Source organism: Humulus lupulus, chromosome 6 (genome assembly GCF_963169125.1).
Source record: "Humulus lupulus chromosome 6, drHumLupu1.1, whole genome shotgun sequence".
NCBI classification, from domain to species: domain Eukaryota; kingdom Viridiplantae; phylum Streptophyta; class Magnoliopsida; order Rosales; family Cannabaceae; genus Humulus; species Humulus lupulus.
In genome coordinates this window covers 224,003,326-224,067,570 of record NC_084798.1, presented here as the reverse complement: position 1 = coordinate 224,067,570, position 64,245 = coordinate 224,003,326, and the positions used below count along the sequence as shown (strand labels likewise).

General features: G+C 30.6%; 6 protein-coding genes and 1 pseudogene across 6 annotated transcripts in view; 1 reads left to right on the top strand and 6 right to left on the bottom strand.

Annotated features, from left to right (window-relative positions):
* Positions 1 to 3,726: 3,726 nt before the first annotated feature.
* On the bottom strand, positions 3,727 to 5,315 carry LOC133786268 (subtilisin-like protease SBT5.4). The gene is made up of 5 exons (XM_062225466.1): positions 5,290 to 5,315; positions 4,881 to 5,126; positions 4,658 to 4,772; positions 4,354 to 4,570; positions 3,727 to 4,262 (listed from the first exon to the last, which is right to left on the bottom strand). The coding sequence occupies exons 1-5, from the start codon at positions 5,313 to 5,315 to the stop codon at positions 3,727 to 3,729; spliced, it is 1,140 nt and encodes a 379-aa protein (XP_062081450.1).
* LOC133786266 (subtilisin-like protease SBT5.3) lies at positions 5,314 to 9,672 on the bottom strand. Its single transcript, XM_062225465.1, has 6 exons — positions 9,574 to 9,672; positions 9,160 to 9,269; positions 8,980 to 9,077; positions 8,169 to 8,336; positions 7,372 to 7,483; positions 5,314 to 5,928 (listed from the first exon to the last, which is right to left on the bottom strand). Exons 1-6 carry the CDS (start codon positions 9,670 to 9,672, stop codon positions 5,343 to 5,345), a joined length of 1,173 nt encoding a protein of 390 aa, XP_062081449.1. The 3' UTR covers positions 5,314 to 5,342.
* Positions 9,673 to 10,976: 1,304 nt separating this feature from the next.
* On the bottom strand, positions 10,977 to 12,392 carry LOC133786265 (uncharacterized). The gene is made up of 2 exons (XM_062225464.1): positions 12,160 to 12,392; positions 10,977 to 12,063 (listed from the first exon to the last, which is right to left on the bottom strand). Exons 1-2 carry the CDS (start codon positions 12,390 to 12,392, stop codon positions 10,977 to 10,979), a joined length of 1,320 nt encoding a protein of 439 aa, XP_062081448.1.
* A 4,320-nt stretch (positions 12,393 to 16,712) lies between these two features.
* Positions 16,713 to 21,079, bottom strand: LOC133783583 (subtilisin-like protease SBT5.4; annotated as a pseudogene).
* A 13,565-nt stretch (positions 21,080 to 34,644) lies between these two features.
* Positions 34,645 to 39,217, bottom strand: LOC133783582 (subtilisin-like protease SBT5.4). The gene is made up of 11 exons (XM_062223236.1): positions 39,107 to 39,217; positions 38,895 to 39,004; positions 38,614 to 38,711; positions 38,358 to 38,525; positions 38,061 to 38,172; positions 36,847 to 37,420; positions 36,705 to 36,763; positions 36,298 to 36,573; positions 36,081 to 36,195; positions 35,784 to 35,997; positions 34,645 to 35,282 (listed from the first exon to the last, which is right to left on the bottom strand). The coding sequence occupies exons 1-11, from the start codon at positions 39,200 to 39,202 to the stop codon at positions 34,744 to 34,746; spliced, it is 2,361 nt and encodes a 786-aa protein (XP_062079220.1). The 5' UTR covers positions 39,203 to 39,217; the 3' UTR covers positions 34,645 to 34,743.
* Positions 39,218 to 55,764: 16,547 nt separating this feature from the next.
* LOC133786264 (uncharacterized) lies at positions 55,765 to 56,763 on the top strand. Its single transcript, XM_062225463.1, has one exon. The coding sequence runs from the start codon at positions 55,765 to 55,767 to the stop codon at positions 56,761 to 56,763; it is 999 nt and encodes a 332-aa protein (XP_062081447.1).
* Positions 56,764 to 62,578: 5,815 nt separating this feature from the next.
* LOC133786263 (uncharacterized) overlaps positions 62,579 to 64,245 on the bottom strand; it is a 3,593-nt gene continuing 1,926 nt past the window's right edge. Inside the window, exon 3 of the mRNA XM_062225462.1 lies at positions 62,579 to 62,675. Coding sequence (XP_062081446.1) covers positions 62,579 to 62,675 — 97 coding nt within the window. The remainder of the gene's footprint in view (positions 62,676 to 64,245) is intronic.

Sequence of the window (64,245 nt, the reverse complement as noted above, 5' to 3'; positions counted from 1 at the left end):
TGATAGAACAAAGATAAAATCTGAACTTGAATTGACTGATGTGGAAGATAAATGTTCAAGTTGTAATATATAATAAAACTTTGCATGCTATTTTTAATGTTGTCAGTGAAGAATATACAATGTTAATTTCATCTTGTGAGTCGACCAAACAGGGTTGACAAATTCTTCAAATTCAATTTGAAGGAACTAGTGATGTCAAGTGCTCCAGGCTTGTAATGCTAACCACATGATTTGAAAATCTCAAAATGACTGAAATTGAATCTGAAACTCTCTCACTGAATTTTATGGGAGATAGTTTGATATTGCTAACGAATATTTTGCTTTGGGTAAAAAGTTAATTGGATAACAACACTCTTGTTAGGAAAATTGTTAGAGTTTTTCCTGACATGTTTCAAACAAAACTCACTATAATTGAGGAGGCAAAGGACCTAGAAACCATTAAAGTAAGAGAATTGATGGGCTCTCTCCGAACGTTTGAACTTAACCAACAAATCTTACAAAAGGAGAAACTAAGTGCTCAAAAAGAAATATCCATTGCATTGAAAGTTTCCAAAGAAAAAAAGGTAAATTCAGATGATGAAGGGGATGATGAAATCGCCTTGTTAATAAAAAAACTAAAAAATACATGGAAAAGATAACTAACTAGAAGACCATGTTTAAACCTTAAAAAAGTAATAATTTTTCTAAATTATTTGATTCTAGTAAAAGGTGTGTGAAATGCAGGGAATGTGATGGTTTTGGTCATATTCAATTTGAGGGTGCCAATACTTTAAAGAAAAATAAGCCACTTACAAGTGTGAGATAATTGTTAAAAAATGATGAAATTAAGTGATTGTCAAAAGACCTTGAGCTTATGGAAAAAATGGTAAAAATTCTTACATTTGGATCCACTATTTTTGAAGTTATTCAAAATGCAGGTAAAATAAACAATGCTGGATTAAGATCTAGTGGAACGAATCCTAAATGTAAAGCAATGGATATTAAAAATTGAAAAATTGCCTTGGTTTCCTAAACTGGGAAATCTATGCTATCAACACAGGTTCATGAGGAATCAACTTCGCAATTTGTCCCAACTCTTGGGAATTAGGTAGGTATGAAAGTTGTTTCTCAAAACAACAAATTCATGACATTTAATCCTTTTTGTCATGTGGTGTGAAAGGTCACATTCTCAAATCAAATTATTTTAATCATCATTTTGGAAAGTCAAAACAATTGTTTGAAAAAAAAAACACCCTGCCCAAGAAATTTTGGGTTAGAAAAAATGAATTAAATTGTTTTATTACTATTACTTGTCTAAAAACTCATCCATCTAACTCTTGATGCTTTGATAGTAGATGTTCTAGACATATGATAGGTGTTGAAAGCTTACTTATCAATTTCAAACCTAAAAAATGTGGTGCATTAACTTTTGGCGATGGTATGGATGGTAATATCCTTGGAAAAGTACCCTGAATTTTTAGGGTTACCCAAATTGAAAAATATGTTGCTTGTTGAAGGTCTGAAAGCTAATCTTATTAGTATAAGTCAAATTTGTGACTAAGGATTCCGTGTAAATTTCTCTTGTAATGATTGTCAAGTTGTAAATCAAAATGGTAAATGTGTTTTGAAAGGGTTTAGATCTGTTGACAATTGCTACACACTTAACCAACACTCTCTTGTCACTCAACCACAAGTAATCTGACAAACTTATTATGGCATAAAAAACTTTGTCATATAAATTACGAAAGTTTGAAAAAAAATAGCAAGTGCAGATCTTGTTCGTGGATTACCTAAATTGGGTAAGGAATCCACTAGTAAGTGTGAACCATCCCAATTGGGAAAGCAATTGAAAGTCTCTCATAAAGGTATAACTGACATTCACACTTCAAAAGTTCTAGAATTGTTGCACATAGATCTTATGGGTTCAATCCAGGTGGAAATTATTGATGGAAAAGGTATATATCTTTGTGTGTGTGTTGATGATTTTTCTCACTTTACATGGAGTTGACTTCTTAAAATATAAATTAGATACCTCTGATTCTTTTAAAACTCTGTGTTCTAAATTAAGAGTGCAACATAGGGAAAATTGTGAGAATTAGAAGTGACCATGGTAAAAAATTTGAGAATGTTGTTAATTTGTGATGAATCCAGTAAATCTCTTGGCATAGCTCATGAATTTTTAACTTCCAAAACTCCTAAATAGAATGGAATTGCTGAAAGAAAAAATCATACCCTTCAGGAAATGACAAAGGTAATGTTTAATAGCAAAAAACTTTCAAAAATATTGTGGGCAGAGGCAATTAACATTGCATCCTATATAATCAACTGTGTGTTCTTACGTCCATGTATAAAACACCTTATGAAATTTGGAAAGGTAAGAGACCTAACGTAAGTTATTTTCATGTGTTTGGTTGTATATGTTATATTATTAGGGATCGAGAAAATACTTGTAAATTCGATGCTAAAAATGATTGTGGAGTGTTTTTGGGTTATTCCAATAACAGTAGAGCCTGTCGTGTTTATAACATGAAAACTAAAACTGTTATGGAGTCTCCTAATGTGGTTTTTGATGATTTAAAAGATTCCTCAGAATATTCCAAAGAGAAAATTGAAAGGTTCTTGGAAGAAAAAGAAGAAACCCCTGTTGTGATAGTAGTGGAACTTTTTCCAGTAGCTTTGGAAATTGTTGCACCAGAAATGGAATTTGTTACAATAACATCTGAACGAACAAAATGAGAAATTCCAGAAATCATCTTTGACCCTATTCAGAAGAAACCCTCCACCAGAGTAAAAAAAGAATCATATTTCTGACTTAATTCTAGGTAATATTGAGGAAAGTATGGTCACCGAAATAAGGTATGTCAATCTTGTTCAATTTGAGTGTTTCATCTCCAATCTTGAGCCAAAAATTGTGAAAGAGGCCTTGAATGATGAATATTGGATTAAAGCAATGAAAGAAGAGTTAGAACAATTCACTAGAAATAATGTATATAGTCTTGTACCTAGGCCTAATCATACTAATGTCATAGTTACCAAATGGATTTTTAAAAACAAATCTAATGAGTTTGTTATAATAGATGGAAACGTGGCTAGGTAGGTTGGTGGCTCAGGGATACACTCAAGTATAGGGGGTAGATTTTGATGAAATATTTGCACCTATAGCCAGACTTGATTTGGTTGTTGCCTATATATGTTATCGTTTATACCAAATGGATGTTAAATTCGCCTTTTTAATAAAGAAGTTTTGTGGAACAGCCTAAGGATTTGAAGATCCCTACTTCCTTGATCATGTTTTAAGGTTGAAAAAGGCTCTGTATGGATTGAAACAAGCTCTTTAAGCTTGGTATGAAAGATTAACTTAGTTCTTGGTGTTACGTGGGTGTAGAAAAGGTGGTGTAGATAAAATATTGTTCATAAAAAAATGTAAGTTATGACATTATTATTGCTCAAATTTATGTTGATGATATTGTGTTTGCTCAAAATGTAGTCACATCATCTCTTACCATCAATTGGAGATGAGAAGGATTGGATATATTCCCAAAGACTACTTGAATAAAACTAAAATAAAGAAGTAAATAACAATGATGATCTAACTTTTTTATTACTGAAAGAACTTTTCACTCTTCAATAATATTACATAAAACGAAAATGACAAAAAAAACATGTATTATAAATATAAATACCCTTGAATCTAATCTTCAAAATATTGTACATGATATTAAGTTATACTACTTTATTATATATCTTCTAGTACTTGACTACTATAGGACTCCGGACATAGTGTTTCCCATCTGACCATTTAAGTTGTCCAAACACATAGTCTTCAGTCTTCTTGGCAACCTTTGGCTTCAAAATAATCTCAAATTTCTTTTCCTCACCAATTTTGCCAAAAGTCAAGCTGGTAGGTTTAACATATATAGAAACTCCAATTGGGGCCCTTACATAAGCCTTGTAAGTGCCTGGGGCACCAACATTCTTAATTATTCTAGTAACTATCACAGACGGTGAACTAAGATTGGTAATCACAATCGAAGGGTAGTTGAAGTTGGCTATATTGAATGAGGTGGGGCATTTATATGGCTTCTTGGTAAATGTTTTCAGCATTGTTTCATCATAGCCGTGAGCACATAAAAAGTTTAAATAATCATCAATAGTTGTGTCATAGACAAGCCCAGGGTCCATTGCTCGATTTGGTTGGATATGGCCTGAACCATATTGAAAAGGTGTTGCTTTTTTTCTATTCCAGTCCAACAGTGGTCCCTTGTTGCTATCTTGTATTCTAGCTGTAAATAATTATAACTTTAATGAGAGATAAAGAATTTTATAAGACAAGTATTTGTGGAATATACATATGTATGTATATGTAAAATTAACCTGTTGTCATGATCGCCGAATGAATGATGGCAGGACTCCAATTTGGGTGAAGGGTTTTGAGAAGACCAACAATCCCTGAAACATGAGGACATGCCATTGAAGTTCCTGACATTATGTTAAATTGGACCCGACGTTTATCAAATGGTAGTTGATCACTTGGGCCGAAAGCTTCAGGAAACGCTGCAAGAATATTCACTCCTGGTGCTGTGACATCCGGCTGTAAAGGTGATAATATGGAGAAAGTTATTTAACATATCATTAAACCAAAAAAGAAAAAAGAAAAAAAAGAGCTTGGAAGGTAGACCTTGAGCAAAGCTGGCTCAATGACATTAGGTCCTCTGGATGAAAATGAAGCCATGATTGGGGATGGCTTTACTTCTACTTCAGTTTTTGTCCGAGTTATGTAAGCTTTAGGGTTTCTGAAGTAGTCTCAAAAGTATCATGAGTTAAAGTGAAGCTAAAAATATTATCTTGTTGTAAAAAAAAAAAGATAAAGAAAAGAAACATACAAGGAAATAAGTCACTACCTAGTACTGTTGAGATACTCGTATACAAATTTTCCTTGAGTGCCATTGAGATGAGATGAAGGAAGAAGATGAGGATCGGGATCATTGTCATTAAGCAAGATATCATTAATTAGAACCACTCCTACAGCACCCGCAATAAAAGCTTGGTGACCCTTTTCAAGGGGTGAACTTCCATCCCCAACATAACAAATCAAGATCTTCCCCTTTACTTTCTTTGGATCAAGGCTTTTCGGCAAACATTTTTGACTGAATAAAATATATATACAACTATTAAATAATAATAATACCAGTATGATTTTTTCCAACAAGATTATTGTTAATATTATTTATACTTACGCAGATAAAGGATCTACTTTAGCAGCTTTTGACCCGCTGATCAACGGATAAAATTTTTTAGATGGCAAGGTACTTGAGGAAAGGCTTGATCCCTACCATACGAAACTTTTATTACAAAACATGAAATCAAACTTTGATAGACTTATAAATTATTTTTACCTTAAGTTGCTTCTTGTTTCCAAGAGTTACATAACTATTGAAGTCACGGTCGATTGTACTAGCTGCCACAGTTAATAACCACGGTGACACTTTACTCACAGTCTCAGGATCAGGTCCATTGTTGCCAGCTGAGACAACCACAACAATATTATTCATAATAGCATGAAAACCCCCAATTGAGATTGCGTCCTCAAAAAATTCTTGAGGGTGACCACCAAGAGAGATGGAAAGCACGTCAACACCATCACTTATTGCCTCGTCAAATCCTGCCATAATGTCAGCATCAACGCACGGTATGCCATTGATTGGAGTCCAACAAACTTTGTAAGCGGCGACGCGGGCTTTGGGAGAGCCACCCTTTGCAGTGCCGTTTGCATTGCCGAACATATTTGCACCAGGGACAAAGCTTCCCCCAGCTGTGGAAAGAGTATGAGTCCCATGCCCATTATAGTCATCCCGACTAGTGAAAAAGTTTTTGTTGAGTGTAGAGGCGTTGACGGTCTTTAGATATGCAAGATAACCTTTATTAAAGTACTTTGCTCCTATCAGCTTCCTAACAAATGGAAAATTGAGTATTAGACTATGGTGTCCCACATGGAATAAGTGTAAGAATATTGAACCATTAATAAGAACATGTGTAACTCCACTAATCACCAATTGGTTTTTAGATGGAGCTTCATGATTCTTGTCATGGTATCAATAGTCAATTCCTTAGCGGGCATTCGATCTACACCGATCCAAAGAGTGAGCCAAGTCGCATGAGATCCGCATAGTGCGAAAAAACACTTGAGATCCAAAAAAAAAAAAAAGTAAGCTAAAAAAAATGGGTCACTTGTAATCATATTAGACTATGGTGTCCCACATGGAATAAGTGTAAGAATATTGATGGAGTCTCATGATTTTTGTCATGGAGAAAAGTAGTAATTTTTTAATACTATAAATGAATAAAGGCATTTGGTTACATTTTTTGCTTATTACAATAGTAAGGAATATATGGATGAGAATGTTACAATTTGTTACTAGCATGCACTATACATAAATTTCACATGAATAAAATATTACACATCTATACAATTATACATACATATTAAGTTATCAAAACTTTATCTCATGTTTGATACAAAAGAAAAAAAGTTAATTGTATAGAATTTAAAAAAGAGTAAATGGTGGCTAAAATACGTTTTCAAAATATTGTACTTTTATACCTAACCGTTTTTTTGGCAGTAAATAATATACTCAATGTCTTCAAAATGTTGCACTTTTATATCTAAACTTTTTTTCCCGGTAAATATACTCCATGTTCTTAAAATGTTGCACTTTTATACTCTTATTTTTTTTATTTTGATAAATAATAAGAAAGTGGCGGAAAAATATAGGATTTTAATTATTTTTTAAATTTTAAATTAAACAATAATAAATATTTTATTAAAATGATTTAAAATAATTAAAAACTTATATATTTTCATCAATTTAACATAAGTTTTTGAAAGAAAAGAAGTAAAGCAAAAATGTAAGTTGTAATTATTTTGATTAATTTTAAGAATCTTATTTCTTTTATTATTTTGAAAGTGAAAATAATTTAAAATTTTAAAAATAACTAAAATCCTATATTTTTCTTTTACTTTCTTATTATTTGTCAAAATAATTAAAAAAGTAAGTATAAAATTGTAACATTTTAAAAATATTGGATATATTTACTGCAAAAAAAAAAAGTTTAGATATAAAAGTGCAACATTTGAAGATATTGAATATATTTACCGCAAAGAAATGAGTATAAAAGTACAATATTTTAAAAATATTAGATATTTTAGTCGTCATTTTGTGAATTTTGTGAAATTAGAACACAATTTTCTTCTGCTGAAATTTTCTATATATAATAAAGTTTAATAAATGCTCTCATGTAGTGTATAGATTTTATACCCTAGGACAGAAAACAAACTCCATGTGAAAAACATTCTTAGTAATAATAACAGAAAGTGAAGATAAAAGGACGAACCTATTACAATGGATTTTATCATCAATGACTGGTTGACAACTTCCACGCCACTTTGATGGAATAGGCCCAATCCCTTCGTACTCACTAAAGCTTTTTGATTCAGGCCAAACACCTATAAACAAACTCTCACCCCTCTTAAAAATAAAAGGAATATTTTTTCTTAAATACATAATTTTTTAGTTTTTTTTTATCAAGAAGGAAATGAGCTTCATTAATCAACCAACCAATACACCTAAACAAGGCAATAACCCCACAAAAACCGTGCAAACAGAGGCAATAAAAACAACCCGCCCAAACTAATTACATTGTAATCTTGTCTATAAATCTCTGTTACTAGAAAGTTAATTTTTTATTGTTCTTAATTTTTTTAAAAAAAATATTTACTCAAATTTTTAAAAATACAATTTTCAAAATTTCATATAATTATAAAAACATGGTCTTAAGAAAAAAAACTTAAAAACCACTCACTGCATCATACTAAAATAAACTTAAAACAAAATACAAAAATACATTATTTACCAGAACAACTAAACATAAAAATGAAAAAATTTACTCAAAATCGTAAACTTGATATAAAAAATATTTAACCATAAAAATGTAATATTTTAACAAAATTAAGTATTTTCTGTAAAAATTTAAAAATAAAAATGAAAACTATAATTTTATTAGGGACCAATTATGCCATTATTATAGTATAAGAACAAAATAAAGTATAGTTATAATTAAGATAATATATTTTTGTCTTGCTAATATATATACATATATAAAGAGAATAGACGAGTAAGCGAAATATATACCACCGTCCAAATTTCCAATAATTACATCTTCACCAAAGCGTGCTTTGGTCCAAATAGATTGAGAAGCAACGACTTCGTCATTTCCTTCCAATCTAAGAAATTCCCATGAACGAGTCGTGTGCAATTTCACTCCTTTGCTCAAGAAAATTGATACCACATCTGGATGCTCTGTATTAATTATTATTATTATATATAATTAAACCAATTGTATATTTAAAAAAAAAACAATTGTTTGAAATATTTAAAAGTAGAACACGTGAACATTTGACCCGCCAAACCCGCAAACCCGCCCGATCCGTAATCCGAAAACTTGTTTTTTTTTTTTGGGAAAACCCTTTGGATTTGGATTAAATCCGACCCGAACCCGAAAAAATTCAGGTCGGGTTCGGGATTGAAATTTGTTAAAACTCGAGTTCGGGTTCAAACCCGAAATCCAAAAAAAATGGTATTTTTGAAAAAAAGTGTAAAAAAATAGTATTTTTGCAAAATTTGGCTTTTCGGCCCAAAACCCAATTGGCCCAGCCCAACCCAAAATTTAAAAAAAAATTATATTTAAAAAATGGTATTCTTGAAAAAAAGTGTAAAAAAATGGTATTTTTGTAAAATTTGGCTTTTCAGCCCAAAACACAGATGGCCCAGTCCAACCCGAATTAAACCCGAAACCGAACCCGAAAATTTCGGATCGGTTTTGGTACCATTTTTCTCAACCCGAAACCCGTAAAAACCGAACCCGAAACCCAAAAATCCAACTCATGTGTACCCCTACGTAATATGTTGTCTGCTGCATGAAAAGAAAAGACAAATGACTTACTTTGAATTTCTGCAGCTTCTGCCTCATCAAGAATTGCAGCAAATCCATTAATATATTTATTATACGAGTAAAAGATGGCATCTTTGGCTTTTTCCTCACTGCACAAGAAAATTAAAGAATTATATTTTCATTTTATGAGGAAAATAAAAAGAGAAAAGATGTATGAGATATGATTATTACCTTCCTAGGTATGATCCAAGAAGGTTGTAATGAGAATTTGTGGCCCTTTCAAGATCATCTGAGGAAGGGTTCAGACCATGCGAATGTGTTCCCATGTACACAATATATGGCTGCATGCATACACATATTGTAACATAAATCTTCAGATTGATTGAATAGAAGAGAGAAAAATATAACAGATTTAATATATTTACATGGAACGACTACAACGCATCTTTTTTTTTGTAACACTGGTGCATCCTTTTTCTATTTTCGGCACCTGGATAGCTATAATACACACATTCATATAAATTATTTTGGGATTATAACTTCAGGTGCCGAAATAGAAAAATGATGCACATGTGTTGCAAAAAAAAGGGATGCGTTGTAGTCGCTCCCTATATATATATATGTATATATGAATTATATTCTTGCCTTTTTAATGGCTTCCACGTCCGGTGATTGAAGCAAAATGAAAATAAAAAATATTGAAAGAAGAGAAGAAGAAACAGCACTACTACAATGTGGTGCCATATTATTCCTTTGAAGGAGAGCTATGGAATTGTAGAGAAGGCTTTGGTTTCAACTCTATTTATAGACAAAGCAATTAACTACATCTATAGACTTTCCATTATAACTATAGTACATCAATAATTTAATTTTGTGGAATTAATATTTACTGATCCAGTACTTTCTTTTGGATAGTGGGACATGGAATACTAGGCCTAGGGAAAAGTACCAAGGTAAAACTACAGAAAATATTCTTGTGCCAAAAATCTGACTTTGAAGATATGTGATATATATTTGAAATGTGATGAGAATCCAAACACTAAAAAGATATATAGCTTGAATTTTAGTGTCTCAAGTGATAAAGAAAAATTAATATGGATCATTACACATATTTTTTTTATTTATTTATTATTCATCTTATTATAAGTATATTTATTAAACTGGCATTAAATTTTATTTTCTAACTATAGGAAAGTTTAATTAATGTCAGTTAAATAATATATATATATATATATATACATATAAGAAGGATATTTTTTATTGACAAAAATAAAAGGGGGACAAATTTTAATTTGTGTGCTGTATTTTTGTGGCACATATATTTATAAGTGTAGGGTTTTAGATAAAGTGATGATGTGCGATGCATTTTGATTTTTTGACAGGACTCAATTAACGTTAAATAATAGAATTAAAGTAATTATTTATTAGATTCCTTGTCACTTTAATTTGAGATATGGGTCCAAGACTCTTTGTTCACCTAAACTGTTTATAATTGAATCAATTAAATTGATTGATATGGAATAATTGTACCATAATGTTTAAAAAGTATGTTAATTGCTTTCATTTTTCTTCATCATCTAAAGTATGTAGTGTCGGTTAAAACTTAAGATATACACAAGCCTAAAATGAAAAAATTGTTTATATCGTTACTAAAATGTTTGTGGCTAGAAGTAAATCAGTTATAAAAGTTACAATTTATTATAACTAAAACTAGGCATTAGTAATAAGTTGTGAATTTTTTTTAGTCAGTGTTAGCATGATTTAAGTAATAAGTTTGATCTTAACATTTAAGTCATGACAAAAATACTCCGACAATCAAGTTACATCCTGCCAAACATATTAGACCAAACATATTTACATCCTACCAGCACCTCAAAAAAGGCCTGAACTTTGATGTTCGAATTACAATTGATCCAGCCAATTCAAATCACTAGTTGTGAAGCCTTTGCCTGTGATGCCTTTTATCCTATATTTGACCACATTTTTAATATTTTGTACAAGTAAAACTGCCTATTTACATTTAAGTTGCCATAACACTTCATTCCTATTTAGCCAGAGCTGATAGCACATAGCAGCCAGAGTGACTGTGAGCACGCCTTTCTTGAACTTGCTATGCTGCTATGCCTTATATTGCTCATCAATCCATGGATCGAAGTAGCTGGTGTCCTCCATTTTAGCCAATTCTTTACTTCTGTTAATACTCTACTGCTGTACGTGCATTCAAAGAGAAGATGTTGTATGCTCTCTACATCAGCTTCACACACTACACATTCCACCTCTTGACATATATGAAACTTCTGTAACCTCTCTCTAACTGGCAGTCTTCCACACATGATTATCCAAAACAGAAATCTATGTTTTGGTACCGCTGTGTTATCCCAAACCAGATGATGCCATATGACCTTGCTCTGTATTGGACATAAAAATCGATAGCCTTTTTTTATCTGGTATGCTTCAGACTGAAATTCCTGAGTATCCACCAACTGTTTGAAGCTATTTTTGACATTGACAATTTGCTTCCAGTACCAGCTACTTGCTGATGGAGCTTCATAACTCCACCAGTCAGCTGTACCCAAGTATACATGGTGAACCCACTTGATCCAAAGATTGTCCTGTTTTGTTGCCACAGCCCATATATAGTTCCCTATCGCTTCTTTATTCCACTCTAGGACATTTCTAAATCCCAATCCACCCTCCCTTTTTGATTTACAGAGTGTTTCCCAACCAACCAAGCCAGGTCCCAAGAACTTGGACTCTGCTTTCCATAAAAAGGCTCGGCAAATAGCATTTATTTTTTGTAGCACTCCTTTGGGCAAAATCATGATCTGAGACCAGTATGAACTGATTGTGAGAAAAACTGAATTAATTAAAACAACTCTACCTGCATACGAGAGATTTCTAGAGCTCCAAGTTCTAATTCGAAGAGTCATTTTCTCCACTAACATTTCACACTCTTCAGCTGATATTTTTTTTGAACTAATTGGGATGCCTAGATATCTAAATGGTAACTTACTTCTCCCAAAACCAGAAATATCCATGATTTTTTGAACTTCCATGGTACTCATTCCACAGCAATATATAGCCGATTTGGCTTCATTAGGATGCAAACCAGAAGTCTGATAAAATAACTTGAGTCTTTGTAATAACAGATAGATTGATTTAAAATCACCATGTCAAAATAATAGGACATCATCCGCAAAACATAAGTGATGTAACTTGAGTTGGGCACACCTTTCATGATATTGAAATTCTGGTTTGTTACCTATTTTCCTCAAGATACGAGTGAGATATTCCATTCCTAACACGAAGAGTAGAGGTGACATGGGATCTCCTTGCCTGAGTCCTCTTTGTGGTGGAAAATATCCTTGCATTGAGCCATTTAGCAGTATAGAAAATCTGGGTGTTCGAACACAAATCATGATAAGCTTTACTAAATGCTCAGGAAACCTTAAAGCACTTAACATCTCCTCTATAAAATCTCATTCCACCATGTCATAAGCCTACCTCAGATACGCGTGAGCTCCAAGTTATTAACTATTAAATACACACTATTATTAACTGCAATTATTAGTCAGGAAATATATTTAACTAAGAACTCTTTTAAAATCTATAGCTTTTGTTTAAATTATTAAGTGTTTTATTTTTTAATTACACAATCAATCCATAAGGTTATGTGGAAAATTGTTGATAAATGTCTTTCACAGTAATTAATCATTTCTTTTTCGAAACCTAGCTAATATATATATATATTTATATAATTCCATCCCTAATTGTCGCGTAAAGTAATATATATTACAAGATCTTGAAGCAGAAGAAAAGTACATTAATTCAACTTTATACATATATATATACTTCATGTCTTATATACTTTATGCTAGGGGTGCACATAGGTCGGATTTTCGGGTTTCGGGTTCATCGGGTTCGGGTTTTACGGATTTCGGGTTGAGAAAAATGGTACCGAAACCGATCTGAAATTTTCCGGTTTCGTGATTCGGGTTTTACTTGGGTTCGGGTTCGGGTTTGATTCGGGTTGGGCTGGACCATTTGTGTTTTGATCTGAAAAGCCAAAATTTGCAAAACTACCATTTTTTTACATTTTTTTCAAAAATACCATTTTTTCAGATTTCGGGTTTGATTTTGGGTTGGGCTGAGGCTAATGGGTTTTGGGCCGAAAAGCTAAATTCTGCAAAATACCATTTTTTTTTTCAAAAATACCATTTTTCGAATTTCGGGTTTGAACCCGAACCTGAATTTAACAAATTTTAAACCCGAACCCGACCCAACTTTTATCGGATTCGGGTCAGATTTAACCCGAATCCGACGAGTTTTTCCAAAAAACGAGTTTTCGAGTTACGAATCAGGCGGGTTTGCGGGTTTTTCGAGTCAAATGTTCACCCCTACTTTATGCATTCACCTACTGAAAACTTTCTATTCTTGTAAGTAGAAAGTTGTTTCATGGTCAATGAGTCTGAATAGGGGAAACATTGCTAATGGGGCAACTGACATACTCTTTTATATTATGGCTTTATTAAAAAAAAATTAATCTTTAAATAATTGAAGTATATTATGGTATTAGAATTCAACATTGCAAATTAGGGTTTTAGGTACCATAATTGAAACAGTGCATGTCTATATATGATTAAGCTTAATGTTTTGTATGGTCCATAACGATTCTACAATTTGTTTTAGATAAAGTGATAATTAATGTAAAAAGAGGAATCATCTTGATTTATTATTTAATTCAAACAAAGTATAATTAATTAAGCAATTTAAGAATCTACTTTTTGTGATATTTATATCATTGGTACCCCACATTACAATATCTAAGTACGGCTAGTGTGTGTGGTAATGAAAAAAGAATATTGTGATAATGGGAATAAAATTCAATTGCTTTCTATCTGTCGATCTTTTTATTGGTAAATAATAATTTTTGTGTAATTTCTCAATTATTATTAATTTTACACTAATAACCCTAACTATTATCACTAAGGTAAAGTACGGATATTCGCATTGGTGAGGATTGGATGCACTTTTACTTGTAAAAGTAATTGATGCAATCATATATATATATATATATTTAAAGAATTATAAATATATAATTAACATTTTAAATATTCAAAAATAATATATTAATATTTTAAAAAATTAATATATGATATTTTAAATAATTGTATTAATGTGCTTGCTTTACATATATATTTATTTTGTTGCTAGAGATTGAAGCCTTAAGGAGCTTGATTTTATATGCAATTGGAATTTGTTTATTTGTGATATTTAAATTTAATAAGAATACTTTATTTTAATATTTATGTGATTAATTGGTTATGAGAAAAAAAATGTATGTATTTTAGAGAAAATGATTAAATAATTTAATATTAAAAAAATGCACTAAAATAACCAATTCAATCCGCACTATGGCGGATTTGAATGGATTAGAAATTTAGAATTTACACTTATTGCAGATCAAATAAATTATGAGCAATATAATGTGGATTGAATTTAATGTACACCCCCAATATATATATATATATATCTTCTATATAAAAAGTGTGTAAATAAAAAAAAAAATTGGTTTTAACAATTTATTTTGTTAACTTTAACGGAATATTATAAATATTTAATAAAATATACATTTAAAACTAACTAAAAATATATATTTATTAATTATATTAATATAAATTCAAAAATATTATAAAATATCACTATCATAATAATATTTAATATAAGACTACATATATAATAATTATATTAATTCAAAATTCAAATGTTATAAAATATCATTATTATAATAATGTATAATACAAGACTAGATATTTAATAATTATATTAATATAATTTAAATATTATTATAATAATATTATATAATCCTAATTTTTTACTAATTATATTAATATGAATTCAAATATTATAAAATATTATTATTATAATAATATTTAATATTAATATAAATTTAAATATTATAAAATATCATAATAATAATATATAATACGTAATTTTTATTTGTATTTTTATTATAAAAAATGATCATTTATGTTTAAAAAAGTTATCATATTGTATATATATATTTTAAAAAATCATAAACAATGTTTTGATTTTATTTTTCATTTAATATGTTTATGTCAATATTTTATATATAATATTGTTTATTTATTTGAAATTTATATGACTATGATACAAATTTAATAAAAATAATTAATAAATTCTATAAATAAAACTAAGCAAACGTGTATTACACATTACTTGTATCAAGTATTTATATAAAGGAGAGCTACAAGGAGTTAATGTGGCACTCTAAAATCTCTCCAAACTACTTAATCTATTTCCTAAATTTTTCTAATGTTTTTTTCTACATATATATATAAAAAAATTATTCTACTTTTTTTAGAGATATTTTTACAAATTATTATATATTTTTTAACAATCGATTATAATTATTATATATTTTAAGTTTATTGTTATTAATTAATTACGGGAGAAACTCTATCTATTTTATAATTTTTTTTATTCTACTAATAATTATAATATATGTCAATAAAAAATATCTATAATAATAAATAATATATCTCTTCATACTTTTGATCTTTTGACAAAACATGAGGTTTAAAAGTTAATTTTCAAACGATTTATTTTGTTAACTTTAACAGAATGTTCTAAATATTTAATGAATATACTTTTAAAACCAACTAAAAATAGATATTTATTAATTATATTAATATAAATTAAAAAATATTATAAAATATCATTATTATAATAATAATAATCAATATAAGACTACATATATAATAATTATATTAATTCAAATTCAAATGTTATAAAATATCATTATTATAATAATATATAATACAAGACTAGATATTTAATAATTATATTAATATAATTTAAATATTATTATAATAATATTATATAATATTAATATATTTAAATATTATTAATATAAATTTAAATATTATAAAATATCATAATAATAATATATAATACATAATTTTTATTTTAATTTTAATTTTTATTATAAAAAATGATCATTTATGTTTAAAAATGTTATCATATTATATATATATATTTAAAAAAAATCATAAACAATATTTTGATTTTATTTTTCATTTAATATGTTTATGTCAATATTATATATATAATATTATTTATTTATTTGAAATTTATATGACTATGATACAAATTTAATAAAAATAATTAATAAATTCTATAAATAAAACTAAACACTGAATTGAATTGCTTGTATCTAGTGCTGATATAAGGCCAAAGTAAAACTCCAACAAATTGTTTGGTAGTACAATAACAAGGAATCTCAATCCAACAACATGAGATAATAGTTAGATATATTCCAAATACTATTTTATCACATTAATTAAATAACTACTCCAATTATATTCTTGGAATTTCTATTAATGAATATTCGTATTATGAATAATTATAGAGTTTATACGTTTTTGGACCTTGTGTTTTGTCTAATTACTTATTTGAATCCTGTGTTTTGACAAATTACTTTTTAGACCCTATGTTTTGTAAAATGGTTGAAATAGAACCCTAAACTCATTTTTAATAAAGAAAAAATTTAATATAACAACATAGTTTTTAAGGAGAATGATTTTATTTTTGTTCTGAATTGTTAGTTTAGTAAATTATTTGTGATTTTAGTTGAGAAATCATTGACCAAAATCGGATTGAGGATTCTATTTTAACAATTTTACAAAATATAGGATTCAAAAAGTAATTTGTCAAAATAAATAGTCTAAACACATAATGAGACAAAACACATGGTCCAAAAATATATAAACACGTAATTATACTAAATTCATATGACAGACAATGCATACATACTTTCTCGATGAATGTGCTTGAATAAAATAAATATTTTACATTTTAATCTGCCATACTAATTTCTGACTCCTTTTAGTACTTGACTACTATAGGACTCCTAACATAGCGCTTCCCGTCTGTCCATTTCAATTGTCCAAACACATAATCTTTAGGTTGTCCAACAATTTTGGCTTCAAAATAATCTCGAATTTCTTTTCTTCACCAATTTTGCTAAATTCTAATGTTGTGGGCTTAACATAAACAGAAACTCCAGCTGGGGCTCTCACATATGCTTTGTAGGTGCCTGGTGGGCCAACATTCTTAACTTTTCTAGTAATGATTGTTGTTGATTGTGAACTTAGATCTGTAACTGTAATGGAAGGGTAGTTGAAATTGCCTAGAGTGAATGATTTGGGACATTTATACGGTTTCTTATAAAATTTCTTAAGCATTGTTTCATTGTAGCCATGGGCACATAAAAAGTTCATGTAATCGTCAATAGTTCTTTCATACACAAGTCCAGGATCCATAGCTCGGTTTGGTTGAATGTGGCCTGAACCATATTCAAAGGGTGTTGCTTTTTTCATGTTCCAATCCAACATCGGTTCATTGTTGTTATCTCTAACTCTTGCTGCAAATAGATTAGCTCGATGAGAAGTAAAGAATAATACCAGTATTTGTCAAATATTCATATATATATATAGATTAGCATCACTTTGAGTCCTACCGATGGAGCTCTCAGTGTTCTCGACCTTTGAACAGTTTTTGGCGCGATTTTTTTTTTGCCGCGTATATTGTAGCTATTTAGAGTATCCTGTAAATTTATAGAAAAATCCAAATTATTTACAGTACCGAAAACTAAGTTCAAACATATTATTGCACGCGTAACTAATTTTTTTTTATACGCGTGGAAAACATATTTGAACCTAGTTTTTGGTACTGTAAACTATTCAGAATTTTCTGAATAAATTGCAGGAAGCTCTAAACAACTACAATATACACGGTCATAAAAAAAAAAAATTTGCCGAAAACTGTTCAAGAGTCGATAACACTGAGCCCCACCGGTAGGACTTAAAGTGAAACTCCTATATAAAAATTATCCATTATATTTGGGCATATGTGAATAAATATACCTGTTGTCATTATAGCTGAATGAATTGCAGCTGGACTCCAATCTGGATGAAGAGTTTTGAGAAGGCCAACGATCCCAGAAACATGAGGGCATGACATTGAAGTACCTGAAATTGTGTTGAATTGGACTCGACGCTTATCAAATATTTCATCAGTTGGTCCAACAGCTCCACTATATGCAGCAATAATATAGACTCCTGGTGCTGTGATATCCGGCTGTATGTGCAATGGAGAAAATTGGTTAACATTTCTTTATACAAAAATAGTAAAATCTAAATAAGAAAATTTTCAAAGTAGACCTTAAGCACAGCTGGCTGAATAACATTAGGTCCTCTCGATGAGAATGAAGCCATGGCTGGAGCTGGCTTAACTCCAACTCCAGTTTTTGGTCGAGTCATGTAAGCCATGGGAGCCCTAGAATCACAAAAGTATCATAATTATTATGTCAAATTAAATTTATTGTCTTTGATATAAAATCTACAAAGAAATAAAGCTTTTGAGGTTATTTGTTTGTACTTGGTAGTTTTGAGGTATTCAATCACTAAATTTCCTTGAATAGCATTGAGATGAGATGCAGGGAGCACATGAGCCTCAGGATATGTTTCATTCCCAATTAAGGGATGATTAACTAGAATCATTCCAACAGCACCTGCAAGAAATGCTTGGTGGCCCTTTTCAAGTGTTGAAGTCTCATCCCCAACATAACAAACCAAAATAGTCCCATTTACATTCTTTGGATTTAGGCTTTTAGGCTTGCAGAATTCCCTGGAAAACACACAAACATACAGTGACGTGTCACTACTTTTTAAAACAGTGGGTCATGTTTTTATAAATGTCATTGGCTAGGCTAAACTGCCACATCACTGTGTGTAATGTTTGAGTGTATATTTTAGGTGCACGTATTATTACTCTTATTTTTTATACTAACCCATAGGTCAATGGATAAAACTTTTGAGATGGCAAGCCGCGTGAAGAAAGACTTGCTCCCTGTGATTATATCAAAAAATGAACACTTAATTATATTTGTTTTCATATCAAAAGTTTGAGATACTTCAGGGCGTTTTACGAACCTCAAGGTGTTTTTTATTGCCAAGAGATACATAACTGCTGAACTCACGGTCGACTGTGCTAGCTGCCACGGTTATGGTCCATGGTGATGCATTAGTTACAGTCTTTGGATCATGTCCTTCGTTGCCAGCCGAGGCAACCACAACAATGTTATTCATAACCGCATGAAAACTCCCTATTGAAATCACATCTTCGAAAAACTCAATAGGTTCATCACTACCAATAGAGGCCGAGATTATGTCCACACCATCACTTATTGCAGCATCAAAGCCAGCCATAACATCAGCATCGGTGTAAGCTGGTGCATCTTCAGTTTGTAGCCAACCACCAATCTTGTAAGCGGCCACACGGGCTTTGGGGGATCCACCCTTGGCTGTGCCATTCCCATTGCCGAGCACATTTGCTCCAAAGACGAAACTACCACCAGCCGTGGAAAGAGTATGAGTCCCATGCCCATTAAAGTCTCGACTGGTGAAAAAGTTTGCCTTGCGTATATAAGTTTGAAGAGAAGAAGTGTTGAGAGTCTTTAGAAGTGCCATATAGCCCTTGCTAAAGTACTTTGCTCCTATTAGCTTCCTAGAGATTGGAAAACAGAGAAGAGATTATTTAATTTAAAAAATGTACAGTGACATGTTTAGAAATTTAAATTTGGCTCATTCACCTCTTCATTGGGAAGAGAAAGATTTAAATCTCACCATTTAGAGGTACTAGCACGTGTCCTGACTGACTCGTGCAAGTCAGTAATTAATAAAGAAAAACGGTTGAGATAGTAACATAATCACTAGTTTGGTAACATTGTATATTTTTGTCACAAAAAATAAGTATATAACTACAGCAAAGTAAAAATATTGAGTTTTTTTTTTATTTTATTTTTCATTCAACCATATATATATATATAAAAAAAAAAATTGTGGACCAACCTATTACAGTAGACTTTATCTTTGATGACTGGTTGACAACCTCCATGCCACTTTGATGGAATAGGTCCAATTCCTTCAAACTCATGAAAGCTCTTAGATTCAGGCCAAACACCTACCAAACCAACATTTACTTTACTACCCTTAAAAAACACAACACTATACTCATCTATTACTACATATATTTATATATATATATAAATCATTATATATAATATGTATAAGAGTTAGTTAGTGAGATGATCTATAAGTGGCTATAGCTTATTTGATAATGAGTTAATAAAGCATCAATATTTAAATTAGTAAATATTTACCACTATCCAAGTTTGCAATAATTACATCTTCACCGAATCTAGCTTTGTTCCAAATTGATTGATAAGAGACAGCACCACCATTTTTTTCCAATCTAAGAAATTCCCATGAATGAGTTGTGTGGAATTTCTTTCCTTTGCTCAAGAAAACTGATACCACATCTGGATGCTCTATATGTAATAATTAATATTATTAGATATACAACAAAACAATAGAGTTCATATATTTTGCATCACATTGAGTAAAAAAAAAGCTTACTTTGAATCTGTGCAACTTCTGTCTCATCAAGAATTGCAGCAAATCCATTAATATGTCTATTATAAGAGTAAAAGATTGCATCTTTTGCTTTTTCCTCACTGCACAAGAATTATGCATTTATTAAGAAAGAATCCAATTAAATAAAAAAAAAAATTATTTGTGTTTGCCTAGACTCGCCTGAAAATCTTTTTCAGGAATGGTGAGGAAAACCCGCCTCATTTACATTATTAAAATTAAAAATAAAATAAAATAATGTATGAGATTGAATTATTAATTATTACCTTCCTAAGTATGATCCAAGAAGGCTGTAATGAGAATTTGTGGCCCTTTCAAGATCTTCTGAGGAAGGGTTCACACCATGTGAATGTGTTCCCAAGTAGACAATATAAGGCTGCATATATACATATAAGAAAAACTTCAGAAAAAAGAAGCAAAATGAAAATATATGTATATATATATAAATATGTATATTTGTATATATTTATATGCCTGCCTTTTTAAGGGCTTCCACCGGTGATTGAAGCAAAATGAAAATAAGAAATATTGAGAGAAGAGAAGATGAAACAACACTACTACAATGTGGGGCCATAGTTTTTCTTTTAAGCATAGATGGAATTGGAGAGTAGGCTGCCATAGTTTTTCCATATTTATAGATAAGAAAATTACATATTTTGCATCTTGTAATTAGAGATGTATATCTTCCCCATGAGGAAGGCCATGGGGGATCCGTCCTTGATGGGATGGAGAATCTTCGTCTAAATGAGGAATGGGGCGGGGACAGGATTAGCACTCCCTGCTCTGACAGGGCTTATTTAAATTTTTATATATTTTTGTAATATTTATATGTATGTGTTATTGTAGTACAGTAATAACTTTTTTAATATTTTAAATTTTATTTAGAATAATGTTTAATATTTTAAATAATAAATATTGTGCAATATTTTAATTTACACATAATTTACTATTTTTGTTTTAAAATTTATTTTTTTAAATAAATAAGATTCCATGTGGGGATTCCCCGCCCCAATAGGAGATACCCCACCTCGCCCCCAACGGGAAATAAACATAAATAAGGCAGGGACAGGATTAAAAATATAAATGAAAAAGGAGACAGAGACGGAGGGAGCACTCCCCGCTAATTCCCTACCCCGTGTACATCACTACTTGTAATCGATAGAAGGTCCTACATTACTCTTACTTCTATTATTGACTAAGTAAATTAATAGGAATCCTTGTCACTTTAGATGTCCCTATCATTCCAATTCCAATGAACGAGGTAAAAGAAAAAAAAATACAGCATATTGTATTAATGTGAGAAAAAAAAATTGTTGCTTTTATAATTCACCACTTGATTGGGAATTACAAATTCATTTTATTTATAATTCACCACTTGTGCAAGTCAGTAATTTTTTTATTTTACAATTGAAGAAAACACATTCGGTTATTTCACCTCTATTTTTTTTTAATAATTAACTCCGTATAAAAATTGTTATTTTGATAGTGATGACAAACATGATAAGAATATGAAAGAGTGGACAAAGGCTCACTCTTAGTACACTTACTATAGTGTGGTAGCTAGCTAGCTAGTAGATGTCTATAATGATTCGGATAGTGACCACTACTATTAGAATATTTTTAATACAAATTTAACTTAAATTTGATAAATATTTTTAATAGTGTAAATTTTGTATCAAATTTAACTTAAAAAAAGTAAATGATTAATTTAATTTTTATTAATAATATACAAAATATAATTATTTTTTCAATTTTTATTGTAAAAAAGTAGTAATTAATCGTTAATTAATAAATTAATGTTAATATAATAAATAAAAAAGTGACATTTGGTTCATGTTCTAAATTTAATATAACTTTTAGTATTATGTGTCAAATTTGACATAATTTTTACAATATTAGTAGAGTGATAATTTGCTAAATATAATAATTCACTATCTTCTTAACACTCTATTAAAAATACTCTTAATTTAAGACATTTGGATTAAAAAAATAAAAATTAAGCAATTTACGAGCCTAGATTTAAACACTAGAATTACTGTGAAACCCAATGGAATTCGAGCTATATATATACAATTATTACGAAAAGACACGAGTCCAATAAATACATCTTTTGGTCACCTCAACCTCAGATTCCTTATCCCTAACTATAAATAATTGACGAATAGATAATAATACTTAGAAAGAGACAAAAGTAATCATTTCACATGTGCTCTACATGGCTAGTGTGTATAACGTGTAAGATAATCGGTCAAAACATATATTATTGTATTAGTGGACTCGATTAAAAGTGATTTGCTTTAATTGTTCAACTAGTCATTAAAATCAATAAATAAATGGGTGAAAATAATTTTTTTTTTAAGTAATTTTGTATTCTGGTCTATTTTTGATAATTTTTTGCAAAATAACATTTGTCTAAAATTCGACTAGTTATCTAAATTTTTCGGTCATTTGTCTAAAATTTTCAACTGACTATTTAAATTTTTCGACCACTTGTCAAAATTTTCGACAATCTGTCTAAATTATGAGAGACTATTTACAAATAATTATTAAAACTAGACTAGAGTGCAAAATAACTTTAAAAAATAAATCATTGTACCAAGACACCCTAAATTTAAATATATATATAATCTTTTAGTAGATATAAATTGAAGTATTTTGCTAGTGTGTATGACTCTCATTTCATATTAACTCTTTTAGTAGATATAAAATAAGTAATATATATATAGCATATTCTTTAGTCATTTCCATGTTGAAAGTGTTGCGGCACAACTCAACTTTTGAGTAGTTTTGTGTCGCTCACTCTTTGATCGTAGCCTATGTCTTCATAGGCTACAATCAGCAAATTTTTCCAACCGCCACAATTAATGCAATTTAAAAAATTCTTGGATTATTGAAAGGCTCATTGTTTCAACGAGCTCGAGTAAGCAACACATTGTCATACCATTATTTGTTATTAGTTTTGCAATTTAAAAATTCTTATAATTTTTATGGTTACACGAACTTTTTACTTGTTGAATGGATTTTGAGGAGGGTTATTATCTCAATAGATATTTTCTTGCCAAGAAATGTACTTGTTGATTAATTAATAAGGGTTCGATAGTAGTTTTGGTAACTGATTTTTAAGTAATATTGCAGAGATCTTTAAAGTATATGTATTTAGTTTGACTTAACCTCATCAAATTGATTTTATAATCTTATCTTATTTTAATTGTCTTTTGTTGTGAAGACAACTTCTTTTCCTCACCAATTTTGCTAAATTTCAAGCTTGCAGGCTTAACGTAAATAGAAACTCCAATTGGAGCCCTCACATATGCTTTGGAAGTACTTGGAGGACCCACATTTTTAACTTTTCTAGTAACTATCATTGATTTTGAACTTAGACTAGTAACCACAATGGAAGGATAGTTGAAGTTGGCTAGGTTGAATGAGGTAAGACATTTATGTGGTCTCTTGGAGAATTTTTTAAGCAATTTTTCATCATAGCCATGAGCACATAAAAAGTTCAGATAATCATCAATACTTATATCATACACAAGTCCAGGGTCCATAGCTCGATTTGGTTGGATATGGCCTGAACCATATTCAAACGGTGTTGCTTTTTTCATATTCCAGTCCAACAATGGTTCCTTGTTGCTATCTTGTATTTTTGCCGCAAATAGTTTACCTTAATGAGAAATAATATGGAATATCCTAACACATATAATATTTGTTGTATATAAATATAGTGAATATTTAAGTCTTATTGGTAGAGCTTTCACTATTCTCGATCTTTGAATAGTTTTTTGCGCATTTTTTATGATCGTGTATATTATATCTATTTAGACCATAATTGAAACAGTGCATGTCTATATATGATTAAGCTTAATATTTTGTATGGTCCATAACGATTCTACAATTTGTTTTAGATAAAGTGATAATTAATGTAAAAAGAGGAATCATCTTGATTTATTATTTAATTCAAACAAAGTATAATTAATTAAGCAATTTAAGAATCTACTTTTTGTGATATTTATATCATTGGTACCCCACATTACAATATCTAAGTACGGCTAGTGTGTGTGGTCATGAAAAAAGAATATTGTGATAATGGGAATAAAATTCAATTGCTTTCTATCTGTCGATCTTTTTATTGGTAAATAATAATTTTTGTGTAATTTCTCAATTATTATTAATTTTACACTAATAACCCTAACTATTATCACTAAGGTAAAGTACGGATATTCGCATTGGTGAGGATTGGATGCACTTTTACTTGTAAAAGTAATTGATGCAATCTAATCAACATCTATATATATATATATATATATATTAAAGAATTATAAATATATAATTAACATTTTAAATATTCAAAAATAATATATTAATATTTTAAAAAATTAATATATGATATTTTAAATAATTGTATTAATGTGCTTGCTTTACATATATATTTATTTTGTTGCTAGAGATTGAAGCCTTAAAGAGCTTAATGTTATATGCAATTGGAATTTGTTTATTTGTGATATTTAAATTTAATAAGAATACTTTATTTTAATATTTACGTGATTAATTGGTTATGAGAAAAAAATGTATGTATACTTTAGAGAAAATGATTAAATAATTTAATATTAAAAAAATGCACTAAAATAACCAATTCAATCCGCACTATGGCGGATTTGAATGGATTAGAAATTTAGAATTTACACTTATTGCACATCAAATAAATTATGAGCAATATAATGTGGATTGAATTTAATGTACACCCCTAATATATATATTATGGCTTTATTATATTTCTTTTAATCTTTAAGTAATTGAAGTATATTATGGTATTAGAATTCAACATTGCAAATTAGGGTTTTAGGTACCATAATTGAAACAGTGCATGTCTATATATGATTAAGCTTAATGTTTTGTAAAATCCTTTTTTGGCTAAACTTTAATTTAGACAAAATATTTTAATTGTTTAAAGAAAAATCAGTAGCATACCTCCATATTGATTTTCGGTTTTATTGGCAATATTTTCAGCTGGTTTGGTAATGTGAAAAGATCTTTAAGTGTGAATATATTTGTTGCCTTATTTATCTCAAATAATCAATTTTTGGTAAAAATATACTGTGCAAATATCTTGAGATTATTTTCAGGGATTATATGGGATTATGTCTATTTCGGAAATAAAGAATGTGTCGAAAATAAACATGGTCAAAAGAAACAACCATGTTCGTTCTGCCAGATAAAACTGATTACGTTGCTGACTCATCAATTTCCTTTTCTGTCGACACAGAATCCATCTGGCTGGCTGTTTTCCTAAATCAAAGGAATTCGCAAATTGATTTCAAAGATACCAGAATATGATGGCCTTGGACGATTTCCCTGCCTATAAATTCCTTGCCAAGGCCTTTGGATTTCTCACCTCTTCCATTTGGAATATTTGTAAACATTATGTTATTTTGAAGAGTGTGTTTATTTGTAGAGATTAAGTTTGTTCACCTTAATCTTTGTGAGAGTGCTGAGTGTACTGTTGGATATCTATCTAGTCCATTATAAACAGATAGTGTCTATTGTGAACGTGTTTATAAGGATCTTCGGGAGAGGATTCTATCCAAGTCTCACTTCGGGAGGAAGTGTGCACTCGCTATTCTTTGAAGGGAGTTCAAGAGAATCAGCGTTTCATCAAACCAGATTCGTAGAGAAGAGTACAACAAGATTGCGGCAATAGTTTAAGATGGAGTCTTATATTGTTTAAGTCAATGCTTTTGTACACTTTGTTTATTTACTAATTGGTTTATTCTCTGGGCGTGGCCCCAAGGAGTAGGTTATCCGGAAGGGTTTCTGAACCTTGTAAAAATTCGATGTGTTCTTTAATTTTTGCACTGTCTATTTATTGTGTTCAGTTCTGTCGTGACAAGTTCGGATTCTGTTCCGACAGAACTGCTTTCTGTGTAAACAATTAATTACCATTCTGCATTTTAATTAATTCATGGTTTAATTAATTTGGTAATTACTAAAAACGGAATTTCAGTTTTGTATGGTCCATAACAATTCTACAATTTGTTTTAGATAAAGTGATAATCAACGTAAAAAGAGGAATCATCTTGATTTATTATTTAATTCAAACAAAGTATAATTAATTAAGCAATTTAAGAATCTACTTTTTGTGATATTTCTATCATTGGTGCCCCACATTACAATATCTACGTACGGCTAGCTAGTGTGTGTGTGGTCATGAAAAAAGAATATTGTGTTAATGGGAATGAAATTCAATTGCTTTCTATCTGTCGATCTTTTTATTGGTAAATAATAATTTTGTGTAATTTCTCAATTATTATTATTTTTACCCTAATAACCCTAACTATTATCACTAAGAATGTACCCGTGATGATGCTATTATTGGTTACTAGTCCGTACTCATATAAAAAAATAATTATATGATAGTAAGTGTTTTTCACTACAATATTTCCATAGCTATAGTACGAAATTATTTTAGAGAAAATTGAAAAGAAAAAAAAAACCTTTACGTTAAGAACTTAATAATAATGATAATAATAATAAGGGTCAACTGAACGATAACTAATTGAATTTTTAGATAGATGCTATTTTATAGAAAATTATCAAAAGTAGGTCAGAGTACAAAATCACTTAAAAAAAAAAAGTAATCATTCTAACTAATTTCTCTAATAGTTATAAATAATAATAAAAATTATATTTACACTTTTGTTTAAGAATTAAAATTATATATAAAATTAAAAAATTAAATTAATTATTCATTAAAATACATAATACGTGATTACAGTCTAAGTAGAAAATTATTAATTAACATTTTTATAATTTAATTTATTGTTGACACTTTAATACTAATTTAAAATTTCAACATTTAAATAATTTTATGATTTAAAATAATGGTTAGGATGATACAGTTTTTAAAATTCAAAGGTGGTGATTGTACCACGACAAGGTTACTTATAAATTTTAAATGGTTTTGTCAAAAACATAATTATATTTCAACTATATATATATATCTTCACTTTAAAAAAATTCTATGAAATAAATGGATTCAACATCGTGGGAAAAGGCAAAACCACACTCACAAATTGACAATACTAATGAAAATGATAACAAAAATCCACCAATATAATCTTCACACAAAATGCTCCAATCAATTATTTGTTTTTAAAAGCCACAGAAAACATTAAAAGATGTACATATGTTTTTTCACTTTCACTTTAACCCACCAATCAATATATGATGTGGAAAATGATGTCTCATTCAACGTGCACTACTACAAAAACGGGCTTTCCTGAGAGTTTTTAACTGTCGCTATTGAACAATGACGAAAGTCGAATAACTGTCGTATTTGCTTATGCTGGCGTAGAAGTAGCTACGCCGACAGTTAATAAGTGTCGTCGTTGCTGGCTACGTCGACAGTTAATAGGTGTCACCATTACTGGCAACGCCGACAGTTAATATGTGTCACCGTTGCTGGCAACGCTGACAGGTAAAAGATGTCGGCGTTCCTGGCAACGCCGACAGTTAGTAAATGTCGTCGTAACATTAAATTTATATATATAAATAATAATATTTCAATATATATATTTTTAAAACTATAAAATTTTTAACAATTGGAGTTTGATATAAATTTAAATAAAAAAATTACTCACATAATTAATTGTTATTACCATAACTTGTAAAAAAATCATATTTATCATAATAAAAATTCATATACATACAACATTTATTCATACAATTGAAATGTAAATAATACATCAAATCCCTATGAGACTAAATAATTCTCAATAAAAATTCATTATTCTCAATGTAAATAATACATCAAATCCTCAATGTACATAATTCTTACAAGCAAAAAGATAATAATACCCAACAACTTAAATAATAATTTCTTGTTGCCTTGGTTCTCTTATATAATTGTCTTAGTTCTCCTAAATATCCAAGTAGAGTTTTTAGCCTACAATACAGAATAAACATTATTAAAGTCAAACCAAAACTAAAATAAATAATTCAGCTTGCAATTTTTTTTTTCTTTTGCATATGATGATAATTTAGTATACAATTAAATATGCTAAGTCGATTAGGAAGAGCATGCAACGGAGTTGCAAAGTAAATCAACCTATCAGTTCATTCTCATTGATATGATGTATTATACATATAGAGTGCATAAAACAAGAAATTCATTTCAGACATAGATAAATCGGTCATTGTGTTGCCTTCAAGAATATTTTGTTTGTTGCTTGTCTTGGAGCCCATAATGGCGCTGAGATTTGAAGAGTTCACCAAAGTTCCTGCAGCATATATTGTCCAACTAAATATTAAACCTGATAAATATAGATATATATATATATATATATGATATGATAATTATCTATTTAACTATATAAAAATGAAAAATAATGAATAGATATGTTATAACTCAGACCTTGGGGTGATGTATATATTTTTTCTATATATAATTAGAATAGCAACAAGACAACTTTGATGGTTTATAAAACTATATCAATGAATAACTTGAGAAAGTTTCACAAATTCTAGCAGAAAATTAGAACAAAGAAAATTTCCCCAAATAATTTCAAAGAAAATAAAAGATAAAGAATAACACTAACATCATAAATAATAATAAGAACCCACAGAGCATGATTGATAAAAATATAATATTCTCCTTCAAGAACTCATTGCCAAAATAATTAAACACCAAAGAAGCCATATCACGAAAAACTCAAAATGTTTAAGAAGCTAAGAACAAAAAAAGTTCACAAGGTTATACCTCGGAACTAGCTAAACTATAAACTTTACTAGGGATCACTCCAGCATAATATTAGCTGGTAAATATTTGAAAAGATAAAAAAAACTAAACAATAATACACCCAAATCATCAATGACTCTGAGATGATGAAGCTTTTAAGTGATGAATTCTTGCTAATTAATTTATAGACAAAGCACTGCTACAAAAATGAGTTTTCCCGACAGTTTTTAATTGTCGCTATTGAGCAATGACGATAGTCGACTAACGTCGTACTTGCTTATGCCGGCGTAGGGATAGTTACGCCGACAGTTAAACACTTTAACTGTCGGCGTAGAGTCCCGCTAAACAATTACGACAGTCAACAGAATTGACTGTCGTGGTTGAGTGTCAGAATAGTCCAGTTTTGTAGTGGTGAAGCAATTAACTACATTTATAGACAGAATATGACACTGTATTTCCATTATAACTATAGTACATCAATAATTTAATTTTGTGGAATTAATATTTACTGATCCAGTACTTTCTTTTGGATAGTGGGACATGGAATACTAGGCCTAGGGAAAAGTACCAAGAAAAACTACAGAAAATACTATGTGCCAAAAATGTGACTTTGAAGATATGTGATATATATTTGAAATGATGAGAATCCAAACACAAAAAACATATATAGCTTGAATTTTAGTGTATCAAGTGATAAAGAAAAATTAATATGGATCATTACCCATATATTTTTTTTATTTATTATTCATCTTATTATAAGTATATTTTTTAAACTGACATTAAATTTTATTTTCTAACTATAGGAAAGTTTAATTAATGTCAGTTAAATAATATATATATACATATAAGAATGATATTTTTTATTGACAAAAATAAAAGGGGAAAATTTTTTAATTTGTGTGCTGTATTTTTGTAGCACATATATTTATAAGTGTAGGGTTTTAGATAAAGTGATGATGTGCGATGCATTTTGATTTTTTGACAGGACTCAATTAACGTTAAATAATAGAATTAAAGTAATTATTTATTAGATTCCTTGTCACTTTAATTTGAGATATGGGTCCAAGACTCTTTGTTCACCTAAACTGTTTATAATTGAATCAATTAAATTGATTGATATGGAATAATTGTACCATAATGTTTAAAAGTATGTTAATTGCTTTCATTTCTTCATCATCTAAAGTATGTAGTGTCGGTTGAAACTTAAGATATACACAAGCCTAAAATGAAAAAATTGTTTATATCGTTACTAAAATGTTTGTGGCTAGAAGTAAATCAGTTATAAAAGTTACAATTTATTATAACTAAAACTAGGCATTAGTGATAAATTGTGAATTTTTTTTAGTCAGTGTTAGCATGATTTAAGTAAGTTTGATCTTAACATTTAAGTCATGACAAAAATACTCCGACAATCAAGTGATTAACTATTAAATACACACTATTAACTGCAATTATTAGTCAGCAAATATATTTAACTAAGAACTTTTTTAAATTCTATAGCTTTTGTTTAAATTATTAAGTGTTTTATTTTTTAATTACACAATCAATCCATAAGGTTATCTGGAAAATTGTTGATAAATGTCTTTCACAGTAATTAATCATTTCTTTTTCGAAACCTAGCTAATATATATAAATATATTTATATATGGTGCGACTACAACACATCTTTTTTTTTTGCAACACTGGTGCATTTTTTTTCTATTTCGGCACCTGAATAGTTATATACAATCCCAAATTTTTTTATATGATGGTGTACATTATAGCTATCTAGAACATCCTACAAATTATCAAAAATTTCTGAATAAATTATTGTACCGAAATAGAGTCTAAACTGTTTGTTGCACGCGTGCCTGTTTTTTTGAGTACGCGTGTGAAATTTGACAGTTTGAACTCTGTTTTCGGCTTCGTAAACTATTCAAAATTTTTTGAAAATTTACAGGATATTCTAAATACCTACAATGTACACCGTCATATAAAATTTTTTGAGACTATATCTATCCAGGTACCGAAAATAGAAAAAGATGTACCGATGTTGCAAAAAAAAGATACATTGTAATCGTTCCCTATTTATATAATTCCATCCCTAATTGTCGCGTAAAGTAATTAATATTATAAGATCTTGAAGCAGAAGAAAAGTACATTAATTCAACTTTATACATATATTTATATATATATACATATATATATATTCTTCATGTCTTATATACTTTATGCATTCACCTGCTGAAAACTTTCTATTCTTGTACGTAGAAAGTTAACTGTTTCATGGTCAATGAGTCTGAATAGGGGAAACTTCTTTAAATAATTGAAGTATATTATGGTATTAGAATTCAACATTGCAAATTAGGGTTTTAGGTACCATAATTGAAACAGTGCATGTCTATATATGATTAAGCTTAATGTTTTGTATGGTCCATAACGATTCTACAATTTGTTTTAGATAAAGTGATAATTAATGTAAAAAGAGGAATCATCTTGATTTATTATTTAATTCGAACGAAGCATAATTAATTAAGCAATTTAAGAATCTACTTTTTGTGATATTTTTATCATTGGTACCCAACATTGCAATATCTACGTACGGCTAGCTAGTGTGTGTGGTCATGAAAAAAGAATATTGTGTTAATGGGAATAAAATTCAATTGCTTTCTATCTGTCGATCTTTTTATTGGTAAATAATAATTTTGTGTAATTTCTCAATTATTATTATTTTTACCCTAATAACCCTATCTATTATCACTGAGACAAAGTACGGATATTCGTATTTGTGAGTATTGGATGCACTTTCACTTGTAAAAGTAATTGATGCAATCTAATCGGCATCTATTTATATATATATATATTTAAAGAATTATATATATAATTAACATTTTAAATATTCAAAAATAATATATTAATATTTTTAAAAATTAATATATGATATTTTAAATAATTGTATTGATGTGCTTGTTTTACATATATATTTATTTTGTTGCTAGAGATTGAAGCCTTAAAGAGCTTGATGTTATATGCAATTGGAGTTTGTTTATTTGTGATATTTAAATTTAATATGAATATTTTATTTTAATATTTATGTGATTAATTGGTTATGAGAAAAAAATGTATGTATTTTAGAGAAAATAATTAAATAATTTAATATTAAAAAAATACACTAAAATAACCAATTCAATCTGCACTACGGTGGATTTGAATGGATCTGAAATTTAGAATTTACACTTAGTGCATATCAAATAAATTATGAGCAATATAATGTGGATTGAATTTAATGAACACCCCTAATATATATATCTCTTCTATATAAAAAATGTGTAGATAACAAAATTTTTTGGTTTTAACAATTTGTTTTAGTAATTTTAACGGAATATTATAAATATTTAATGAAATATACTTTTAAAACTAACTAAAAATAGATATTTATTAATTATATTAATATAAATTCAAAAATATTATAAAATATCACAATTATAATAATATTCAATATAAGACTACATATATAATAATTATATTAATTCAAAATCAAATTCAAATTCAAATGTTATAAAATATCATTATTATAATAATATATAATACAAGATTAGATATTTAATAATAATATTAATATAATTTAAATATTATTATAATAATATTATATAATCCTAATTTTTTACTAATTATATTAATATGAATTCAAATATTATAAAATATTATTATAATAATATTTAATATTAATATAAATTTAAATATTATAAAATATCATAATAATAATATATAATACGTAATTTTTATTTGTATTTTTATTATAAAAAATGATCATTTATGTTTAAAAAGGTTATCATATTATATATATATTTTTTTAAATCATAAACAATTTTTTGATTTTATTTTTCATTTAATATGTTTATGTCAATATTTTATATATAATATTATTTATTTATTTGAAATTTATATGACTATGATACAAATTTAATAAAAATAATTAATAAATTCTATAAATAAAACTAAGCAAATGTGCATTGCACATTACTTGTATCAAGTATTTATATAAATGAGAGCTACAAGGAGTTAATGTGGTACTCTAAAATCTCTACAAACTACTTAATCTATTTCCTAAATTTTTCTAATGTTTTTTTTTTCTACTTATATATATATATAAATTATTCTACTTTTTTTAGAGATATTTTTACAAATTATTATATATTTTTTAACAATCAATTATAATTATTATATATTTTTAGTTTATTGCTATTAATTAATTAAGGAAGAAACTCTATCTATTTTATAATTTTTTTTATTCTACTAATAATTATAATATATGTCAATAAAAAATATCTATAATAATAAATAATATATTTCTTCATACTTTTGATCTTTTGACAAAACATGAGGTCTAAAAGTTAATTTTCAAACGATTTATTTTGTTAACTTTAACAGAATATTCTAAATATTTAATGAATATACATTTAAAACTAACTAAAAAAATATTTTTATTAATTATATTAATATAAATTAAAAAATATTATAAAATATCATTATTATATTAATATATAATACAAAACTAGATATTTAATAATTATAATAATATAATTTAAATCTTATTTTAATAATATTATATAATATTAATATATTTAAATATTATTAATATAATTTAAATATTATAAAATATCATAATAATAATATATAATACATCATTTTTATTTTTATTATAAAAATGATCATTTATGTTTGAAAATATTATCATATTATATATATTTTAAAAAAAATCATAAACAATATTTTGATTTTATTTTTTATTTAATATGTTTATGTCAATATTTTATATATAATATTATTTATTTATTTGAAATTTATATGATTATAATACAAATTTAATAAAAATAATTAATAAATTCTACAAATAAAATTAAACGAATTGAATTACTTATATCTAGTACTGATATAAGGCCGATGTAAAACTCCAACAAATTGTTTGGTAGTACAATAACAAGGAATCTCAATCCAACAACCTGAGACAACAGTTAGATATATTTCGAATACTATTTGATCACATTAATTAAATAACTCCAATTATATTCTTGGAATTTCTATTAATGAATATTCTGAATAATTATAGGATTTATATTTTTTTAGAATCTGTGTTTTGTCTCATTATCTGTTTGGACAATATGTTTTGATAAATTACTTTTTGGACCCTATGTTTTGTAAAATGGTTAAAATAGAACCATAAACTCAATTTTAATAAAGAAAAAATTGAATATAACAACACAGTTTTTAAGCAGAATGATTTTATTTTTATTCTGAATTATTAGTTTAGTAAATTATTTGTGATTTTAGTTGAGAAATCATTGACCAAAATCGGGTTTAGGATTCTATTTTAATAATTTTACAAAATATAGGATTAAAAAAGTAATTTGTCAAAATAAATGGTCCAAACACATAATGAGACAAAACACATGGTCCAAAAATATATAAACACATAATTATACTAAATTCATATGACAGACAATGCATACATACTTTCTCGATGAATGTGCTTGAATAAAATAAATATTTTACATTTTAATCTGCCATACTAATTTCTGACTCCTTTTAGTACTTGACTACTATAGGACTCCTAACATAGCGCTTCCCGTCTGTCCATTTCAATTGTCCAAACACATAATCTTTAGGTTGTCCAACAATTTTTGGCTTCAAAATGATCTCAAAATTCTTTTCTTCACCAATTTTGCTAAATTGTAATGTTGTGGGCTTAACATAAACAGAAACTCCAGCTGGGGTTCTCACATATGCTTTGTAGGTGCCTGGTGGGCCAACATTCTTAACTTTTCTAGTAATGATTGTTGTTGATTGTGAACTTAGATCTGTAACTGTAATGGAAGGGTAGTTGAAATTTCCTAGAGTGAATGATTTGGGACATTTATACGGTTTCTTATAAAATTTCTTAAGCATTGTTTCATTGTAGCCATGGGCACATAAAAAGTTCATGTAATCGTCAATAGTTCTTTCATACACAAGTCCAGGATCCATAGCTCGGTTTGGTTGAATGTGGCCTGAACCATATTCAAAGGGTGTTGCTTTTTTCATGTTCCAATCCAACATCGGTTCATTGTTGTTATCTCTAACTCTTGCTGCAAATAGATTAGCTCAGTGAGAAGTAAAGAATAGTACCAGCATTTGTCAAATATTGATGTATATATAGATTAGCATCACTTTGAGTCCTACCGATGGAGCTCTCAGTGTTCTCAACCTGTGAACAGTTTTTGGCGCGACTTTTTTTTTTTACCGCGTATATTGTAGCTATTTAGAGTATCCTGTAAATTTATAGAAAATTCCAAATTATTTACAGTACCGAAAACTAAGTTCAAACATATTATTGCACGCGTAACTAATTTTTTTTTATACGCGTGGAAAACATATTTGAACCTAGTTTTTGGTACTGTAAACTATTCAGAATTTTCTGAATAAATTGCAGGAAGCTCTAAACAACTACAATATACACGGTCATAAAAAAATTTTTTTGCCGAAAACTGTTCAAGAGTCGATAACACTGAGCCCCACCGGTAGGACTTAAAGTGAAACTCCTATATAAAAATTATCCATTATATTTGGGCATATGTGAATAAATATACCTGTTGTCATTATAGCTGAATGAATTGCAGCTGGACTCCAATCTGGATGAAGAGTTTTGAGAAGGCCAACGATCCCAGAAACATGAGGGCATGACATTGAAGTACCTGAAATTGTGTTGAATTGGACTCGACGCTTATCAAATATTTCATCAGTTGGTCCAACAGCTCCACTATATGCAGCAATAATATAGACTCCTGGTGCTGTGATATCCGGCTGTATGTGCAATGGAGAAAATTGGTTAACATTTCTTTATACAAAAATAGTAAAATCTAAATAAGAAAATTTTCAAAGTAGACCTTAAGCACAGCTGGCTGAATAACATTAGGTCCTCTCGATGAGAATGAAGCCATGGCTGGAGCTGGCTTAACTCCAACTCCAGTTTTTGGTCGAGTCATGTAAGCCATGGGAGCCCTAGAATCACAAAAGTATCATAATTATTATGTCAAATTAAATTTATTGTCTTTGATATAAAATCTACAAAGAAATACAGCTTTTAAGATTATTTGTTTGTACTTGGTAGTTTTGAGGTATTCGATCACTAAATTTCCTTGAATAGCATTGAGATGAGATGCAGGGAGCACATGAGCCTCAGGATCTGTTTCATTCCCAATTAAGGGATGATTAACTAGAATTATTCCAACAGCACCTGCAAGAAATGCCTGGTGGCCCTTTTCAAGTTTTGAAGTCTCATCCCCAACATAACAAACCAAAATAGTCCCATTTACATTCTTTGGATTTAGGCTTGCAGAACTCCCTGGAGAAACACACATACAACAATTAAATATTGATCTGTACATGATTAATTTTTCTATCAAAATTACATACAAACTGTTTTTATAAATGTGATTGGCTAGGCTAAACTGCCATATCACTGTGTGTAATGTTATACACGTATCATTACTCTTATTTTTTATACTAACCCATAGGTCAATGGATAAAACTTTTGAGATGGCAAGCCGCGTGAAGAAAGACTTGCTCCCTGTGATTATATCAAAAAATGAACACTTAATTATATTTGTTTTCATATCAAAAGTTTGAGATACTTCAGGGCGTTTTACGTACCTCAAGGTGTTTTTTATTGCCAAGAGATACATAACTGCTGAACTCACGGTCGACTGTGCTAGCTGCCACGGTTATGGTCCATGGTGATGCATTAGTTACAGTCTTTTGATCATGTCCTTCGTTGCCAGCCGAGGCAACCACAACAATGTTATTCATAACGGCATGAAAGCTCCCTATTGAAATCACATCTTCGAAAAACTCAATAGGTTCATCACTACCAATAGAGGCCGAGATTATGTCCACACCATCACTTATTGCAGCATCAAAGCCAGCCATAACATCAGCATCGGTGTAAGCAGGTGCATCTTCAGTTTGCAGCCAACCACCAATCTTGTAAGCGGCGACACGGGCTTTGGGGGATCCACCCTTGGCTGTGCCATTCCCATTGCCGAGCACATTTGCTCCAAAGACGAAACTACCACCAGCCGTGGAAAGAGTATGAGTCCCATGCCCATTAAAGTCTCGACTGGTGAAAAAGTTTGCCTTGCGTATATAAGTTTGAAGAGAAGAAGTGTTGAGAGTCTTTAGAAGTGCCATATAGCCCTTGCTAAAGTACTTTGCTCCTATTAGCTTCCTAGAGATTGGAAAACAGAGAAGAGATTATTTAATTTAAAAAATGTACAGTGACATGTTTAGAAATTTAAATTTGGCTCATTCACCTCTTCATTGGGAAGAGAAAGATTTAAATCTCACCATTTACAGGTTAAGAAATGTAAGTGCAAGAAGCATATATATATTTGATATGCATCAACAAAATTGTCCTTCCATATAGATATGTCGTAGCAATTCATTTCTTATTTTTTTCTTAATTACTTTATTATGTATTGTGGAAAATAAAAAAGTATTATTCAACAAAATTTTGGTATGAAAAAAAGTGCACTTAAGTCTCAAAATAATTAGCTATTTCTTTAAATGATAAGCATGTATATGGTGGTATGGATTTCCCACTCTAATTGGCCCGTATCAATGAGGAACTAGCACGTGTTCTAGCTCCTGCAAGTCAGTAATTAATAGAGAAAAACGGATGAGATAGTAACATAATCACTAGTTTAGTAAGATTGTGTATTTTTGCCAAAAAAAAAAAAAAAGTATATAACTACATCAAAGTAAAAATATTGAGTTTTTATGTAAAAAATTTACTTTTTTTTTTAAATTTTATTTTTCATTCAACCATATATATATATATATATATAAAAAAAAGAATGTGGACCAACCTATTACAGTGGACTTTATCCTTGATGACTGGTTGACAACCTCCATGCCATTTTGATGGAATAGGTCCGATTCCTTCAAACTCATGAAAGCTCTTAGATTCAGGCCAAACACCTACCAAACCAACACTTACTATCCTTAAAAAACACAGATTATTGTCATCTATTACTATATATATATATAACAATCATTATATATAATATATATAAGAGTTAGCTAGTGAGATGATAGATCAGTGGCTATAGTTTATTTGATAATGAGTTAATGAAGCATCAAAATATAAATTAGTAAATATTTACCACTATCCAAGTTTGCAATAATTACATCTTCACCGAATCTAGCTTTGTTCCAAATTGATTGATAAGAGACAGCACCACCATTTTTTTCCAATCTAAGAAATTCCCATGAATGAGTTGTGTGGAATTTCTTTCCTTTGCTCAAGAAAACTGATACCACATCTGGATGCTCTATATGTAATAATTAATATTATTAGATATACAACAAAACAATAGAGTTCATATATTTTGCATCACATTGAGTAAAAAAAAAGCTTACTTTGAATCTCTGCAACTTCTGTCTCATCAAGAATTGCAGCAAATCCATTTATATGTCTATTATAAGAGTAAAAGATTGCATCTTTTGCTTTTTCCTCACTGCACAAGAATTATGCATTCATTAAGAAAGAACCAATTAGATATATTTTTTTTTTTTTAAATTTGTGTTTGTCTAGACTTGCCCGAAAATCTTTTTCAGAAATGGTGAGAAAAATCTGCCCTATTTACATTCCTAAAATTAAAAATAAAATAAAATATTGTGTGAGAATGAATTATTATTACCTTCCTAAGTATGATCCAAGAAGGCTGTAATGAGAATTTGTGGCCCTTTCAAGATCTTCTGAGGAAGGGTTCACACCATGTGAATGTGTTCCCAAGTAGACAATATAAGGCTGCATATATACATATAAGAAAAACTTCAGAAAATAGAAGCAAAATGAAAATATATATGTATATATATAAAAATGCATATTTGTATATACTTATATGCCTGCCTTTTTAAGGGCTTCCACCGGTGATTGAAGCAAAATGAAAATAAGAAATATTGAGAGAAGAGAAGATGAAACAACACTACTACATTGTGGGGCCATAGTTTTTCTTTAAAGCATAGATGGAATTGGAGAGTAGGCTGCCATAGTTTTTCCATATTTATAGATAAGAAAATTACATATTTTGCATCTTGTAATTAGAGATGCATATTTTGCATCTTAGCACTCTCCGTTCTGATAGGACTTGTTGTAATTTTTATACATTTTTATAATATATATATATGTATTTTATATATATTTTTATGTGTTATTATAGTATAGTAGTAATTTTTTTAATATTTTAAATTTTATTTTGAATAATGTTTAATATTTTAAATAATAAATATTGTGTAATATTTTAATTTACATATAATTTACTATTTTTATTTTAAAATTTATTTTTTAAATAAATAAGATTTTATGTGGGGATTCCCCGCCCCAATAGAGGATACCCCACCTCGCCTTCGACAAGAAATAAGAGGGCATAAGGCGGAGACAGGATTAAAAATATAAATGAGGACAGGGACGGGGGAGCACTTCCCGCCAATTCCCTGCCTCATGTGCATCACTACTTGTAATCGAAAGAAGGTCCTACATTACTCTTACTTCTATTATTGACTAAGTAAATTAATAGGATTCCTTGTCACTTTAGATGTCCCTATCTTTCCGATGAACGAGGTAAAAGAAAAAAAAATATTCAGAATATTGTATTAATGTGATAAAAAAATTTATTGCTTTTATAATTCACCACTTGATTGGGAATTACAAATTCATTTTTTCTTCCTTTAATTTAAAATACAACAGAATTGATATTGTGTGTATTGTATGTATATCTTCTTTTTTTCTTGGCCTGAAAAAAAAAGAGTTTTATGTTATATTAATAAATTGTTTAAATTAAAAATAAATATTAAAAATTATATAACTAAACCTACATTCTTACTATCATAAACGATCATCTTAGACTTTTGTCACCTCTCATGTAATCTTATCTTTTTATATTGTTGGTATTATGATATAAAAAATATATCTATATATATATTACTTTCACGGTAAATAAATATACCTTTTAGTGACAACTTTTTAGTCACAACATATATTTGTATGACTAAATACTATTTTTAGTCCCAACAAAAAATTATCTCTTATTTTTAAAAAGTACTCTTTAGTAACAATTATTAGTCACAACATATTGAAAGAAGAGAAGCAGAAACAACACTACTACAATGTAATGACGTAGTTTTATATTTTCTTTGAAGCAGAGATAAAGCAATTGCTTTTGTGGAATATAATTTACTCCAACACTTTATTTTGGAAATTGGTTTCAATGAGGGGGCAAAACATTCAGGGGAAAATTACAATGAAAATATTTTCATAATTTTTTTTTCTGAGAAATGAGTAAAACTTTTATTGCTCAACAATCTCTTTACAACTCTTTACAACAATAATCAAAGAGCTCCATAACTAGAGCTCAAAGTCTCATACCAATCTCTATCTACTTTACTTGTTTTCTCTCTTTTAAAATGAGAAAACATATTACAAACATCATATTTAATCTTTTTGACTATATTATTTACAGTATAGACTTTTTGCTCCCACAAACTAACATTCCTTGCTTCCAAAATACAATAAACAACAGCATTCATAATAGCCACAAGGAATTCTCTCCTGAATTTTGTCAATTTCCTTCTCTTAATGCTCTTCAAACAAGCTTCTATTTAAAAAAAAAAACACACAATTGAAAAAAACACATTCGGTTATTTCACCTCTTTTTTTTTTAGAATTAACTCCGGTGTGAAAATTGTTATTTTGATAGTGATGACAACCATGATAAGAATATGAAAGAGTGGACAAAGGCTCACTCCTTATTATTAGTACACTTACTATAGTGTGGTAGCTGGCTAGCTAGTGGATGTCTATAATGATTCGGATAGTGACCACTATTATTAGAATATTTTTAATACAAGATGTAAATTTTGTACTGATTTTGACACAAAAAAATAAGTTAATATTATATTTTGCTTAATATTTATAATTGTGTTACAACGCACAAGATAAAAATTAATTAAACAAAATTAATAGTTCATTTAATATTTATTAATAATATACAAAAAATAATTGTTTTTTCAAATTTTTATTATAAAAAAGTAGTAATTAATCTTCAATTAATAAATTAATGTCAATATGATAAATAAAATATAATAGTTAGTTCATGTGCTAAATTTGATATAATTTTTAGTATTATATGTCAAATTTAACATAATTTTTACAACATTATTAGAGTGATAATTTGCTAAATATAATAATGCACCACATTCTTAACACTCTATTAAAAATACTCTTAATTTAAGACATTTGGATAAAAATATAAAAATTAAGCAATTTACGAGCCTAGATTTAAACACTAGAATTACTGTGAAACCCAATGGAATTGGAGCTGTATATATAATTATTACGAAAAGACACGAGTCCAATAAATACATCTTTTGGTCACCTCAAGATTCCTTATCCCTAACTATTAATAATTGATGAATAGATAATAATACTTAGAAAGAGACAAAAGTAATCATTTCACATGTGCTCTACATGGCTAGTGTGTATAACGTGTAAGATAATCGGTCAAAACATATATTATTGTATTAGTGGACTCGATTAAAAGTGATTTGCTTTAATTGTTCAACTAGTCATTAAAATCAATAAATAAATGGGTGAAAATAATTTTTTTTTTTAAGTAATTTTGTATTCTGGTCTATTTTTGATAATTTTTTGCAAAATAACATTTGTCTAAAATTCGACTAGTTATCTAAATTTTTCGGTCATTTGTCTAAAATTTTCAACTGACTATTTAAATTTTTCGACCACTTGTCAAAATTTTCGACAATCTGTCTAAATTATGAGAGACTATTTACAAATAATTATTAAAACTAGACTAGAGTACAAAATAACTTTAAAAAATAAATCATTGTACCAAGACACCCTAAATTTAAATATATATATATAATCTTTTAGTAGATATAAATTGAAGTATTTTGCTAGTGTGTATAACTCTCATTTCATATTAACTCTTTTAGTAGATATAAAATAAGTAATATATATATAGCATATTCTTTAGTCATTTCCATGTTGAAAGTGTTGCGGCACAACTCAACTTTTGAGTAGTTTTGTGTCGCTCACTCTTTGATCGTAGCCTATGTCTTCATAGGCTACAATCAGCAAATTTGTCCAACCGCCACAATTAATGCAATTTAAAAAATTCTTGGATTATTGAAAGGCTCATTGTTTCAACGAGCTCGAGTAAGCAACACATTGTCATACCATTATTTGTTATTAGTTTTGCAATTTAAAAATTCTTATAATTTTTATGGTTACACGAACTTTTTACTTGTTGAATGGATTTTGAGGAGGGTTATTATCTCAATAGATATTTTCTTGCCAAGAAATGTACTTGTTGATTAATTAATAAGGGTTCGATAGTAGTTTTGGTAACTGATTTTTAAGTAATATTGCAGAGATCTTTAAAGTATATGTATTTAGTTTGACTTAACCTCATCAAATTGATTTTATAATCTTATCTTATTTTAATTGTCTTTTGTTGTGAAGACAACTTCTTTTCCTCACCAATTTTGCTAAATTTCAAGCTTGCAGGCTTAACGTAAATAGAAACTCCAATTGGAGCCCTCACATATGCTTTGGAAGTACTTGGAGGACCCACATTTTTAACTTTTCTAGTAACTATCATTGATTTTGAACTTAGACTAGTAACCACAATGGAAGGATAGTTGAAGTTGGCTAGGTTGAATGAGGTAAGACATTTATGTGGTTTCTTGGAGAATTTTTTAAGCAATTTTTCATCATAGCCATGAGCACATAAAAAGTTCAGATAATCATCAATACTTATATCATACACAAGTCCAGGGTCCATAGCTCGATTTGGTTGGATATGGCCTGAACCATATTCAAACGGTGTTGCTTTTTTCATATTCCAGTCCAACAATGGTTCCTTGTTGCTATCTTGTATTTTTGCCGCAAATAGTTTACCTTAATGAGAAATAATATGGAATATCCTAACACATATAATATTTGTTGTATATAAATATAGTGAATATTTAAGTCTTATTGGTAGAACTTTCACTATTCTCGATCTTTGAATAGTTTTTTGCGCATTTTTTATGATCGTGTATATTATATCTATTTAGACCATCGGCGCGATTTTTAGAATATTTTGAATAGTTTACAGTACTGAAAACTAGCTTCAAACATGTTGGTTTTTCACGACCTAAAGGGATTCTAAAATGTATATAATCATCCTTAGGTCGTTGGTTTTTGATCATCTCTCTTGGTGTATTATTTTCCAAATATTTTTCAAGTTTTAGAGAGACTTTTTATTATGTGAATAACTTGAGTCCAGCAAGTTCTTAGTGGTTTATTACAGTGTACTTCTGTATTGTTTTCTTTGTGTTAATTGTGCAAGTTGAACACACTTGGACATTGGTCATCAAGCTTCGGGAGAAGTCTTGTTCGTGAGTCACTTTTCGGGAGGAAAAGTGCAAGTGTTATGATTTGAAGGGAGTTCAAGATCTTAGCACTTCAGAAATTTGATTAGGAGTTTAGATTACAACAGTTGCGACAAATTCAAGAGGGAGTCTTTATTTGTATAAGTCAATTTGGTTTTGTAATCGTTTAGATATTCTTCTAATAAATTTCATTCTCTGGGCGTGGCCTCGTGGACTAGTAGCAATCTGCAAAGATTGCTGATACTACGTAAAAATTCGTGTGTTCTTTACTTTATGTTCGTTTTTATCTTCTCGTCACAAACTGTTTAAACATATCTGGTTTCTGTTCAAACAGTCTTTGTATCTGTTTAAACATTTCTGTAACAGTTCAACAATTAATTATTTAATTTGAATAATTAAGTTGGTAATCATAAAAAACGGAATTTCAATATATATACTTCATGTCTTATATACTTTAAGCTAGGGGTGCACACAGGTCGGATCTTCAAGTTTCGGGTTCATCGGGTCCGGGTTTTACAGGTTTTGGGTTGAGAAAAATGGTACCGAAACTGATCCAAAATTTTCGAGTTTTCGGTTTTACTCGGGTTCGGGTTGGGCTGGACCATTTGTGTTTTGGGCAGAAAAGCCAAATTTTGCAAAAATACCACTTTTTTTATATATTTTTTTCAAAACTACCATTTTTTTTTTCAGATTTCGGGTTTGATTTTGGGTTGGGCTGGGGCTAATGGGTTTTGGGCCGAAAAGCCAAATTTTGCAAAAATACCATTTTTTTACACTTTTATTCAAAAATACCATTTTTTCGGATTTCGGGTTTGAACCCGAACCCAAGTTTAACACAATTCAAACCTGAACCCGACCCGACTTTTTTTTTGGGATTAAGGTCGGATTTAACCTGAATCTTTCGGGTTTTCCCAAAAAATGAGTTTTCGGGTTACAGATCGAGCGGGTTTTCGAGTTTTTCGGGTCAAATGTTCACCCCTACTTTATGCATTCACCTACTGAAAACTTTCTATTCCTATAAGTAGAAAGTTGTTTCATGGTCAATGAGTCTGAATAGGGGAAACATTGCTAATGGGGCAACTGACATACTCCTTTATATTATGGCTTTATTATATTTCTTTTAATCTTTAAGTAATTGAAGTATATTATTGTATTAGAATTCAACATTGCAAATTAGGGTTTTAGGTACCATAATTGAAACAGTGCATGTCTATATATGATTAAGCTTAATGTTTTGTAAAATCCTTTTTTGGCTAAACTTTAATTTAGACAAAATATTTTAATTGTTTAAAGAAAAATCAGTAGCATACCTCCATATTGATTTTCGGTTTTATTGGCAATATTTTCAGCTGGTTTGGTAATGTGAAAAGATCTTTAAGTGTGAATATATTTGTTGCCTTATTTATCTCAAATAATCAATTTTTGGTAAAAATATACTGTGCAAATATCTTGAGATTATTTTCAGGGATTATATGGGATTATGTCTATTTCAGAAATAAAGAATGTGTCGAAAATAAACATGGTCAAAAGAAACAACCATGTTCGTTCTGCCAGATAAAACTGATTACGTTGCTGACTCATCAATTTCCTTTTCTGTCGACACAGAATCCATCTGGCTGGCTGTTTTCCTAAATCAAAGGAATTCGCAAATTGATTTCAAAGATACCAGAATATGATGGCCTTGGACGATTTCCCTGCCTATAAATTCCTTGCCAAGGCCTTTGGATTTCTCACCTCTTCCATTTGGAATATTTGTAAACATTATGTTATTTTGAAGAGTGGGTTATTTTGTAGAGATTAAGTTTGTTCACCTTAATCTTTGCGAGAGTGCTGAGTGTACTTGCGGATATCTATCTAGTCCATTATAAACAGATAGTGTCTATTGTGAACGTGTTTATAAGGATCTTCGGGAGAGGATTCTATCCAAGTCTCACTTCGGGAGGAAGTGTGCACTCGCTATTCTTTGAAGGGAGTTCAAGAGAATCAGCGTTTCATCAAACCAGATTCGTAGAGAAGAGTACAACAAGATTGCGGCAATAGTTTAAGATGGAGTCTTATATTGTTTAAGTCAATGCTTTTGTACACTTTGTTTCTTTACTAATTGGTTTATTCTCTGGGCGTGGCCCCAAGGAGTAGGTTATCCGGAAGGGTTTCTGAACCTTGTAAAAATTCGATGTGTTCTTTAATTTTTGCACTGTCTATTTATTGTGTTCAGTTCTGTCGTGACAAGTTCGGATTCTGTTCCGACAGAACTGCTTTCTGTGTAAACAATTAATTACCATTCTGCATTTTAATTAATTCATGGTTTAATTAATTTGGTAATTACTAAAAACGGAATTTCAGTTTTGTATGGTCCATAACAATTCTACAATTTGTTTTAGATAAAGTGATAATCAATGTAAAAAGAGGAATCATCTTGATTTATTATTTAATTCAAACAAAGTATAATTAATTAAGCAATTTAAGAATCTACTTTTTGTGATATTTCTATCATTGGTGCCCCACATTACAATATCTACGTACGGCTAGCTAGTGTGTGTGTGGTCATGAAAAAAGAATATTGTGTTAATGGGAATGAAATTCAATTGCTTTCTATCTGTCGATCTTTTTATTGGTAAATAATAATTTTGTGTAATTTCTCAATTATTATTATTCTTACCCTAATAACCCTAACTATTATCACTAAGAATGTACCCGTGATGATGCTATTATTGGTTACTAGTCCGTACTCATATAAAAAAATAATTATATGATAGTAAGTGTTTTTCACTACAATATTTCCATAGCTATAGTACGAAATTATTTTAGAGAAAATTGAATAGAAAAAAAAAACCTTTACGTTAAGAACTTAATAATAATGATAATAATAATAAGGGTCAACTGAACGATAACTAATTGAATTTTTAGATAGATGCTATTTTATAGAAAATTATCAAAAGTAGGTCAGAGTACAAAATTACTTAAAAAAAAAAGTAATCATTCTAACTAATTTCTCTAATAGTTATAAATAATAATAAAAATTATATTTACACTTTTGTTTAAGAATTAAAATTATATATAAAATTAAAAAATTAAATTAATTATTCATTAAAATACATAATACGTGATTACAGTCTAAGTAGAAAATTATTAATTAACATTTTTATAATTTAATTTATTGTTGACACTTTAATACTAATTTAAAATTTCAACATTTAAATAATTTTATGATTTAAAATAATGGTTAGGATGATACAGTTTTTAAAATTCAAAGGTGGTGATTGTACCACGACAAGGTTACTTATAAATTTTAAATGGTTTTGTCAAAAACATAATTATATTTCAACTATATATATATATATATATCTTCACTTTAAAAAAATTCTATGAAATAAATGGATTCAACATCGTGGGAAAAGGCAAAACCACACTCACAAATTGACAATAATAATGAAAATGATAACAAAAATCCACCAATATAATCTTCACACAAAATGCTCCAATCAATTATTTGTTTTTAAAAGCCACAGAAAACATTAAAAGATGTACATATGTTTTTTCACTTTCACTTTAACCCACCAATCAATATATGATGTGGAAAATGATGTCTCATTCAACGTGCACTACTACAAAAACGGGCTTTCCTGAGAGTTTTTAACTGTCGCTATTGAACAATGACGAAAGTCGAATAACTGTCGTATTTGCTTATGCTGGCGTAGAAGTAGCTACGCCGACAGTTAATAAGTGTCGTCGTTGCTGGCTACGTCGACAGTTAATAGGTGTCACCATTACTGGCAACGCCGACAGTTAATATGTGTCACCGTTGCTGGCAACGTTGACAGGTAAAAGATGTCGGCGTTCCTGGCAACGCCGACAGTTAGTAAATGTCGTCGTAACATTAAATTTATATATATAAATAATAATATTTCAATATATATATTTTTAAGACTATAAAAATTTTAACAATTGGAGTTTGATATAAATTTAAATAAAAAAATTACTCACATAATTAATTGTTATTACCATAACTTGTAAAAAAATCATATTTATCATAATAAAAATTCATATACATACAACATTTATTCATACAATTGAAATGTAAATAATACATCAAATCCCTATGAGACTAAATAATTCTCAATAAAAATTCATTATTCTCAATGTAAATAATACATCAAATCCTCAATGTACATAATTCTTACAAGCAAAAAGATAATAATACCCAACAACTTAAAGAATAATTTCTTGTTGCCTTGGTTCTCTTATATAATTGTCTTAGTTCTCCTAAATATCCAAGTAGAGTTTTTAGCTTACGATACAGAATAAACATTATTAAAGTCAAACCAAAACTAAAATAAATAATTCAGCTTGCAATTTTTTTCTTTTGCATATGATGATAATTTAGTATACAATTAAATATGCTAAGTCGATTAGGAAGAGCATGCAACGGAGTTGCAAAGTAAATCAACCTATCAGTTCATTCTCATTGATATGATGTATTATACATATAGAGAGCATAAAACAAGAAATTCATTTCAGACATAGATAAATCGGTCATTGTGTTGCCTTCAAGAATATTTTGTTTGTTGCTTGTCTTGGAGCCCATAATGGCGCTGAGATTTGAAGAGTTCACCAAAGTTCCAATGCAAATGCAGCATATATTGTCCAACTAAATATTAAACCTGATAAATATAGATATATATATATATATATGATATGATAATTATCTATTTCACTCTATAAAAATGAAAAATAATGAATAGATATGCTATAACTCAGACCTTGGGGTGATGTATATATTTTTTCTATATATAATTAGAATAGCAACAAGACAAATTTGATGGTTTATAAAACTATATCAATGAATAACTTGAGAAAGTTTCACAAATTCTAGCAGAAAATTAGAACAAAGAAAATTTCCCCAAATAATTTCAAAGAAAATAAAAGATAAAGAATAACACTAACATCATAAATAATAATAAGAAGCCACAGAGCATGATTGATAAAAATATAAAATTCTCCTTCAAGAACTCATTGCCAAAATAATTAAACACCAAAGAAGCCACATATCACGAAAAACTCAAAATGTTAAAGAAGCTAAGAAGAAAAAAAGTTCACAAGGTTATACCTCGGAACTAGCTAAATTATAAACTTTACTAGGGATCACTCCAGCATAATATTAGCTGGTAAATATTTGAAAAGATAAAAAAACTAAACAATAATACACCCAAATCATCAATGACTCTAAGATGTTGAAGCTTTTAAGTGATGAATTCTTGCTAATTAATTTATAGACAAAGCACTACTATAAAAATGGGTTTTCCCGACAGTTTTTAATTGTCGCTATTGAGCAATGACGACAGTCGACTAACATCGTACTTGCTTATGCCGGCGTAGGGATAGTTACGCCGACAGTTAAACACTATAACTGTCGGCGTAGAGTCCCGCTAAACAATTACGACAGTCAACAGAATTGACTGTCGTGGTTGAGTGTCAGAATAACCCAGTTTTGTAGTAGTGAAACAATTAACTACATTTATAGACAGAATATGACACTGTATTTCCATTATAACTATAGTACATCAATAATTTAATTTTGTGGAATTAATATTTACTGATCCAGTACTTTCTTTTGGATAGTGGGACATGGAATACTAGCCCTAGGGAAAAGTACCAAGAAAAACTACAGAAAATACTATGTGCCAAAAATGTGACTTTGAAGATATGTGATATATATTTGAAATGATGAGAATCCAAACACAAAAAACATATATAGCTTAAATTTTAGTGTATCAAGTGATAAAGAAAAATTAATATGGATCGTTACCCATATTTTTTATTTATTTATTATTCATCTTATTATAAGTATATTTTTTAAACTGACATTAAATTTTATTTTCTAACTATAGGAAAGTTTAATTAATGTCAGTTAAATAATATATATATACATATAAGAAGGATATTTTTTTATTGACAAAAATAAAAGAGGGACAAATTTTAATTTGTGTGCTGTATTTTTGTAGCACATATATTTATAAGTGTAGGGTTTTCGATAAAGTGATGATGTGCGAAGCATTTTGATTTTTTTGACAGGACTCAATTAACGTTAAATAGAATTAAAGTAATTATTTAGATTCCTTGTCACTTTAATTTGAGATATGGCTCCAAGACTCTTTGTTCACCTAAATTGTTTATAATTGAATCAATTAAATTGATTGATATGGAATAATTGTACCATAATGTTTAAAAAGTATCTTCTAAAGTATGTAGTGTCGGTTAAAACTTAAGATACACAAGCCTAAAATGAAAAAAAAATGTTTATATTGTTACTAAAGTGTTTGTGGCTAGAAGTAAATCACACTACAACAAAAATCAGTTTTAGGGGCGACAATATCAAGGGCGACGTAATGTTAAGTTTTCAATTTTGCAAACATTTTATAAATGTCGAAACTGGAATATGTTGGATGCAATTTAATAAGAGTAAAATAAGTCCAATAGTCTAGTTGAGTCCCTACCTCTTTAGAATTTAATTCGAACCCAAAGCAACGCTCCTAAGCTTATCGATGATCTTAGAATGATTTAGTCCGATTTTAATATCACGTTTTTCCTACGTGCACCAAATGAACAAACGATTATCATCATAGTATTCCTTATTCAAAATCGTGTCCAATGACATATAATATGACCATATTTAAAATTTCAAGTTCCGGAAGCTCACCCAAGCGGTGCACTATAGCGGTTGGTGGCGGTACTGGAAACGTCGACGAATATATGCATGGCATATATCAAAACCATCCTCTCGATGAGTACATCACGAAAGTAAAGCTCCTCCGCCCAAATGACCTCCGGTGTCGCCGAAAAACGCTTCCAAAGGGCGGAGATACCCAAAATCTTGCCGGAGAAAAACAGCGAGTTGACCGGAATGAATTAGTGGGTTTTGTTCCTCTCTTCATGCTGGTTCCAAAGGTACCAACCACTTGCCAGGTGGTGGTCGGATTTGGCCGGAAAACACAGTCAAAATTGACGGACCAAAACTTTGACTGACTATTCCGAACAACTTACGGCGAGTTGGGCAGTGCCGCTTGGTGGTTGAGGTCGCCGGAGCAAGGTGAATCCAATGAGCCGCCGTATGCCGAAAATGGTGGTTTCCGGAGGTTGGGTCTTAGTGGTGGTGGTGTGTTGTCGTGGAGAGAAGAGAGAAAGAAGAGAAAAAGAAGAGAGAGAGGGCAATCGGGGAAAGAGAAAGAAAAGAAGGAAAAGGAAAAGGAAAAGAAAAGAAAAAAAAGACTCTTTTCACTTAAGTGGGTCCCACCCATTTATATATATTTTTTTCTCAGTCATTACATTCTTCCCTCCTTAAACAAATTTTGTCCCGAAATTTTCCGACTCTGACTCTCCAATAACCTCGTCTTCTCTTTGGTTCTGCCATAAGACCTTGACTACGAGAATTCCTCTATCCCTTATCACCTTTAACTATCTCGCTAGGATTCTGATAGGTTGTTCTTCACATGTCACGTCCTCTTAAAGAGGGATAGCCTCGTACTCAATGATGTGCGATGGGTCTAGAGTATACTTCCTCAGCATCGACAAATGGAACACAATTTGAACATGCCCCAACCGCGCTGGTAAGTTTAATCGATAAGCGACCTCCCCATCCCTCTCGATAACCTCGAAAGGTCCAATATACCTCAGGACTAGCTTACCCTTCACTCCAAATCTCGTCACACCAAGCATGGGAGCAACTTTCAAGAAGACATAGTCACCAACCTCAAACTCAACTTCTCATTAGAGGAGATCAGCATAACTCTTCTGACAACTTTGAACGAAATCCAAAATCCAAAATACAAGAACGAAGCATGTCCTCCATAGTTCGGATAGCCCTCTCAAATTGTCCATCTGTCTGAGGGTGGTGAGCGGTGCTCAAGTTAAATTTTTCCTAAAGCTTCATGCAATGCTCTCAAAAACCTTGATATAAATTGAGGATCTCTCTCAGAAACAATGCTGGAAAGCAGCCCATGCAGTCGAAGTATATTACCCACATAAAGTCGAGTTAGTTTAGAAACCTTACAATCCTTCCTAATTTGAATGAAATGAGCAGATTTGGTCAAATGTTCGACAACCAACGGGACAGTGTCATGCTTTAATGGTGTTAATGGTAATCCCATCCAAAGTCCATCGTGATCTCATCCCACTTCCATTCTGGTATAGGTACAGGTTGAAGCAACCTTGAAGGTCTCTGGTGCTTAGATTTAACCTGTTGGCAAACCATACACTTAGCTACAAAGTTAGCCACACCTCTCTTCATACTTTCCCAACAATATTGTCTTTTCAAATCTTGGTACATCTTTGTGTTTCCAGGATGTACAACAACCTTAGACCTATGGGCCTCAATCATAACAGACTCTCTAAGATCAGGGATATTTGCAACGACTATTCTTCCCTTATGGTATACGAATTCTTCAGCATTTACTGTCCATCCATCTAATTGCTCACCGTTTTGGATTCGATTCTAGATAAGTCTCAATTTCTCATCTTGCCACTGACATTGCTTAACTTGTTGAAGTAGCACTGTGTAGAAACCGCATTTGCTTTTCCATGAGGATATTTCAAAGTGAAATCATAATTTGCCCTCTACTCGACCCTTCTTCTTTGCCTCAAATTCAAATCTTTTTAAGTAAAGATATACTTTAAACTCTTATGATCAGATTATAATTCAAAATTTTCCCCATATAAGTAGCATCTCCACATTTTCAAGGCAAAAATCACTGCTGCAAGTTCCAAGTCATGTGTGGGGTAGTTCTTCTCATGTGTCTTATATTGGCGTGAAAGATAGGCAACAACCTTGCCATTTGGCATGAGAACTCCACCTAAACCAATACTACCAGAAGCATCAGTAAATACCACAAACGGTTCATCACTATTAGGCACAGCGAATAGTCGTCGTAGTCAATCTTGGCTTAAGTTCTCTAAAAGCTTCTTCACAACTGTCATCCCACACGAACTTTAAATCCTTTCTTGTTAGCTTTTTCAAAGGCATAGAAATTCGAGAAAAATTCTCCACAAAGCGACGATAGTAACCTACTAACCCAAGAAAACTTCGAATCTAAGTAAGGTTCTTCGATTTTTCCCACTGTAAGATAGAATCTATCTTCGCATGAATTCACAGTAATGTCCTCTTGATATTTTACATGCCCTAAGAATTTGACCTCAGTCCTCCAAAAGTCACATTCTTCTTTCTTAGCATATAATTGATGGTCCCTCAAAGTTTGCAACACAACTGTTTAATGTTCTGTATGGTCCTCAGGTGTCTTGGAATACACTAAAAGGTCATCAATAAAAATAACCACAAACTTATCCAAATAGGGTCTAAAGATTCTATTCATAAGGTCCATGTTAAAGGTGCATTCGTTAACCCAAATGGCATCACCAAAAACTCAAAGTGTCCATAACGCGTTTTGAAATTAGTTTTAGGAATATCCTCTTCCTAAATCCTCAATTGATGATAGCCTGAGCTTAAGTCAATCTTGGCAAAACACTTTGAACATTTGAGCTGATCAAACAACTCATATATCATTGGCAATGGATACTTGTTCTTAATTGTCATCAGAATTAATTTCTTATAATCGATGCACAATCACAAGGATCCATCCGATTTCTTGGCAAACAAAACTGGAGCTCCCCATGGGGAAGTACTGTTCCTGATGCACCTTATTCATTAGCTCATCCAATTGCTTCTTCAATTCATCCAACTCTGCAGGTGCCATACGATAAGGGGTAGTAGAAAATGGTGGAGTCCTGGGAATCAAATCAATGCAAAACTTGGTCTCTCTATCAGGTGGTAGTCCTGGCAAATCCTCAGGAAACATATCTCGAAAGCCACTAACCACTGATATCCAAGGAAACTTGTTTAGAGGCCTAGACTCATCCTCAATTGCAAACAGACTCCCATAACACTCTAAGTTTCTTTTCCCACCTAAACATGCCTTAAGGATAGGATTATGCCTTACTGCATTTATGTTGGATCGATATACAATGAAATCTCCACTTGGAGTTGAGTCACCCTTTTGCGTGAGCAATCAACAAGGGCTTGGTACTTAGACAACCAATCCATGCCAAGAATCACATCAAATTGTCCTATAGGTAACACCATCAGGTTTCCTAATAAATTATGCCATTCAAACACAATACAACCAATTTGCAGATGGTTGATACTTCACCATGCCCTCCCAGGTACACTCAACTGCAATGTAGGACTAAAAGTTTCCCAACTCAAACCCAACATGCTAGCAAACATTAATGATATACAAGAATGAGATGCACCAGTATCAAATACTACATGATCCCAAAAGTGTGAGATAAGAACCGCACCATCCACAACTCCCTGGCATGCTCGAATCCTGCCAGAATGTCGGCCTCGTTGCTCCCTGGCCATAAGACTTTGTAAGTAGCCACACGAGCTTTTGGAGAACCACCCTTAGCGGTACCATTTCCAAATCCCAAAATATTTGCTCTGGGGACAAAGCTACCCCCAGATGTGGAAAGAGTATGAGTCCCATGTCCATTTGTGTCTCGACTAGTGAAAAAGTTTTCCTTAGGTATAGAGGCGTTGGACATCTTTAGTTGTGTCAGAATGCCTTTGCTAAAGTACTTTGCTCCTATTAGCTTCCTATGGTGGAAATTGGAGAGCAAGTAAAATAATCTATAGAATATGTATATATATATATGTGTTTATATATGTATGTATTAAGCTATCAAAACTTTCATGCCTGCCTGACAAAATAAATAAATTTATGCATAACGTAGTTGTGAAATCATATGTTATTTTGATTAAAAAAATTAAAGATTTAGACTACTTTAACCCAAATGCATCCCTTAAGTATGCTGGACTATATAACTAATAATTATTGGTTTTATGTCAATGTTTTTCTACCCTTAATCCCAAAACAAATCATATACATATATATATATGTATATGTATATGAAATACAATTCATAGAAATATGTATATGAAAAAGAAAAAAAATAAAAAGTAGAAATAAGAGCATCAACCTATTGCAATGAATTTTATCTCCAATGGTTTGTTGACAACTTCCACGCCACCTTGATGGGATAGGTCCAATTCCTTCGTACTCGCTAAAGCTTTTTGATTCAGGCCAAACACCTATACCAACCAACTCTCACCACATTTAAAATTAATTATCTAGAAAATAAAGAAAAGGAAAAAAATTCAAAAATTAAAAAAAAAAAGAATATATATATATTTATGGAGCTGATTTTGTTAATCATTGAAAGAATAAACACTTCAAACCAAGCCTCTAAAGTACATTAATATAGGCATTCCATTTTTTTTTTACTAAAATGGGATTAAATTTATTGCCTATATATATATTTAGAGAGAGAGAGAAAGTACCAGTGTCCAAGTTTCCAATAATTACATCTTCACCAAAGTGTGCCTTGTTCCAAATAGATTTAGAAGGAACGACTTCGTTATATCTTTCCAATCCAAGAAACTTCCATGAACGAGTTGTGGCTGGTTTCCCTTCTTTGCTTAGGAAAACCGATATCACATTTGGATGCTCTGTAATAATCAACATTGCATATAGTTAAATCAATTCTTAAAAATTAGTTAACATAATAACAACAAAAATAAAATGCTTACTACGAATTTCTGCAGCTTCTACTTCATCAAGAATTGCAGCAAAGCCATTAATATGTCTATTATACTGTTAGAGTTATTATTTGAGGGCATTTTAGTCTTTTCTTAATTATTGTTATTTTATATCTTTTGCCTTATATAAAAGGCTTGGCTTATTAGTTTTGTAACCTAGAATACATTCTCTCTATTTTTGCAATACATTCTAGCCTCCCTTTTCTCTCTTCATCTTTTTGCTATCTCTCATTTGTGTGTGTGTATGGATTGTGTCTTTGCATAATTATCATGGTATCAGAGAAGGGTTTATGGAATTGAATTTTTTTTGGCTTGGGTCTCCTTCGTATTGCAGCAAATTGGGTCGAAGCATCTTTGCAGTAACTCGGTATGTGATTTTCGTGTTCATTCTGAAATTTTAGGGTTTTGTCAGATTGCAGAATTTGGGAACTTTTGTCTGAGATAGCATTTGGAAATTTGTTTCTGAAATGGCAAGTAATAGAGATGATTCCCTTCAATCCATTAGTGTGAGGTTAGATGGAAAGAATTATTCTTATTGGAACTATGTGATGAAAAAAAATTTGAAAGGGAAAAAGATGTGGGGTTATGTTTCTGGAACTTTGGTTAAACCAACAAATGACAAAGCGGATTATGCAACTTTGCTAGAAAATTGGGAAGTGGATAATTCAAAAATTATTACTTGGATAAACAACTCTGTAGAACACTCCATAGGTACCCAACTAGCCAAGTATGAAACAGCGAAGGAAGTTTGGGACCATCTTGCAAGGCTGTATACTCAGTCTAACTTTGCAAAGCAATATCAATTAGAATCAGATATTAGAGCTCTTGAACAGAAAGATATGAGTATTCAAGAGTTCTATTCAGTTATGACAGATCTATGGGATCAATTGGCCCTTACTGAATCTGCAGAATTACGAGCTTTTGCACCATATATTGCTCGTAGGGAGGAACAACGATTGGTTCAGTTTTTGATGGCACTTCGTGATGACTTTGAGGGACTCCGTGGCTCTATTTTGCATCGTTCTCCACTTCCTTCGGTTGATTCAGTAGTTAGTGAACTATTGGCAGATGAAATTCGTCTTAAGTCTCAAGCAGGAAAAGGCATCCTCCCAGCACCCAGTCCCTCTGTTTTGGTAGTTCCTCCTCGACACTTTACTCACCATGAGAATAAACCTCACACAAAGGTTGGAGTTGATGAATGCAGCTTTTGCAAACAAAAAGGTCACTGGAAGGCTCAGTGTCCTAAATTAGTAAATCGTGCACCTCAGCAACAAAGACATCAACTCAGACCTCCTCAATTCGGTAATCAACCGCCTCATTATGGTAGCCAACCACAGTTTGGCAACCACTCACAACCTCGACCATACCGTCCTCCGCAATTTAATGCCGCTGCTACTGTACCTCCATCTGACTCGTATGATTTTGGGGCCTCATCTTCCAATCCTGTTCTTGCTGCCCTCTCATAACAGTTTCAGAAGTTTCTTACCATGCAGCCACATGCCATGTCCGCCTCTTCTTCGGTAGGTCAGCCCCTTACTAGCTCTTCAGGTATGACATCCTCTACATGGATTTTAGATTCTGGAGCCTCGCACCATATGTCTCCACATTCGAAATCTTTTGTTTCCTTGTGTCCTGCATCATCTGTGCCTGTCATGACTGCTGATGGTACTCCTATGCCATTAGCAGGTGTTGGTTCTGTTGTCAGTCATCATTTATCGCTTCCTAATGTTTACCATATTCCTAAGCTTTCACTAAACCTTGTATCTGTTGGTCAATTGTGTGATTCTGGTTACTCAGTGTCTTTTTCTTCTACTTCTTGTCATGTGCAGGATCCGCAGTCTCAGAAGCTGATTGGGACCGGCCGTAGGCGGGGGGGTTTATATGTTTTGGATGAGCTGAAATTACCAGTATTTGCAGCTCCTAGTGTTGATCTGTCTTCCTTTCGATTGTCTCCATCATCGTCTAGTTTTTATTTATGGCACTCTCGCCTTGGTCATGTTTCAGCTTCCCGTTTAAGATTCTTAGCTTCTACAGGAACCTTAGGAGATTTGCAAGTTCATGATATTTCTGATTGTAGTGGTTGTAAACTTGCAAAATTTTCTGCTTTACCTTTCAGTAAAAGTACTTCATGTTCTGTTGCACCTTTTGACTTAGTTCATTCTGATGTGTGGGGACCCTCTCCTATTGCTACAAAAGGAGGGTCTAGATATTATGTCTCTTTTGTTGATGATCACACTCGATTTTGTTGGGTTTTTCTAATGAAATGTCGTTCTGATTTCTATGATATTTATGATCGTTTTCGAGCTTATGTAAAAACTCAACATGCTTCTGTTATTAAATGTTTTAGATGTGATCAAGGTGGTGAATATACTTCAAATAAATTTTGTAATTTGCTTGCTTTAGATGGAACTGTGTATCAAACTTCTTGTACAGATACCCCTGAACAAAATGGTGTTGCTGAAAGAAAGCATAGACACATTATTGAAACTGCTCGTTCTCTTTTGTTGTCCTCATCTGTGCCTAGTCAGTTTTGGGGAGAAGCAGTTCTCACTGCAGTCAACCTTATTAATAAGATTCCATCTTCAATCACTTCAGGTTTGTCCCCTTTTGAAAAACTATATGGACATATTCCTGATTATTCTTCTTTGAGAGTCTTTGGTTCTACTTGCTTTGTTCTTCGTCCTAGTGTAGAGCGTACAAAACTGTCATCACGCTCTGCACTTTGTGTGTTCCTTGGTTATGGTGATGGCCAAAAAGGATATCGTTGTTTTGATCCAACTTCTCAAAAATTATATGTATCTCGCCATGTTGTTTTTCTTGAGCATATACCCTTCTTTTCTATTCCTGGCACTACTCACAACTTGACCAAATCAGATCTTATTCATATTGATCCTTTTTGTGAGCATACAAGTACCTCTTCTCCTCAAGTTCCTCAAATTGTAGAGTCTGAATCTTCTCCTGGTCCTATAGTCCCCTTTCCACGTCATTACTCTCGCAGGTCTCGAGCTATTGATACTGGTATTTCGCAGGCTGACATTTCTGAAACACCTCCGCCTACAGCTGTTCTAGATCCTTCTGATACTGTAGATCCTCCTCGCTATCCTCAGCGCACTCGTAAGTCTACTAAACTACCACATTTTGTTTATTCGTCTTATTCTATCCCTTTCACTTCGTTTTTAGCGTCTATTCATTGTCTCTCTGAGCCTTTATCCTATAAAGAAGCAGTTACTGACCCTCTTTGGCAGCATGCTATGAATGAGGAACTTTCAGCTTTGCACAAGATAGATACTTGGGATTTGGTATCTTTACCTCCTGGTAAACATACAATTGGTTCTCGTTGGGTCTATAAAATCAAGACCAAGTCTGATGGGTCTGTTGAACGCTACAAAGCTAGATTGGTAGCTAAGGGATTTTCTCAACAGTATGGTATGGATTTTGAGGAAACTTTTGCTCCTGTTGCAAAAATGACTACTGTCCGTGCTCTTATAGCAGTTGCATCTGCTCGTCAGTGGAATATATCTCAGTTGGATGTTAAGAATGCTTTCTTGAATGGCGATTTACATGAAGAGGTCTACATGGTTCCTCCTCCTGGGGTCCCTCACAATCATGGAGAAGTTTGTAAGCTTAAGAAAGCTCTGTATGGTCTCAAACAGGCTCCTCGAGCATGGTTTGAGAAGTTCTCCAATGTTGTTACTTCTCTTGGGTTTCTCTCAAGTAATCATGACTCAGCACTATTTGTTAAGTGTACCAATGCAGGTCGTATTCTCCTTTCCTTATATGTTGATGATATGATCATTACTGGTGATGATTTAGATGGAATTGCAGTGTTAAAGTCTCAATTAGCTTCTCAGTTTGAGATGAAGGATTTGGGGCCTCTTCGGTATTTTCTGGGTATTGAAGTTGCCTTCTCCCCAAAAGGCTATCTTCTTTCTCAGTCAAAATACACTTCTGACATTATTGACCGTGCTCGTCTTACAGATACAAAAGTAGTTGCCACTCCTTTTGAGCTCAATGTTCAGTATTCTCCTTCTGATGGCACTCCCTTGCATGATCCTACTTTGTATCGCACTATTGTTGGCAGTTTGGTTTATCTCACTATCACTCGCCCCGACATTGCATATGCTGTTCACATTGTTAGTCAATTTGTTGCCTCTCCTACTACTGTTCACTGGGCAGCTGTTCTTCGCATTTTGAGGTATCTTCGGGGTACTATCTTTCAAAGCCTTTTGTTTCCCTCCACTTCTTCCTTGGAGCTGCGTGCATACTCTGATGCTGATCATGGTCGTGATCCCACGGATCGGAAGTCTGTTACTGGTTTCTGTATCTTTTTGGGTGATTCTCTTATTTCTTGGAAAAGTAAGAAACAAACTGTTGTCTCCCAATCTTCCACTGAAGCAGAGTACCGCGCTATGTCATCTACTACCAAAGAAATTGTTTGGTTAAGATGGCTGCTTGTAGATATGGGTGTATGTCATTCTCAACCCACTCCTATGTATTGTGACAATCAGAGTGCCATCCAGATTGCTCACAACTCAGTTTTTCATGAACGCACCAAGCACATTGAGATTGATTGTCACTTCACTCGTCACCACCTGAAGCTTGGCACTATCACTTTGCCTTTTGTTCCTTCTTCTTTACAGATTGCTGACTTCTTTACTAAGTCTCATTCTATTTCTCGTTTTCAATTTCTAGTTGGCAAACTCTCGATGCTTATTGTTGCTGCATCGTGAGTTTGAGGGGGGGTGTTAGAGTTATTATTTGAGGGCATTTTAGTCTTTTCTTAATTATTGTTATTTTATATCTTTTGCCTTATATAAAAGGCTTGGCTTATTAGTTTTGTAACCTAGAATACATTCTCTCTATTTTTGCAATACATTCTAGCCTCCCTTTTCTCTCTTCATCTTTTTGCTATCTCTCATTTGTGTGTGTGTATGGATTGTGTCTTTGCATAATTATCATATACGAGTAAAAGATGGCATCCTTTGCCTTTTCCTCACTACACAACAAGAAAATTACAAACAAGAGTATGTATATATTGTTAGATAAAATATCCCACGTGGAAAGTGTGTGGGTATTTTCAATAATTTATAAGAGTATGAGTTACTCACCAATTGGTTTTGAGATGGAATCACATACTTCTTACCATGCACCATATTATACTTCTAAAGCCAAAAGAAAACTCTAACGAGAATCTATCCGATCCAAATCTAAAAACCTCTCCAAAAGAGCCCTTTGTGATTCAGGGATAGTGAGTCAAAGAGAGCCAACGAGCCACTTGCGATCGAGCCGTCCAAGATTGTTGAGCAAAAATAACCACCATCTTAAGGGAAGATGTTAGAGAAAATCACCAATTGATTTTGAGATGAAATCCATACTTTTTACCATACACTATATTATACTTCTAAACCACTTTCCACATTCTAACATATATTTGAGAAAACAAAATCATAACAAAGTATAGGCATTGTTAACGTATGTACCTTCCCAAGTAAGATCCAAGAAGGGTGTAATGAGAATTTGTGGCCCTTTCAAGATCATCTGAGGAAGGGTGCACACCATGGGAATGTGCTCCCATGTACACAATATATGGCTGCATGAATACATTGATTATAGCATAATTAAATTTCATGTGAATCAACACACAAAATAAAAGACTGTATTATTATATGCATGAATGAATACATTTTAACATAAACTTCATATAAATGAAGACAAAAAAGACTATATATATATATGTAAATATAGGCTTGCCTTTTTTTCAGAGGCTTCGAGTGGTGATGATATAAGCAAAGTGAAAATGAGAAATATTGAGAGAAGAGAATAAGAAGAAGAAACAACACTAGAGTGTGGTGCCATAGTTTAATATTTAATTAATGTTTATTTTTATTAAAATTTAGTTGCATAATGTTAATGTTAATTTTTTTTAATCTTAATTTTAAAATATATTATTTATATAAAAAAAACATAAATTACTCAAAAATTGAAAAAAAAATTAAAAAAAATACAGAAAAATTAAAAACAACTAACAAATATTATTAAAAACATATTTTTTAATTTTAATTTTAATAATGATTAAAACTAACAAATATTAAATTTAATTTTTTTAATTTTAATAATGGTTTTCTAATAATATATTTGTTAATTTTATTTAATCAGAACTAACAAATATTATTTTTTTACATATTAATTTAGTATTTATTAAATTACATATTTTACTTATGCTTTATTGAATAGTTTTATTAATTTAAACAAAATTTCTAAGATTTGTTTAAAATTTATTTATTTACTTTAGGATTTAATTATTACTTAAATTATTTAATTAATGTTTATTTTTATTAAAATTTAGTTGCATAATGTTAATGTTAATTTTTTTTAATCTTAATTTTAAAATATATTATTTTACTTATCAATTCACTATTTATTAAATTAGAAATTTTATTGAGTACTTCTACTAATATTCACAATATCTCTAAATTTTACAATTCTATAAAAAATTCGGCAGCATAACGACTATATTTTCATCTATTCCAAAATTTAAAATCCTGCAAATAAGACATAAAAAATATCCAGACCCAGATCATGCAGAGAACATTACAAATACATTTTAAACGACTATATAATTTATAATTATTAGTCTAAATTTTATTAATTATTCAATTTTCTAACCAAAATATTAAAATTCTACTAAAAATTAACAACAACAAATTAATCATCAATATTCATAAAATTTGAATTTTTACTACTAACATCACCAAAAAAAATTAAAATTGACAACAACAACATACTAACATTACCACCAAAATTTTCAAATTAACACTCAAATATTTAATATATTTACTAATATGTTTAATACACATAAAATTCACCAAAACAACATAGAATTATTTAAAAAAAAATACTAATTACTCATATAACAATTTTCTAATTCCTAATATCATTTTTACTAATACTTATTTTGAAAACCTAAAAATAAATACATTCTATCTAATATAATAATTTCAGATTTTTATTAAAATTAATATTATATTATTTATATAAAAGAACATAAATTATTCAAAAATTGAAAAAAAATTAAAAAAATTAAAAAAAACTTACCAATGCCTTCAATATCTTGCTAGCAATCTCTTTAGTCCAACAAAAACCGAATACCCAACCTTCAAACAAAAACTAAAAAATATCATTATACAATTGCATAAATATATATATATAAAAAAAATGAATAAATAAACCATACCTTCAACAAATACACAGAAATCCCTTCACCCTTGGCAATTTTGAGGCTTAAAACCGAGCTTTTTGGGAGGAAAATGGCGGAGGGAGGCGGACGGCTCGGAGAAAACCGAGAGAAACTAGAGAGGAAGGAGAAGGGGCTTCGCGGCTGTGGGGTATATTTATAAACCCTCTACCGAGAACATGTTCTCGGTATAGGTTCTCGGTATAGCAACTAAACCTATTTAAAACCGCGAAAATGTCCCGCGCATATGAAATGTCTATACCGAGGACATGTTGTCGGTATAGTCACTACAAAAATCAGGGCCTATACCGAGAACAAATGTCCTCGGTATAAGCCGAAATGTCCTCGGTATATCTTATACCGAGACAATGTCGTCGGTATAAAGTTGTCGGTACAGCCGCGTCGGTAAAACAAAACGTCTACCGACGACATTCAAAATGTTCTCGGTATACGTTTTACCGAGGATAATGTCCTCGGTAGAAAGTGACAAATGTCCTCGGTACAACAAACCTCAATTTCTCATCGTACTGGTATATACCGACATCTTGGTGGTATATACCGAGGACAATGTCCTCGGTACAGACTTGTCCCCAATTTTTTTTTATATTTGTTATTCCCTTATTTATTTATTTATTTTGAATTAAATATAAGAAAATAGAATAAAATTAAAACACTTATATTAAAGATATAAAAAAAAACATAAGAGTGTATTCGTTGAATTAAAATAAAGACTTGTCTTAAACATGATAATGTAATAGTCAATTGTAATAAAATTCATACATAAGTCCTACTGAGTCGGTGCTCCAACATCAGGATCATCGGGTGGTGGTGGTGGGGCAGATTGAGATCCCGGGGTGATACAATGAGTCCGGACATGCTCCTCTAACTGTCGAAGACGCTCTCTCATCTCAGAAAACTCTTCATCTCTAGTTTGTGAAGGACGAAAATCAAATGGAGTTCGGTCCCTTATGTTAAGGATACGTCCATATCCTTTCTGGTGGCCCCGTCGTTTTCCGAAGACATTTTGTACCAAAGATATGTCTTCATCTTCAGGCGCACTCGAAACTGGTGTGGAACTCTCAGTATCAGTTGCCTGTGTCTGCTGTGTGTCGCGGTATGCACGCAATTCCTCCTGTGATACAATGTATAATGTAATTAAAATTTTGAAACAATTAAAAATTTGAAAAATGTTTAAAAAAACTTAACGTACCCAAGTATTTTTTGCTATCTCTGTCACCCACCCTGTGCCTGATTTATGGTGAGTATCCATCCAGCTATCCGGGATGGACTCAAGTTGCCCAGTCTCTAAATTGCGCTGTCACGTACATATATTTTTATAAAATTAATAATTAAACGTAAATAAGAAAAATAAACTAAAAAATAATTAATTAACTAACCTTTTTATAGCGTAAGGCTGGGATTGACTGAGAACCTCCATAGCTAAGCTCTTTCAATTTCTTTCTATTTTCCTTGTTGACCACAGAACGTTTCTGCAAAAAGTTATCGTTAGTAATATATTTAATTAAGATAGTTAAGTTTAGCAAGAAATTAATACCGTAATTTCTGGGCGACGGAAAAAATCAATTGCTTTTTGCCACTGCGTATCCGTGCAACCACCATAATGATTTTGTGGCCCATTAATCGTTAAGTGCTCTTTAATATCGTACTTCCAGTCAGAATACTTTTTAGCACACGAAGTATCAATGCCTCTCAA

Bases quoted from the DNA above. Each gene is read 5' to 3' on its own strand.
- LOC133786265 (XM_062225464.1), bottom strand. From the start codon at position 12,392: ATGTTAAGTGCTTTAAGGTTTCCTGAGCATTTAGTAAAGCTTATCATG. The intron at 12,064-12,159 runs GTGTGCCCAACT...GTTATTACAAAG, and splicing joins GAATTTCAATATCATGAAAG to ACTCAAGTTATTTTATCAGA.
- LOC133786266 (XM_062225465.1), bottom strand. From the start codon at position 9,672: ATGGCACCACATTGTAGTAGTGCTGTTTCTTCTTCTCTTCTTTCAATA. The intron at 8,337-8,979 runs GTAAGTCATTTG...TAATTAATACAG, and splicing joins AGAAGCTGCAGAAATTCAAA to AGCATCCAGATGTGGTATCA. The intron at 7,484-8,168 runs GTATATATTTCG...GTTTGTTTATAG, and splicing joins TATTGGAAATTTGGACGGTG to GTGTTTGGCCTGAATCAAAA.
- LOC133786268 (XM_062225466.1), bottom strand. From the start codon at position 5,315: ATGGTAGGGATCAAGCCTTTCCTCAA. The intron at 5,127-5,289 runs GTACCTTGCCAT...TATTTTATTCAG, and splicing joins GGGATCAAGCCTTTCCTCAA to TCAAAAATGTTTGCCGAAAA. The intron at 4,263-4,353 runs GTTAATTTTACA...AATTATTTACAG, and splicing joins TTCGGCGATCATGACAACAG to CTAGAATACAAGATAGCAAC.
- LOC133783582 (XM_062223236.1), bottom strand. From the start codon at position 39,202: ATGGCCCCACAATGTAGTAGTGTTGTTTCATCTTCTCTTCTCTCAATA. The intron at 36,196-36,297 runs GTACAAACAAAT...TTGTGATTCTAG, and splicing joins GAATACCTCAAAACTACCAA to GGCTCCCATGGCTTACATGA. The intron at 35,998-36,080 runs GTCTACTTTGAA...TTGCACATACAG, and splicing joins TTCAGCCAGCTGTGCTTAAG to CCGGATATCACAGCACCAGG.
- LOC133786264 (XM_062225463.1), top strand. From the start codon at position 55,765: ATGGCAAGTAATAGAGATGATTCCCTTCAATCCATTAGTGTGAGGTTA.